The sequence below is a fragment of the Moschus berezovskii genome, chromosome 7 (genome assembly GCF_049115385.1).
Source record: "Moschus berezovskii isolate FMDL1 chromosome 7, NW_MosBer_1.0, whole genome shotgun sequence".
NCBI classification, from domain to species: Eukaryota; Metazoa; Chordata; class Mammalia; order Artiodactyla; family Moschidae; genus Moschus; species Moschus berezovskii.
This window is the reverse complement of record NC_142466.1, coordinates 74,450,720-74,522,741: the sequence shown is the minus strand read 5'-3', so window position 1 is coordinate 74,522,741 and position 72,022 is coordinate 74,450,720. Positions and strand designations below refer to the sequence as shown.

General features: G+C 43.8%; 1 protein-coding gene across 4 annotated transcripts; it reads left to right on the top strand.

The window, feature by feature from the left end:
- Positions 1–13,685: 13,685 nt before the first annotated feature.
- Positions 13,686–47,575, top strand: SLC18A1 (solute carrier family 18 member A1). 4 transcript variants are annotated; one of them, XM_055427899.2, is made up of 15 exons: positions 13,686–13,809; positions 16,283–16,643; positions 17,254–17,312; positions 22,568–22,651; positions 23,506–23,598; positions 25,844–25,933; positions 26,177–26,220; positions 29,215–29,275; positions 29,357–29,452; positions 39,489–39,567; positions 40,522–40,573; positions 44,408–44,471; positions 44,751–44,870; positions 45,092–45,225; positions 46,541–47,575. In XM_055427899.2, the coding sequence occupies exons 1-15, from the start codon at positions 13,686–13,688 to the stop codon at positions 46,652–46,654; spliced, it is 1,575 nt and encodes a 524-aa protein (XP_055283874.2). In that variant the 3' UTR covers positions 46,655–47,575. The 4 variants fall into 4 exon arrangements, with proteins under 4 accessions (XP_055283874.2, XP_088693832.1, XP_088693833.1 ...); XM_088837706.1 differs by lacking the exon at positions 22,568–22,651; XM_088837707.1 differs by lacking the exon at positions 29,357–29,452.
- The last annotated feature ends 24,447 nt before the right edge of the window (positions 47,576–72,022 follow it).

Sequence of the window (72,022 nt, the reverse complement as noted above, 5' to 3'; positions counted from 1 at the left end):
CTTCACAATACAGTGTTAAGTAGAAATTCTATAGGAAATGTCATATACAGTAAAATCTCTTTTATCTATAGATATACATGCACCCTTTGAGAAAATATTGGAAAGAAATATATATATATATAGATAGATAGATGTTAACAGTGACTATCTCAGAGTTATGGGATATTTGCATTCTTTATAGTTGTCATTTTATTGATATAATCTTACATTATACTTTTAAATCAGAAATAAAATTAGGAATATTAAGATACACCTGTTTAGAATATTATGGTTTTCATTTTAATAGGCAGCAGTTTCAACTCGTGGTAAAATAAGCACGTGATCAGGCAAATTAAAAGTTCTGTATTGCAGAGATCTGGAAGGAATTTGGGACAAAGAAAGTGGTGAAGGGCAACATAGACTCAGCATTTGATGGGAGCTTGTTGTTTTACCTCTGAGACTAGTTTGATTGTTAAAACTGTAGGCCTTGTGTGTGTATGTGTTTAGTTGTTCAATCATGTCCGATTCTTTGCGGCCCCATGGGCTGTAGCCCACCAGCCTCCACTGATCATGGAATTTTCCAGACAAGAATATTAGAGTGGGTGCCATTTCCTACTGCAGGGGATCTTCCTGACCCAGGGATCAAACCCATGTCTCTTGCATCTCCTGCTTGGGGATCAACTAGACCTAACCTCTGCAATTTACAAATGAGGAAACTGAAGTTCAAGGAAGTAAGGTGATTTCCCAAGTTCCAGAAGCAAGGTAGTGGCCAGCCTAGGAAGACAATCTAACTTTCTTAGATTTTATTTTTTATTTTTTTATTATTTATTTATTTTATTTTATTTATTTGTTTATGGTTGCATTGGGTCTTTGTTGATGTGTGCGGGCTTCCTCTAGTTTCAAAGAGCGGGGGCTACTCTTCATTGTGGTGCTCAGGCTTTTCATTGCAGTGGCTTCTCTTGTTTTGGAGCACAGACTCTAGGGTGCATGGACTTCAATAGTTGCAGCACAAGGGCGCAATAATTGTGGCACATAGGCTTAGTCGCTCTACAGTATGTGGGATCTTCCAGGACCAGGAATTGAACCCAGGTACCCTGAATTGGCAGGAAGACTGTTAACCACTGGACCACCAGGGAAGTCCTAACCTTCCTAGACTTTCCGTTCCGTTCCGTTCAGTCGCTCAGTCGTTTCCGACTCTTTGCGACCCCGTGGACTGTAGGCTTCTCCGTCCATGGGATTCTCCAGGCAAGAATACTGGAGTGGGTTACCATTTCCTTCTCCAGGGGATCTTCCCGAACCAGGGATCGAACCCGGGTCTCCCGCATTGGAGGCAGACGCTTTAACCTCTGAGCCATCACTTTAGACCATGGTTTTTTTTTTTTTGGCTCTATAGCATCCACAGCTGCCCAGTTCTGGCTCTTTCCCCTATTATGCTTTTGGATAAATCCGGAAGATTCCCTCTGATGCAGGCTAATTCTTGATGAGCTGCTCTTATCTCCATGTAGGGGAACTTTGGAAGACCAAATTATTTCTAAGACAGGTGGGTGCTCCTGATGATCTGAAATGAGGACTCCAGACCAAGCTCTGACCTGGTGTCTGTCTGAAGTCCCTTCTTTGCTTGCAAAGATGACCTGGGAACAAGCTAGACTTGGAACATCTGGGATTCTCAGGAAAAATTTTAGGGGTTATTCTAATTTGGAGCATTTCCACTTTTCCATCAGTTGTCATGGCAATGTGCATGTACTGCCTCAACATCAGAGTCTGACCATTGCCAGAAAAAGGCCTTATTTCCTGGCTTACTTATGATGTATGATGGGAGGTGCAGTGAAAGCTTGAGTGACATTTTTTTTCTTTAGCTAAGACAGCACAAGAGACAATTTATTGTACACATTTTACATTCAGCCACAACTGAGAAGAAAACTAGTCCATAATATCACAGGTCCAGGGCAAAGGACCAAAAGGGACCACTTTGATATGAGCAAGGTGGATCTCTCAAAGGTGGTTGAGGTGATCAGAATGGCCATAGATATTCCAGATCCACTGAGACAGACAAGTTCTAGATTGTAGGCATGCAGTCCAACAATTAGTACCAGTGTCCCTGGCCTCTGGCTTCCCTTGTTTCTGTTGCTTCCTTGGGTGTACAAGTTCACTTGGACCTCTGCTCATCTTTTTCTTTTGTGCTTCAGGCGGCACATTCGCTTCTTCCTCCACTTTGTTCTCATATCACAGAGGTTTCTCAAAAGATGGCATTAAGGCTGAGAGCTTGAGTGACATTTTTTAGCAAGCAACGCTTATCGAATGAGGCTTCCCGGGTGTCTCAGTGAGTAAAGAACCTGCCTGCAATGCTGGAGATGCAGGTTCAATCCCTGGGTTGGGAAGATCCCCTGGAGGAGAGCATGGCAACCTACCCCAGTAATATTGCCTGGAGAATTCCATGGACAGAGGAGCCTGGTGCACTACAGTCCATAGGGTTGCATACAGTTGGACACAACTGAAATGACTGAGCATGCATGCATGCATACTGAGTGAGAACTGATAATGCACTCAGCATCGTGCCAGGCACTGGAAAGCCTCCGAGGAACTAAAGAACACTGGGCTGAGCTCTGTAACCTCAGGCAGACAGAATCTCTGACCCTGTGTCGCATCTTTTTTTTTTTTTTTAATTGAAGTGTAATTGCTTCACAATGCTACATTAGTTTCTGCTGCACACTGTGTCACATCTTTAAAATGAAGGTAACCTTACTATGGGGCTTTCCCGTGGCTCAGTGGTAAAGAATCTGCCTGCCAGTACAGGAGACCTGGGTTCAATCTCTGGGTTGGGAAAATCCCTTGGAGGAGGAAATGGCAACTCACTCCAGTATTCTTGCTTGGGAAATCTCATGGACAGAGGAGCCTGGCAGGCTACAGTCCACCCGATCACAAAGAGTCAGACACGACTTAGCGACTAAACAATGACAAACCTTACTGTAAAGAATGTTTCTAAGGAAGTGAAGTGAAAAGTGCTCGATCGTGTCCAACTCTTTGTGACCCCAAGGACTAGACAGTCCATGGAATTCTCAAGGCCAGAATACTGGAGTGGGTAGCCTTTCCCTTCTCCCTGGGGATCTTCCAAACCCAGGGATCGAACCCAGGTCTTCTGCATTGCAAGCAGATTCTTTACCAACTGAACCACAAGGGAAGCCCTGTTTCTAAGGCGCTAAAGGCTAAATTGTGGAGACAAGATTAACACATACAATTTGGCAGAGAGAACATGTAAAGAGCATGGGATGACTTGTTGGATTGCCTAACTGGAAACAGAAAGGTCATCTAGGACTTACTGAGGTCAGATTAGTCTGCACAGCAAGGCAGATCTTTTTGGTTAGATAGAATTTGGGTCTAACTTGAATTAGGGAGCAATATTGCATGTCCCATGTAATTGTTGAGTAAGGTCGCATAAATTCTCATGGTTAGCAAGACGTAATAGCTCTGAAGCAGTTCATGGTGGGTAGTGCATTCTGAAGAGGAATTGATTTTAGGGAACTTTGAGTTTGGAAATTCCCGCAACAAATAGAGGAATTCAGTCAGAGCAGAGTCAATGTGTTATTATTTTTCTGGTAAGTGCATAGGATCTAATATGTACCTTTCAAGTGCTGGCTGTTCTTCTAAGTGCTTGCTGTTAATTTACTCACTGAATCTTCACAGGAACTCAAATTAACAAAGTTAGCAAAAACTCTCTGAGGCACAGAAAAATTAGATAGTTTCTCCAAAGTCTCACAGCTAATAAATGGCAGAAGTAAGACCCAAACTCTGCTAATCTAGGTGCTTCTCTGTTTCCTGGTATTTGTAGAAAGATATTTATAGAAAGCATGGCTTTTGTTCCTATGAGGAATTACAATTGGGCTTTTATACCTACGCTGAAGTCTTGGACATTTCCACAGGCCCTCTGATCAATGGTTTGTAGGATGGTAGCTCTTCCAACTCTGGTCTACGAATTAATATTAATAAGAAGGGACTTCCCTGGTGGTCCAGTGGTTAAGACTCTGTGATTCCAAAGCAGGGGGTATGGGTTCGATTTCTGATTGGGGAACTAAGATTCCACATACCTCGCAGTGAGGTTAAAAAAATTTTTTTTTAAATAAAGTTAATAAGGGGCCATGACTGAGGCTCTGATTTTAAGGGTTAGCGGTGGATTTTAAAACCTTCGGTCCTGGTTGTGGAATTCTGCTCACATTGAATTCTGAATGGAAGGTTGAATTTCCTTATTCTCGTTCTTAAGCAATGAAGATGACTAAGATTAAAAAGAAAAGAAACTGTGCTTAAGTAGCTTATAGTCTAGAAACAGATAACTTAGTTCAAGGAAAAATGTTGCAAGTGTTATAAAATATTATATCTCTGCATCTGGCTTTTGGTCAGACTTATTCTTTTTTGTTTGTTTTGTCTGGAGGTTTTTTTACATTTTATTTTTATTTATTGGAAGGAATATTAAAATTTTTTTTTTTTAGATTTTGGTTCTGCTGGGTCTTTACTGTGGCCTTTGGATGCTTCCCTGAATGCTTAGGCTTTCTCTAGTTGTGTTCCATGGGCTTCTCTTGCTGTGGGTGCACAGTTTCTAGAGCACACAAGATCCGTAGCTGTGGTGCACAGGCTCTCTAGCTGTGGCGTGCAAGCGTAGGGCGTGTGGGGTCTTAGTTTCCTCATCAGAGATTGAACCTACTTCCTCTATATTGTAAAGTGGACTCTTTACCACTGGGCCACCAGGGAAGTCCCAGATTATTTAAATTCTATTGTTGTTGTTCAGTAGCTAAATCATGTACAATTCTTTACAATCCCGTGGAATGCAGCATGCCAGGATTTCCTGTCCTTCACAGTCTTCCAGAGTTTGCTCAAACTCATGCCATCAAGTCAGTGATATCATCCAACCATCTCATTCTCTGTCATCCCCTTCTCCTCCTGCCTTCAATCTTTCCCAGCAACAGGGTCTTTTCTAATGAGCCAGCTCTTTGCACAGGTGGCCAAAGTATTGGAGCTTCAATCTCAGGATTAGTCCTTCCAATGAATATTCAGGGTTGATTTCCTTTAGGATTCACTGGCTTGATCCCGTTGCTGTCCAAGGGACTCCCAAGAGTCTTCTCCAGCACTGCAGTTCAAAAGCATCAATTCTGTGGCTCTCAGCCTTCTTTAGGGTTCAACTTTCACATTTGTACATGACTACTGGAAAAACCATAGCTTTGACTATCCCAACCTTTGTCATCAAAGTGATGCCTGCTTTTTAATATGCTGTCTAGTTTTGTCATAGCTTTTCTTCCAAGGAGCAAGAATCTCACAGCTGCAGTCACTGTCCACGGTGATTTTGGAGCCCAAGAAAATAAAATAATTAAAATTCTATAGTGCTTTACAATTTTGGGGATAGCTTCCCTGATGACTCAGAGGGTAAAGCATCTACCTGCAAAGTGGGAGACCCAGGTTCGATCTCTGGGTCAGGAAGATCCCCTGGAGGAGGAAATGGCAACCCATGCCAGTATTCTTGCCTATAAAATCCCATGGATGGAGAAGCCTGGTGCAGGCTACAGTCCTATAGGGTCACAAAGAGTCGTACACAACTGAGCACTTCACTTTCTTTCTTTCTTACAATTTTTAAAAGTTGCACACAGATAATTTCATATGATCTCATAAGAATCCTTCTCCCTCCCTGTATTGGCCAGTTTTGTTCTTAACCAACTCCTGCATAGATACAGTGGATACTAAAGGAAAGGAGGTTGGAACACTGACTGGTAAGGTTAGCTGGGGCTGTGAGTCCTGAGCAGAGCAGGCTTGAGTCAAATTAGGCAGAGGTGGTACCCCCTGGTCATCAGGGGAAGATGCCAGGTTAAGGGAGGACTTTGAAATGACACAATGAGAGGCAGTGAAGAATTAGAAAGGAGGGTCCTGACCAGAGAAGAGAAGATGAAGGGGTGTTGATAGTAGGTAGAGAGTTCCAGATAGCCAAGCCTATAGACATGAGGCTTAGGACTGTATTGAAGAATCAAAGAAAAAAGAGTGAGATAGCCAACTCATTGGAAAAGACCCCAATGCTGGGAAAGATTGAGGGCAGGAGAAGAAGCGGGTGACAGAGGATGAGATGGTCGAATGGAATCACTGACTCAAGGGTCATGAGTCTGAGCAACCTCCGGGAGATGGTGAAGGACAAGGAAGCATGGGGTCGCATAGAGTCAGACATGACTTAGTGACTGGGCAACAGCAACCAGGAGATGAGAAGCAACAGGCAGAAGCACCCACCACAGACAAGTCTTACCAGAGCATTCTGCTACCATGTTCTCCACTGTAATAGGACAGCTGCAGGCTCCCCTTGGTGGCACTGGTCAAAGGATCCAGACTGAGTCTGAAGGGACCTGGCTGTGAGGATAAGGGAGCTAGTTTCTCAGAGTCTGCTGCCTCCATAGTCAAGGCTTTCTCCTTAAAAGCACTGAGGGAGAAAGGATGCTAGTGGGCACGTGGGGAGGTGGTTGAGTGTCCCCATCCTCAGTCTACTTATTTATTGCTGTTTACCACCAGTTCTCTATAATACATTCAATGAAGTTCCAGCTTATTTTGAGTTTGGTTTTTTAAACATCTCTTTTCCATTTATCTGAAACAGGCTCTTCCCCCGGTTTACAAGACAAAGACATTCCCGTGTTTGGGGACACGGATCCCATTTGCAGGGCCCACAGGTGGCGCAGTGGTAAAGAATCTGCCTGTCAATGCAGGAGAAGCAGGAGACACAGTTTTGATCCCTGAATTGGGAAGATCCCCAGGAGGAAGAAATGGCAACCCACTTCAGTATGCTTGCCTGGAACATTGCATGGACAGAGGAGCCTGATGGCCTACTGGTGCGGTCAAAAAGAGTTGGACATGACTGAGCAACTGAGCATGCACACACAATGCCATGTAGATCACAGCCATTTATGCAACAATCCCCTGGCTGCTTTTTCAGAAGCCTCTGACAAGAACCAAACCTCTCCAGTCTGAGGCTGGAACGCTGACCTATACTTGATATAAGGGGAAGTTGGGACTGACTGTTAAATATCTGAACAGCAAGAGAAAGAGGAAGCAATGAAAAACAAAAGCACCCTCTGTGTCGCAGTCACAGGACCATCTACTCTGGCAGGCCACATTGACTGAAGCCAAATGTAAGTGTAATTGGATTATACGTGTTCTTTGGTCTGGAGAAAAAAGCTGTCTGTCTGATGACACTGTGTTCCAGCCACTTTAACTGGAGTGATAACAGAACCACTGTCAGAGTCTCTAAGTTCTATTTCAGTTCTAGATCATTCTCAACAGGCTGCTCTGGCTAGAAATGGATTAGTCTGGGGACTCGGCATCTGCAAGTCTAATGACACACAGACTGAGCTCTTTTACTGGTGACTTTTTATTTTTAAATGTTTTCAAAATAATTTGCATAATAAAAATATCTATAGTTTTTGCCATTTAGCATCAGTCAGTTCAGTTCAGTTGCTCGGTCGTGTCCAACTCTTTGTGACCCCATGGACTGCAGCATGCCAGGCTTCCCTGTCCATCACCAACTCCCGGAGCTTGCTCAAACTCGTGTCCGTTGAGTCAGTGATGCCATCCAACCATCTCATCCTTTGTCGACCCCTTCTCCTCCTGCCTTCAATCTTTCCCAACATCAGGTTCTTTTCCAATGAGTCAGTTCTTCCCATCAGGTGGCCAAAGTATTAGAGGTTCAGCTTCAGCATCAGTCCTTCCAATGAATATTCAGGAATGATTTCCTTTAGGATGGACTGGTTGGATCCCCTTGCAGTCCAAGGGGCTCTCAAGAGTCTTCTCCAACACCACAGTTCAAAAGCATCAATTCTTCGGTGCTCAGCTTTCTTTATAGTCCAACTCTCACATCCATACTTGATTACTGGAAAAACAATAGCTTTGACTAGACGGACCTTTGTAGGTAACGTAATGTCTCTGCTTTCTTATATACTGTTTAGGTTGGTCATAACTTTTCTTCCAAGGAGCAAGCGTCTTTTAATTTCATGGCTGCAGTCACCATCTGCAGTGATTTTGGAGCCCCCCCAAAATAAAGTCTGTCACTGTTTCCACTGTTTCCCCATCTAGTTGCCATGAAGTGATGGGACCGGATTCCATTTAGCATTTAGATGATGGGACTGTTGTGCCATTTAGCATAACCACTGATATAACTTAGGTGTATTTGTTTTATGTTGGAGAAGGGCATGGCAACCGACTCCAGTATTCTTGCCTGGAGAAACCCATGAACAGAGGATTCTGGTGGGCTACAGGCTATGGGATTGCACATGACTGAAGCAACTGAGCACACATACACGCATTTGTCTTATGCATATGAAATTTTTATAGATAAACTGCAATGCACATAAAATTTAAAATTGATTATAATAAAATTCACATAATAAAAAAAATTATCATCTTAGCCATTTTAAAGTGACAGTTCAGTAGCATTAAGTATATTCATATTGTTGTGCAACCAACCAATCTCTGGGAAGTTTTTCAGCTTACAAAGCAAAAACTTACTTCCTCCTCCCTCCAATCCCTGAAACTTTTTTGCTTTCTGATTCTATGAATTTCTCTACTCTAATCAGCTGAAATAAGTGAAATCAAGCAGCATTTGTCTTCTTGTGACTGGCTTATTAAACTTAGCCTAATGTCCTCAAGGTTTATCCATGTGGCATGCGTCAGAATGTCCTTCATATTTAAGGCTGAATAATATTCCACTGTGTGCAAATATCACATTTTGTTTATCTGTTCATTCATCAGTGATCACTTGGTTTGCTTTCACCTTTGACAATTGTGCACAATACTGCTGTGAATTTACATGAAGTTTTATACTCTACTTTCTTACTTCCCATTGTATAAACATGTATTTTTTTTCCAAGTTGACATATAGCCTTCATAATAAACCTTTTTTCCTTGTTTTAGCATCAACATGTCAGTCCTTAAAATCCGTACACTTAAATCTTTTTCTACAGTTGGATATTGAGATGTTTCTAACTTTTCCCTCGCTGCTGATAAAAATTTTGTACCTGTGATATTTCCCCTATATTTTAGCTTATTTTCTTAGAATAGATTCTTAAAAAGTGCAATTACTAGCTTAAAAGATATGGATATTTTATGATTTGAAAGACAAGAGATGGGGGAGATAAATTAGGAGTTTGGGATTAATATATACTACTGTGAAGAAAGCTGATCGCTGAAGAATTGATGCTTTTGAACTGTGGTGTTGGAGAAGACTCTTGAGAGTCCCTTGGACTGCAAAGAGATCCAACCAGTCCATTCTAAAGGAGATCAATCCTGGGTGTTCATTGGAAGGACTGATGCTAAAGCTGAAACTGCAATACTTTGGCCACCTCATGCGAAGAGTTGACTCACTGGAAAAGACTCTGATGCTGGGAAAGGTTGGGGGCGGGAGGAGAAGGGGACGACAGAGAATGAGATGGCTGGATGGCATCACCAACTCTATGGACATGAGCCTGAGTGAACTCCGGGAGTTGGTGATGGACAGGGAGGCCTGGCGTGCTGTGATTCATGGGGTCGCGGAGAGTCGGACACGACTGAGCAACTGAACTGAACTGTATATAAAATAGGTAAACAGTAAGGACCTATTGTATGGCACAGGGAACTGTACTCAATAATAACCTATAATGGAAAAGAGTCTGAAAAAAATTATATATACATATTAATATATAACTGAGTCATTCAAAACTTGGAACTAACACAACATTGTAAACTAACTATACGTCAATTTAAAAAATTATTCCAAAAGCAGAAAATGAAAAAAGACAAGAGATAGAAAGCCAAATTGCTTATTAAAAGAACTGTATCTATTTGCACACTAAGTGTATTTGAATTTATATTTCCCTATATTCACAATGAGCTTCCCATGTGGCTCAGCGGTAAAGAATTCTCCTGCCAATGCAGGAGTCAAGGGTTCGATCTCTGGATTGGGAAGATCCCCTGGGTAGGAAATGGCAACCCACTCCAGCATTCTTGCCTGCGAAATTCCATGGACAGAGGAGTCTGGCCGGCTACAGTCCATGGGGTCTCAAAGAGTTGGACGCAACTGAGCATATACTCCCACCAGCTTTTTTCCCCCTAACTTTAGAAATTTAAACAGGAGGAAGATAAGAACTCACCTGTGTTTGATAGACAATGCTCTGATTATTAACAATGATGAGCATTTATGAAAACACTCCAAACTTGGCTAGTCTGTAAGTACTAGTATGGCTACAGTTAACGGAAAATATATAATTGTAACCTTGCCAACTCCTTGATTTTTAGCCCAGCAAGACCTATATTGGAATTCTGACCTCCAGAACTCTAACATAATATGTTTGTGTTGTTATAAGCCATTAAGTGTGTGGTAATTTGTTACATCAGCAATAGCAAACTCATATACTCCCTTCCTCCTGTTTCTGTTGCTTCCCTCCTATTTCTTTTTCCAGTTTTTCTTTAAATCTCTCTCTTTTTTTTAAGCCCTAAGTTGGAAGTTCCCCAGTTAATTAAGACAATTAAGAGGGGCTACCACTTGCACAATTAGGGCAACTCTGCTGCTACTCTGCTCAAAAGTTGTATTAGCTCTTTTATAAATTATTTATATTCTTTGCATGGCCTTCCCAGGGGGTGCTCATGGTAAAGAACCCACTTGTCAAAGCAAGAGTCACAAGAGTTTGATCCCTGGGTCAGGAAGATCCCCTGGAGTAGGAAATGGCAGTCCACTCTAGTATTCTTGCCTAGAGAATCCCATGGACAGAGGAGTCTGGTGGGCTACCATCTAGGGGGTCGAATAGAGTCGGACATGACTGAAGTGACTTAGCATGTACGTTCTTTGCCCTAATGATGACTCTTCAATGTCATCAAAGTATAGACCTATAGGGCCACTCCAAGCTTCCATAATGAGCCATACTCTCCCATGTAACCCATCTACCCAGTCATCAACACAAGAAATATTTACTGGAGGCTGCTATGTGCTACGCATTGAGCTAGCATCGGGATATAAAAATGGAAGTGCACAATCGATGCCTCCAAAGGGGCCACGGGAGTTGGATTTTTATACTTGAGAATTGCAGGGGTTTTTTTTGTGTCTTTTTTTTAAATTGGCCCTGTGGGTGTTCTAATATGTGTTTATTTCCAGAAAGCAACTGGATATGCGGAGCTCTTTGACTAAGTAACAAGGGACAGGATCTGTACCCTGGTTCCGTTGTGTCTTCCAATTTGTATTCAGACCCAGACAAAAGTTACTGTGTTTGATGATAGATAAGCATGGATGGAAAACAGTGTAGCCCGGTGCATCTTTGTTTAGGATAATTTCTCCCCGCTCTTTGTGCTCTTCAGTGCTGCTTTCCTCCCTGTGACGCAGGCAGCTAAGGTTCCAATTAAATCTTTGTGGACAAAGGGCACACATGGCCTCCTCTGATAACCTGTGGCAATAAATCCACCAGCAGAACCACTTTATGAGAAAAGTCCTGCTGAACTGTTAACAGCTGGCAATACCTCACTGAGTACCTCATACCAGGTGAACTCTAAGGTAAGATGTTTCTCTTTCTGGCCACATTTAATCCTTCTCTATAATTTGTGTCTCTGAGTAGAGAATTATGACTTTAAAATTTACTACTGATTTGTTGATAAATTCCTGGTTTTGTTTGGTTTGGTGTTCCTTTGGTTTTGATCACTTGTATATTTTTGATCTGTTCTCAGAGTACTTATTTTATTCCATTTTACATCTTTTAGTTTTCCATTGTTTTTCTTTTTAGTCTTTTCTTATTTTCTTGTGTATGCATTTCTTATATATCCTGAGTCAATTTGTATTTAAAAATAGTTTTTCCTTATATTTCGAGAAATGAAGATTCTTAAATGATTTGCAGGCATTTTCTGGTTATTTCTTAATTTCTGATCTGAAAATTTGGTTCCCTGGGCGCCCCTCAGTCACTTGGATCTATAGTGTGGACGGTATTTTTCCTCCAGCCCTTGCTTTTGAACAGAGTAGCTCACTGCTTGGATATTTCTAACATGTGAAGTTGACTATTGAACCCCAATGATAATCATTTAAAATTATTTATTTCTTATATTATGAAATTAGTTAATTGTAGAATAAGTTATAGAGTAACTCAAAAATAACATAATTTCCCATTGATTATAATAACTCTTGTGTGGCTCTTGTGTATCTTTCTATTCTTCTAAAATGGTGCATCTATATTTTTTACATAATTGAGGTCAGGCTAATACAGTCTAATATCCTTTTTTTCTTAACATATTAACGATATTTTCTAAATCATCAAAATTATTTGAAGACATTATTTTTGAGAACTATTTATATTCTACCATCAAAATGTATCATTTCTTCACTAACATAAATAAGATTATTTATTTTAAACATTTAATTATTTACTTGAAAATATTTGACTGTATTTCTGATTATTTTATTAAGATAGGTTTCAAATTAAGGGGAACACAATTTTTTGAGCCTGGTATGTTTCTTGACAGTAATCTATTTCAAACATTATAAAATTGGAATTGTTGTTGCTACAACAGCAATAACATAAAAGAAAATGGAATTCTTCCCAGCAACTGTTATTACCTGAAGTTTAACAAAGTACTGTGACTTCTTGTTGACTAATGAGGTGAAGTCCTAAGTAGAAAATGAGTCATTAAAGCTAGGATTTTACTTACACAGAGTAGCACACATTTCTGAGCAGGAGTTTGTAAGCTTAAACAAAAAAATAGGTGTGTTTCTAGTACCACAGAACAAGGAAAGGTGGTGGGTACTTTCCTGCAAGTTAAAAAAAATACTTGGGATTTTGTTCTAGTTTGTCACTAATTGTGTGACCTGAGACAAACCTCTTAGCTTCTTGAATCTCAGATTTCTCATCTGTGAGATGAAAAGGCTGGTCAAGGTCAGTGTTTCTTGCTGGCAGCAAAAGTTTTAATAACATTGTGGCATATGGGCTACTTTGGGGTGGTACATAGATGTAGAATATTATTTTTTTGACATAGCACATAAAGTTATGTTTTTAAACAATAGTGTTTCAGCTTTTTAAAAGAGTGGCTTTAGGGGAAAAGATTAAGTAAATAACAATACAAGTAGTCCTCAGATATGCCATAAACTACCAAGGTGGTGGGCAAATGCCGGATGTTTGAGAAACACAGAACTCCATGATACTCTATAAAGCCTGTTAATGTGCAGGGTAAAGTTCCAGATATAAAAAGCAGTACTTTCTTGGAAGGCATTCCAGGAATGGGATAGAGTTATGGAGATGAATAAGACGTGAACAGAGATGGAGCACGGAAAAGTTCAAATACCATCTGATCTTTGGGAGTTTGGGATTAGCCGATGCAAACTATTATATATAGGATGGATAAACAACAAGGCCAGGGAACTATATTCAGTAACCTGTGATAAACCATAATGGAAAAGAATATGAAAAAGAATACATACATAGATATAACTGAATCACCTTGCTGTACAGCAGAAATTAACCCAACATTGTAAATCAACTATACTTCAAGAAAATATTTTTTAAAAATGAAAAAAAAAAAACACCAAAACAAATACCATCCTATCACTTGAACTCTTTGTGCTTCTCAGTTTAATCATGAGTTTCACTTTTCTGGACAGAATTTCTCCCTTCTTTCTGCAAAGACCTGTAACTATAACAGGATCCTCCCTGAGAACCTGGTGGAGAAGTTGCCCTGGCCCAGCCCTCAGCATGCTCAGGGCAGCCTTGGATGCTCCTCAGCGGTTACTGGAGAAGGGGAGGGCATCCCGGAAGCTGGTGCTGCTGGTTGTGTTTGTTGCTCTGCTCCTGGACAACATGCTGCTCACTGTGGTGGGTACGTTTGGGGGTCTTGGTGCTGGGGGTTAATTTGCTCTGTGCCCCAGGGGGCAGCATGTGCCCTGTCAGAACTCTGCAGTGAATGGACTGGAGACTTTTTCCTTTTGTGCTTGAAGACACCAAGATTGCTATGGATTGGAGGAAACAGCAGGAAATGGAGTCTGCAACTTGCCAACCTTTGCTGAAAGACCCCAGAGGTTCAAAGAGATGGGGGTTCAGAGAGCATCTGACTGAATCAAAGAGGCTGACCTGGAGCCAGAACTGGAAATCCTTTTCTTCCTCCCCCTACTCCTGTCCAGGGTGCTAATTATTCCAAAGGCCTCTGGAATAGTATCTTCTCACTGTGTTGCTTTTGTCTCTTCTGTCAAAATAACACACTCTATGCTGTGCTTAGTTGCTCAGTCATGTCTGATTCTTTGCTACCCCTTGGACTGTAGTCCGCCGGGCTCCTCTGTCCATGGGGATTCTCCAGGCAAGAATACTGGAGTGGGTTGCCATGTCTTCCTCCAGGGGATCTTCCTGATCCAGGAATCGAACCTGGGTCTCCTACATTGAAGAATTGCAGGTGAATTCTTTACCAGCTGAGCTGCCAGGGAAGTCCAACATATTCGATGTGGATTTCCAACTCCTTATCCAAATCTTACTTTCCTATGGCTCATTCCCTCCCAGTTCTTCTTTTTAAGTTGGTAGTGTATTAATTTTTACATTTAGTTATGCTGGTATATAAATGGGTGCCAACATATTTCCCCTCGGATAAAATGCATGCATGCATGCTGTGTCACTTCCGTTGTGTCCAGCTCTTTGAGACCTTCTGAACTGTAGCCCACTAGGCTCCTCTGTCCTTGATATTTTCCAGGCAAAAATACTGGAGTGGGTTGCCATGCCCTCCTCCAGGGGATCTTCCCCACCCGGGGACTGAAGCTGTGTCTCATTATGTTTCTTGCATTGGCAGGCGCATTTACCAGTAGCACCAACTGGGAAGTCCCTTGGGTAAAATATATGCTTCTAAACAAGAATCTTCTTGAGACAAATTTAAATCCAGTACAGTCAGTTCTTATTTGTGGTAGTTATACTCTATAAAGTTTCTGTGAACATTGGATTTATTTATCTATATTCACATTTATTTATGGCCTCACTTGGGGCATGCTGGGTCTTAGTTTCCTGACCAGGGGTCGAACCCATGACCCTGTAGTGAAAGCATGGAGTCTTAGCCACTGGACCACCAGGAAAGTCTCTGAGCACTGGATTTAGTCAATTAATATTTAGTCAGTTGCCTGCAATGCAGGAGCCATAGGAGACTCAGATTCGATCCCTGGGTCGAGAAGAACCCCTGAAGGAGGGCATGGCAACCCACTCTAGTATTCTTGCCTGGAGAATCCTATGGATGGAGGAGTCTGGTGGGCTATAGTCCAGAGTCGGGCACAACAGAATTGACTTGGTGTACATATATGCATGCATGCATTTAGTCAATTAATATTGTAATAACAATTAAATAATTGCTCCTTGGGAAAATACACACATACACACGCATACCCCATATAGATTATAATCTTAAATTAAAAAAAAATGTTATCTGTTCTGGTAGATTGTTTTTTTTTTTTTTTTTTACAAAAGAGATAGCGAGGTTCAGAAGTGTTAAGTGACTTGCCTGAGGCAGCCCCACTAACAGGTGCCGAGTGGATTCAAGCTCTGCCCAACTGGCCCCAGAGCTGCACCTTCTTGCCCTGCACTGCTCCTCCCCACCTCATGCTCCGCATATCTGTATAAGAGTGAAACAAGAAGGCAGAGCCTGCCTTGTTCAGCCTCAGCTACAAAACTGAACATCTGATGACTCAGTGTTTTCTGCATGTATGTCTGAGAAAAACCGTACTGGCTCTGTGAGCATTGATTTTGGTGATTACAAATAAATGTTAGCCGGTGAGTGAATGAGCCAATATGGAGTCCAGGAATAATGAGGACCAGTTGTATGATGGTTGGAATTCAGGCACTTGAGCTAATGGGATAATTTGGGCAGGCACAGTCTTTTTTTTTTTTTTCCGGCTGTGCTGGGTTCTTGTTGTGGCTCACAGGTTCTTCGTTGATGCCCCCGGGCTTTCTCTAGTTGTGGTGAGTAGGGGCTACTCTATAGTTGCAGTACATGAACTTCTCGTTGTGGTGGGTTCTCTTGTTGCAGAGCACAGCCTCTAGGGCACATGGACCTCAGTAGTTGTGGCATACATGTTTAGTTACCCCACAACATGTGGGATCTAAGTTCCCGGACCAGGGATCGAACCCGTGTCCTCAGTTGAAAGGTGGGTCCTTAACCACTGGACCACCAGGGAAGTCCTGGCACAGCCTTTGAGTAGACTTCAGATCATGTCACTTAGACATCTCCATGAGCATAAATCTGGATTACGTGGTAATGTCCCTGAACTGACTAACAGTCAAAAGACAATCTGGCCTTAGCCCTCATGACTGTACTTCAATTTCAGTGCCCATCGTGCCCACCTACCTCTATGCCATAGAGTCCAAAGACATCAATGGTTCTCTGTACCTCGGCTCCACCACAACTTCCCAGCCTGCCCTCACTCCCGCCTTTTCCACCATCTTCTCCTTCTTTGAAAACAACACCGTGGCTATTGAAGAAAGTGTGCCCAGTGGCATAGCAAGGACAAGTGGCATTTCTGGCACCATCTCCCCTCCAGTCGCTGAAGCCATCCCAGCACATGGAAACAGCTGCTTTCAAGCCACAGAGTTCCTCAAGGAAGAGAACATACGGGTTGGGGTTCTATTTGCTTCCAAGGCTCTGATGCAACTTCTTGTCAACCCCTTCGTGGGACCTCTTACCAACAGGTATCTTGATGGGCGCAGTGCCATATAGGGGACTCAGGGACTCAGAAATAGGAGGACGGGCTAAGATATCATACAGGTGGTTAGAAGGGATAAAGGTGATTACTTGTCTGCATCCCAGGCAGTCAGGTGTTTGGGAAGAACAACCCAGTATTGGTGTAATGCTGCGGGTTTCAGGTTTTTTTGTAATGTCACAACTGTTTAGTACCAAGAAGAGAACCAGTGAACAGAAGTATTCTATTGGTGTTATTTCATTGCCCTGGAACATGGTTTAAATGGGGAAAAGGTGGAAATAGGACAAGCCTATTGCAGTCTAGAGTGCTGCCCTCTTATTACTTCATGGTTCGGATTATTCTGATGTTTCAAAAAGATATGCACTGTGCATATCTTTTCTGTTATCTTTTATCTTTTCTGGAAAAGAGGATTTGGGTCCTGGCTAACAGGTAAATTTGCTTGTTTATTTGTATGTATCCATGTGTCATATTCCATCTCCATACCTGCATTCAGAGACACTCAAATGACTACATTTCTGTTCCCAATTACATGAAACAATATATTGCAAGTACATGGATGGCTATTGGACTTGTATCTTTTTTTTTTAATTCCCTTTTAGGATCGGATATCACATCCCCATGTTTGCTGGCTTTGTTATCATGTTTATCTCCACAGTTAGTAAGTAATTTGTTCCCGCTATTCTTCCCTTCATTGATTAACTTTGATTTTATCACATGCATTACAGAGAAGATAGCCAAGTCAAGTTAGCTAATTAGTCATTTGACTAAGTGGCCTATGACACTGATTTAAATGCTTTACAGTTTTGTTATGGGGACCAGAGCAGTAGAGACAACTTGGTCCATGTGGCATTCGTATCTGTGCTCAGTTGCTCAGTTGTATCTGACTCTTTGTGACCCCTTGGGATTATCCCAACAGGAATACTGGAATGGGTTGCCATTTCCTCCTCTAGGGGATCTTCCTGACCCAGGAATCGAACCTGAATCTTCTGCATCTCCTTCCACTGGCAGGTGGATTCTTTACCACTGAGCCAACTGGCAAGCCCGACATTGGTATATTACACTGTAAAAGAACAGATAGTTCACTTCATTCATCTGGGGAAAATTGTGAAGGCTGTTTTAATATGTATAATATAGTGTGTGTGCGTGCGTGTGTGTGTGTGTGTGTGTGAGTAATCCCTTGAATGAGTTTAGTACAAACCTCCCACTTCCCATCTTTGAGAATAGGTCATAGTATTTTGATTTACAAGGGTAAAGGGCAGCTAACAAAAAATCTAAAATGGTCAATAGCAACTGGCAAATTCAAAAAAGTTTACTGCCTTCAAAGAAGGCCGTTAAAGTTATAGATTTAGAAAATAAATTTGCTAAGGAAACAAGAAAGAGAAAGACAAATAGTCTACTCAGCATCAGATAAACGTTCCCAATAAAATGGAGATAAAATGAGAATATTAAGTGAAATAAAATATACCTGGAAATTGACCCTGAAAAAATAAGAAAGAATGAATACGGGGCGAGGGTGAGGGGGTGGGGAGAGGTTAATAAAGGGGAAGGCAGCTTGGTGCCTCTGCTGCCTCTCCTGCAAGTAACACACCCATTCTCTCTTGTTTCTCTTTTCCAAATTACTTGTCTATTTATTTATTTGTGGCTGTGCTGGGTCTTTGGTGATGTGTGTGGGGTTTCTCTAGTTATGGCGAGTGGGAGCTACTCTCTAGTTGCAGTGTGAGGGCTTCTCATTGTGGTGGCTTCTCTTATTTCAGAGCACAGGCTCTAGAGTTCATGGGCTCAGTAGTTTTGGGGCAGGGGCTTAGCTGCCCTGCAGCATGTAGGATCCTCCTGGCCCAGGGATGGAACTCATGTCTCCTGTGTTGACAGGCAAATTCTTAACCACTGGACCACGAGGGAAGTCCCTCCCTCTTGTTTTTTTTACTACCTTTCTATTGCTTTTCTATTTTTCCTATTGTTCCTCCTGAAGCTTCCATCTCTTCCAGAATAGAACTTGACTCCTTTCTACCAGTGCTTAACAGGAACTTGTTTCATTCAGGGCTGAAAGGTACAAAGTGCAGGAGCTCCATGTGTGAAGTTCTATCTGAGAACGTAAGCCTACTTTTGACATTCTAATTGAATCACAGAAAATGAAGAACTTAAAGTTGGAAATCTTTATTGAACTTCTAAGAGCTCAACCTAGGCTGAAAGTGATGAAAGTGAAAGTTGCTCAGTCATATCTGACTCTTTGCGACCCCATGGACTATACAGTCCATGGAATTCTCCAGGCCAGAATATTGGAATGGGTAGCCTTTCCCTTCTCCAGGGGATCTCCCCAACCCAGGGATTGAGCCCAGGTTTCCTGCATTGCAGGCAGATTCTTTACCAGCTGAGTCGCAAGGGAAGCCCAAGAATACTGGAGTGGGTAGCCTATTCCTTCTCCAGCAGATCTTCCTGACCCCAGAATTGAACTGGAGTTTCCTGCATTGCAAGTGGATTCTTTATCAACTGAGCTATCAGGGAAGCTCCAACCTATGCTAAGCAGTAAATTAAAAAGTAATAAGGTGCTCTGTTTCATCAAATGAGAGGGATATAATTCATTTCTATGGTGCATATGAATGATGCCTTGATGGTGAAAAGTCACTGAGGGAATGTAAAGACGAAAACATGTGGTTCTACACATCTTGGAGTTCTTGTGGTTCTTGGAGTTCGGTTCTTATTTATTTTTGGCTACGTTGAGTCTTCACTGTGGCAAGCAGAATCTTTCGTTGTGCTGCGTGGGCTTCTCTCGCGCTGTGGTGCACAAGCTCCAGGGTGCATGGGCTCTGTAGTTTGCAGCACACGGGCTCTGTAGTTTGCAGCACACGGGCTCTGTAGTTTGCAGCACACGGGCTCTGTAGTTTGCAGCACACGGGCTCTCTAGTTTGCAGCACACGGGCTCTCTAGTTTGCAGCACACGGGCTCTCTAATTTGCAGCACACGGGCTCTGTAGTTTGCAGCACACGGGCTCCCTAGCTGTGGAGCATGGGTTCAGTCATTGCCACACATGTGGCAGTAGTTGCCCCATGACATGTGGGATCTTAGTTCTCTGACCAAGGATTGAATCTATGTCCCCCTCATTGGAAGGCAGATTCTTTTTTTTAAAAATAAACTCCATTAGAAAAAGATTTATTTACTTGATTTATTTTTGGCTGCGCTGGGTCTTCGTTGCTGTGCACGGGCTTTTTCTGGTTGTGGTGGGTGGGGGTTATTCTCCCAATCTCATCGTTGCAGTGGCTTCTCTTGTGGCAGAGCACAAGCTCTTGGCATACGGGCTTCAGTAGTTGTGGTGCATAGGCTAAGTTGCCCCACAGCATGTGGGATCTTTCTGGACCAGGTATCCTATCCATGCCCCCTGCATTGGCAAGTGATTCTTGACCACTGGACCCCAGGGGCTTTCCTGGGCACTTGATGCTTGCCTGGGAGACACAACAAACACGCTGCAAAATTAGATAATGCAGTGTGCTAGTGGATCCCATACTTTTTAGCATAAGGTCCTTGCCTGATTCTCTGCCAAGAACTCATGTTTTGAAAGCTTTCTTATCTACCAAACTGTGTATTAAATAATAATTATTATTTCTATGCCATAACCAGTGTTGCTATACTGCGTTGGCCTAACTCTAGCAAACATTTGGTGTTTAGGGGATCCTGAGTAGCATTCTTTCAGGGTTTTGTCTTTTATTTTAAAAAGTATTTATTTATTTTATTTTTTGCTGGCCTAACTCTAGCAAACATTTGGTGTTTAGGGGATCCTGAGTAGCATTCTTTCAGGGTTTTGTCTTTTATTTTAAAAAGTATTTATTTTTTTTATTTTTTGCTGGATCTTTCTTGCTGCACTGGCCTTTCTTCAGCTGCAGTGAGGGGGTTCTTCGTTGCAGTGCTCAGGCTTCTTATTGCTGTGGCTTCTCCTGCTGTGGAGCACAGGCTCTAGGTGTGCAGGCTCAGTAGTTTCCGCTCCAGGGCTCTAAAGTACAGGCTCAATAGTTGTGGCACTCTGGCTTAGTTGCCCCGCAGCAAGTAGAATTTTCCTGGACTAGGTACTGAACCCATGTTTCCTGCATTGGCAGGCAGATTCTTATCCACTGTGTCACTAGGGAAGTCCCCTTCAGGGTTTTTAAATACTAAATGAGGTTGCTGATGCCCATCACTCTCCCTAAGGGCCCCTAGCTGAAAACAAACTTAATGTAATTAGGAGTTAAATGGTGGCCTGTGTTAGGGGTGCAAAATTACTTTAGTCTTCCTAAACAGGAGGGACCAACCACCCAGTTTGCCTGGGACTGAGGGGCTTTCCAGGATGTGAGATTTTTGATTTTAAAACCTCAAAGGTCCTAGAGGCTTCCCTGGTGGTCCAGTGGTTAGGATTCCATGCTGCCACTGCAAGGGGCACAGGTTCAATTTCCTGGTTGGGGAACTAAGATCCCACATATTGTGAGGTGTGGCCAAAAAAATAAAATAAGATAAAGTAGTTTTATTTTTGGTTTTTTAAAGAACCTCCATACTGATCTCCATAGTGGCTGCCTCAATTTACATTTCCACCTACAGTGCAAGAGGATTCCCTTTTCTTCACTCCCTCTCCAGCCTGTATTGTTCGTAGATTTTTTTGATGATGGTCATTCTAAACAGCGTGAGGTGATACCTCATTAAAGTTTTGATCTTCATTCCTTTAATAATTAGTGCCTCTTGACCTAGATGGGTGGAATGGATGGGTGCAAATGAGGTCCAAGAAGGAGGAAATATATGTGTATATATATAGCGCTTTGACTTCATTGTACAGCAGAAACTGGCACAACATTGTAAAGCAGCAACTATACACCAATAAAATAAATAAATAAAAATAAAACAAAATCATGAAGGTCCTGGGCAAACAGGGATGAGTTGGTCAAACTATTCTCAGAGGACACAGGGGTAGCAGACCTTGAACAGATTGAAATCAGAAAGCCTGGGAGAGATCATTAGAAGTCTGGCAGGGAGAGGCCAATCATTTGCATGTTTGGGAGACGGTGTGATCATGTGGGGAAGTAATGGGGTAAGATTATAAGCACAGTCATTGTAATGAATGGGCAAAGGGGTTCAACGCTGCTGATGCAGACACTTTGGGAGCAAGTCTTCCTTTCTGCGGTGTTGTCTTAGCATCTGGGATGAGACATGTCTGGACTCATCAACCTTACCTCCAACACTCTGTAATTTAGTCTCTGATAACGTACTCCTGTTTGGCCCTCGGTTTCATGCGTGCTTGTCAGTCTCTGGTAGACTGCATCTCTTCAAGGGTGTGAACTGGGTGGTTTCTTTGTTTCATATTGCTGCAGAGTCCAGCACAGCTGCCTGATCAGTATTACTTAATAAATACTCACTGATCTGACTTGGTTATAAGATTTTCCAATATGAGGGGAAGGATCCGATTGAATCACAAGATATTCTTTTCTACCCAATACCCATGGACCTTCAAGTACACATAGCTTTTGTCTCCCACTCCAGATGACCCAATAGAACCCAGCTATAGCAAAGATCAAATCAGGTTGTTGCATGTGGAGAATCCAAAAGTAGGGTCCAGGGACTAGTTCTCAGTTCAGGGCATTGGGTTCATGTTCAGCCCTGACTCCAGTGGGCAGGATGTTGGGCTTTAAGCAGGAAATGTGCCACCCAGCCTTCTGTCCACCATGTGGTGCATCAGGTTTATGCTTCTTTGGTTTCTCAGTCTTCCTGTCAATTATAACACAATCCTAATTAAGGGAGAAGATTAGAAAAGCAGCTCTGAAAACAGGGAGCAGTGATCATTCTTTATTAAAACATGAGCATAATGGCTCATGTCTATAATATCGTGAGCCCATCTACTGGTGGCCAGACCATCAAAGGCCATTTGCTAACTGGGGAATTCTTGCTATTCTCTTTGCCCAGTGTTTGCCTTTTCTGGTACCTATACTCTGCTTTTTGTGGCCCGAACTCTTCAAGGCATTGGATCTTCGTTTTCATCTGTTGCAGGTAATGTTGACATCTTAAATACACACACATTTCTTACCATCTCTTACTATTAATACTTTCAGACCCTATAAAATTTATATGAAGAAATTAAGGAAACTATCATCAGAAAATGCAGAAATTGTGATTCAAAAACAAGATAATTATAGAGTTGCTGGCAGGGCCTGTAAATCCCTAAGCCTGATGTAACTTTCTCTGGTAATATTTAGGTGGAGTTAGCTCAGGTCAGATCAAACCCAAGGCAAAAGGTGCAGCCAGCAAAGTTTTAATTTAATGCCACTCTGTGGTCTTTTCTCTGTCCCCCTCTTAATGTTTTATAGAAACAGTAATATTGATACTATTGGTAACAATATCCCAGTTTGCAAAGTATTATCAAATACATGACTTCATGTAATCCTATGAAGTAGAGATTTTATGCCATTTTACATGTAAGTAAATGGAAGTAAGAGCCCAGCCCACACTCTCTCCCAGATGCTTTCATACTCTTCCATGGGCACCTTCATTGAATAGAGCAGTGTTCTATGTCCATGGGTTTTCCTTCCCTGACCTACTCCCTATCCATGGATTCAGGGAAATGATAAAGTGATATGAAATACAGGATCATTGGATAATGGTATTCTGCATTCAGAGACTTTTGCACTTCCAATAATATTCTGAGCAGAAGGGGTGGGTCATGTGGGCATTTGGGGGACCCTCGGGGACGGTATGTGTAAAATACTATGAGTTAGGCTCTATAAAACCCTTCCAGTTGAAACTCTAGTTAAGATGACTCCTGGAGATATAATAGGGCCAAGACCAAGGACTCAATGAGAGTGGCAGAGACAGTATGCTAATTCTGCCTGCCTATCTCCTTTCAGGTCTTGGGATGCTGGCCTGTGTCTATACTGATGACCATGAGAGAGGGCAGGCCATGGGAATTGCCTTGGGGGGCCTGGCCTTGGGAGTGCTGGGTGAGTGGCACCTGGGAGATATCTCCAGGAGGCAGGTATTTCTAAGGTCTTGGAAAACAGTATTTTCCTTCCTTCTCTGTTCAACCATGCTTTGATTCCTTCTGAAGTTCTGCCTAGGGAAAGCAGAATCTCTTTCCCTTTAAGAAGCTAAATAGCCCATAAGGGGCTGGGAATGGTCCAGACACCTAGTCTACTCATGGAAGTGAATCTTCACATGTTAGCAGCTGCTACCTCATCTCTGCTTCCATACATGGCCAGTGCTTTCAACTGGGGACCATGCTATTTGCCAGATTTTGTGCTAAATATATACAGAATCTTTTTTAAATCCTCACCACCACAGTGTGAAGGAGGAATGATTGTCCCCATTACACAGATGAGGATTAAAAAGGTTCACAGTCATCCAAGGTCACATGGCCAAGAAATGCCAGAGGCAGAATACAGACTCAGATTTTCTAGGCTCGAATCCCAAGCTCCAAATCCTAAGGTTATACTTTCTTTGAGGTTCATTTGAAATCTAGTTTAATCGGTCAGTCCAACAAGACACACACTTTTACTGAGTACATATTATATACACTGTGTTGTTGCTCAGTCTCCAAGTTGTGTCCAACTCTGTGACCCCATGGACTGCAGCCCTCCAGGCTTCCCTGTCCTTTGCTGTCTCCCTGAGTTTACTCAAACTCAAGTCCATTGAGTCAGTGATACCAGCCAACCATCTCATCCTCTGTCACCCCTTTTCTTGCCTTCAGTCTTTCCTAAGGCATTATGTACATGCCAAGTACAATGCTAGCACAAAGGGCATACAGCTCAGAAGTCTCAGATGTGGTTCCTGCCTTCTAAGAGTTTGCAAGCTAATTGAGAAGAAGACACCAAGCATCTCTCCCCGGCCCTACTCTTTACCCCCATGGTGAGGACAGGGAACCAAAGTTCTACTCTGTGTTAGTATCCGCTTCCCCAAACACCCAAGCTAAGACTTGGGTGTTTCCTTGTCTCGTTTATCACCTTTCATTCCCAAATGAATAAGCCCACTATATCCTCCTGGCTCAAGGCCAGTTCCTCTTCACATCTCACTTAGAACGTGGCATCAGCTGCCTGCCTGATCTGTATGTTGCCTCCTTCCTCCAAGGTGCCTCCGGAAGAAGCTTCCTATGCCCAGAGCTTGTGGTTCTCCCCCACCAGAAAAGCACTGGTGCTTCTCTCTTGCCCACAAGACCAAATACATGCTTTATTTGCATACATGGAGCCCTTGGCTATTCAGTCTCAACCTTCCCCACTCTCCTGTCTCCCAAACACTCTTATTTTAGTAACAGGGTTGTTGTTTAGTTGCTATGTTGTGTCTGATGCTTTGTGACTGTATGGACTGTAGCCCACAAGGCTGCTCTGTCCATGGGATTCTCCAGGCAAGTATACTGGAGTGGGTTGCATTTCCTTCTCCAGGGGATCTTCCTGACCCGAGTATTGAACCCACATCTCCTGCATTGGCTGGTGGATTCTTTACTGCTGAGTCACCAAAAGTTCCCACTCTCCTGGTCCCCCAAATACTCCTATTCTAGTGACAGGGACTTTCTTATATTGCTTCTTTTTTCTGACACCTCTGTGTTCTTCACACATGCTTTATGCTCACCTGTATTAACTACTTAACAAAGCCCCTATGGCCACTTGAACTCACTCTACTGTGATTACATGGGCTAGTGGTAAACAGCCCACCTGCCAATGCAGAAGATGTGGATTTGATCCCTGGGTTGGGAATGTCCCCTGGAGAAGGAAATACAACCCATTATATTGTTCTTGCCTGGAGAATCCCATGGACAGAGGAGCCTGTTGGGCTACAGTCCATAGGGTCACAAAGAGTCGGACATGACTGAAGCAACTGAGCACACATGCACTATGATTACTTAGCACTTTGCAGATGGAAGCTTTTCTTTCCCCTGTTTTTTAAATTTTAGTTATTATGATTATTATTTTTATTATTGGAGTATAATTTCTTTACATGGAGCCTTTACTTTTCATCATGTTCTAATTATTTGGGTCACACACCCCCATGCCTACTCACACATTTCTTCCACTAGAAACTGAACCCCTTGAAAGCAGGTCGTCTTCATCTCTGAATCCTCAGAGGCTTATGTTCTCCTGCAGCGCTCAGCCCCTTGCAAGTCCTCATGAAGTGCTCACTGGATGAACATGAATGGGTCATGCTCCCTGGGAACTGGTCCTCACCTCCGGAATCCATGGCTATTTTCCTTTTCAGTAGGGGCTCCCTTTGGAAGTGTGACTTATGTGTTTTTGGGGAAGACTGTACCCTTCCTCATCTTGGCCTTCCTGGCTCTTCTGGATGGAGGTGAGTCACCATAGGAGGCACCGGACAGGTGAGAGTCCCAGTCAGGTTGGAAATGGATTATGCTGTGGTGTCCGGGTCGACACGTCTGGGTGGATCGGGGGCTGCCCCATTGTAAGAAGGAGGGAAGCAGCTCAGGGAGTTAGATCTGTAAGGAGCAGAGTGCTGACAACGTGGCCATCATTGGATCTTCCAACTAGTAAGTGGACACACTGAACTAGTTCTCTCTCTCTCTTCCTTTCTTAGCACTCCAGCTCTGCATCCTGCAGCCTTCTAAAGTCTCTCCTGAGGTGAGTGAATACCAAGCTCCATTGCCGACAGAGAGAGAATGGCTGAGTGTAGTGACCCAGGCTTGCCTGGACCATTCCTATCAAGTCACAAGGAGAAAGGGGAGTGGAGCTAGAGAAAGCTAGAACTGTCCTGGATTCCCAAGAGGGTCATTTTTAGGGGAGGGGGAGGAAGTCTGGCTTGATGTTGGACCAAGATGGAGGAAGGGCCTTATAAAGAGTCAAAGAAACCTTTGACTACTGCTACTGAGTCATATATAGTAAGTCAGAACCAGGGTGACAATGACATTGGGACCTGAGTATTTGTAGTTATAACATCTTCACGTCTCAGAGGTAAAGAAGACCTTGGAGGCCATCCCAACATTTCCCCCCACAGAGGCCTTACAGACTGTCATTCTGTAGCAGTTAAATATCAGAGTTGGTCTTTATCTGACTCCAAGACAGAGATGGCTCTGAGAAATTCATATCAGACCATGAAGAGAGATAAGAAAGTATAGACAATATGGGAAAGTTTGATCCAAAGATCTTGATTTTGTAGCCAAGTCAGACAGTACTGTTGGTATCCTTTGGGCGCGCTACTTGTGATTGGTGTCTCAAGTGAGGTTCAGTCTGTGGGGTCTACACCATGAAAGTGAAAGTGTTAGTTGCTCAGTCATGTCCAACTCCTTGCAACACCCTAGACTGTAGACTGCTGGAGTCCTCTATCCATGGAATTCCCCAGGCAAGAATACTGGAATGGGTTTCCATTCCTTCCTCTAGGGATCTTCTTGACCCACGGTTTGAACCTCGGTTTCCTGTATTGCCGGCAAGTAATTAGTGTCGGAATTGAATTGTCAGGACATTCAGTTGGTCCAGAGAACTGGAGAATTCCTTGGTATGAAAGCCCCACCCGTGTCATCAAAAGTATGACTAGAGAAATTATTTCCTTTTAGTACTTTTTTGAATAATTTTGATTTTTGGATAGTAATGTTCTACATATTTAAAAAAAGTGGTTCCTTTTCTGGTTGGCATACCATTGTATGCATACCATGTTTTATGCTATCTTCTATGTTTAAGCATTTCAGTAATTTCCAGTATTTTGCAGATATGAATAGTACTGCAATTAATAATCTTGTGAAAGTGAAAGTCATTCAGTTGTGTCTGACTCTTTGTGACCCCATGGACTATACAGTCCATGGAATTCTCCAGAATTCCAGAATACTGGAGTGGGTAGCCTTCCCCTCCTCTAGGAGATCATCCCAACCCAGGGATCGAACCCTTGTCTCCCACATCGCAGGCAGATTCTTTACCAACTGAGTTATCAGGGAAGCCCAATAATCTTGTATATATGCATTTTTCTAAAATTGGGGGTAATCTTTAGAGTAAATTTCAAAAAGTAAGTTTGTTGAGTCAAAAGGTTTATTGAACTTCTTTAGGTACATTTTATGATTTAGATCTGCCTCTTTACTTTGAATTATATATGGGAGAGGGCATGATCTTTTTAGTTGTAGTATCTCTGAATATTATAATCCATCCTGTGTGTATGCAGAGAGGGTTATCATATCAAAACTATTAAACCTATTTATCAAGTCAACCATTAAGCTATTTAAAAAAATTTTCTTGGCGTGTAGTTGATTCACAATGTTGTGTTAGTTTCAGGTGTACAGTAAAGTGAATCAGTTATACATGTACATATATCTACTCTTTTTTAGATTATTTTCCCATGTAGGTCATTACAGAGTATTGAGTAGACTTTCCTGTGGTATACAGTAGGTCCTTGTTAGTTATCTATTTTATATATAGCAGTGTATATGTGTCGATCTCAATCTCCTAGTTTATTTCTCCCCCACTCTTTATACCCTGGTAACCAGAAGTTTGTTTTCTACATCTGTAACTGAATTTCTGTTTTGTAGATAGCTCCATTCGTACCCTTTCTTAGATTCTACATGTAAGTGGTATCATATGGTATTTGTCTCTCTCTTTCTGACTTCACTTAGTCTGACAATCTCTAGGTCCATCCATATTGCCGCAAATGGCATCTTTTCATTCCTTTTTATGGCTGAGTAATAGTCCATTGTGTATATATGTACCACATCTTCTTTACATTCCTCTGCTGATGGACATGTAGGTTGATTCCATGTCCTGGCCATTGTAAATAGTGCTGCAATGAACACTGGAGTAAATAAACTACTAAATCAAGATAGAAAGTGGTAATACCGTGTATTAGGACATAGTGCTTAGGAAGTTTAAGAGAGAAAAGTTCCAGCTACTGAGTCAGGGAACACTGTGGATAAGAAGGGGCCATTTAAGCTTGACTTTGATGAATGCCTGAGGTTTGGACCTATTGGAAAAACGAGGAAGGGAGTTTAGGGAAAGGTAACCATGATGACCAAGGGCTTGCTGGTATGCTTGGAAGGAAGGTAGGTGACTAAATTTAGCTGGAATGGAGTTTTTTGAAGGACAGGCAGTGTTATAATTGGACATTCAGGCTGACGTTTTAATCTATATGTTCAGGTTTCTTTGGTAATGCCAGTTCAGAATGGCTCCACATTGTCAGAACAAAGCATTCAGAAGGCCTGAGCAGCTCTGTGAGTTGTCACCTCTGGACTCACCTCTGGAACTCAGTGATCTGCCTGTGGTTTTCCCTGGATAAATGTCAGTGCTGGGGAGATCAAGTGGAGGGGCTAGGCATCCAGACACTTGTTGTCCAGTGGCAGCCTTGCTGACAACCCATTCTGATCTGGTTGGTGGTCATTTGAAGGCAGGACTTATGTCTGGAATATATTGTCCCACCCTTTGTGACTGCCTTTCACACGGGGTCCATGTGGTTGCCACCAGCTCACTCTGTGACACTGGGTACATCACTTCTCCTTCTGTGACCTGTGGGTGGCTGATCTCTGCAGTAAGGGAGCTGAAGTAGGTGATCTCTAAGGTCCTGCCTGCGTGCTCTCAGATTCTGTGAAACAGGAGAGGCATATACACTGTATAGATGAAGTTTTTTGTTGTCCTTGTTCTCAGAGTGCCAAGGGGACTCCACTTCTCACGCTTCTCAGAGACCCTTATATCCTGGTGGCTGCAGGTAAGCTGACATTGCATCCCTTTGGGAGGGAGGGTCTGAGCTTCAGGACTGCCTTGGGGGCTCACTGGACTGTCTCCCCAGGCTCCATCTGCTTTGCCAACATGGGGGTGGCCATGCTGGAGCCCACACTGCCTATCTGGATGCTGCAGACTATGTGTGCTCCTGAGTGGCAGCTAGGTAAGTGACCTCAGTCCTCAACATGAATTTTGGCAAAGGTATGAGCCAGGGACCCTTTCTGAGGTCATCAGTAAGCATCATCAGGGCCAGATCTTGAGAGTCATAGAGGGACAGCATTCTTCCTTCATCAAATTACCTCTTCTGTCTGCATCTGTGAATCTAGCCTGATTGGGTAGGCAGTTCCTTCAAGAAGCAGTCCCCAGTACACAGAGCAGGAGGGCTTGACAGGGGTGATGGAGGGGCAACTCACCTAGCTGTGTGGATGAATGACTGCTCATCAAATGACCTTGGTTTTTCCTTTCTGCTCCATTAATTTGCTATGCAAACTTGTGCAAATCACATCAGATTTCTGAGCTTCACTTTCCTATCACTAATATGGCTATCAGAGTACCAAGAGTTCAGAGGGTAAATCTGACCCTGATGCTGGGAAAGATTGAAGGCAAAAGGAGAAGAGGGCAACAGAGGATTGATGGTTGGATGGCATCACTAACTCAATGGACATGAACTTGGGCAAACTCCAGGAGATAGTAAGGGACAAGGAGGCTTGGAGTGCTGCAGTCCATGGGGTCGTGAAGAGTCGGACATGACTTAGCAACTGAACAACTGGGGAATAAGTCACATAATCTGTGAAAATGCTTTTTACCTGTAGAATATTAGCAAGTACCACCATCACCATCATTGATATTGAGCTTGCCAAAAAGTTCTTTTTGACCAATCTTACAGTTTTATCTGTCCCACTCACTGTCCCCCAGATTACCCTTTTGCTTTTTTTTTTTTAACCTCTAGAAAGGTGCTAATGGAGTACACTGTACTGTGAGGGGGGCCTCCAGCCTCCTCTGCTCCATGGATATATGTCCTCATGACTCATCTGAAGGAGGAGGCCCTGAATCTTTCCAGGAAGCCTAAGGAAAGGCAACAGAGAAGGTTATGTGCAAATCACTCAATCACTCCCGGGAGGAGAGCTTATGTGGCCAGAGGGGAAACTGATAAAGACCTGAGATAGCTTAATGTGCAATGACAAGCACTAAATATAATTTTTTAGGGGACCATGCTAAGCAAGGCTCCCAGCTGCACTCCTAGCGCCAAATTGGATTTTTCCAAGCTGCAGCTGCCTCTGACCATGACAGTTAATTGAGTTGGTGCTCAATGCAAATAAACATCCCCTACCCCAAGATTCCAGACGCTTGGGCTCTTGGACAGACAGGCCACCAACCATAGCTCAGAATGGGCCCTCCCCAGTTCTTCTTCATCCCACAGGAGTATTAAAAACAAACTAGCCTGGTGGCTCAGAGGTTAAAGCGTCTGCCTCCAATGCGGGAGACCCGGGTTCGATCCCTGGGTCGGGAAGATCCCCTGGAGAAGGAAACGGTAACCCACTCCAGTATTCTTGCCTGGAGAATCCCATGGACAGAGAAGCCTGGTAGGCTACAGTCCACGGGGTCGCATAGAGTCGGACACGACTGAGCAACGGAACAGAATGGAGCCATTAGTCAGTAACTGGTGAATTGCTGACTTTGGGTTTAGTTGTAATCATCCTGACAGTTTCTGTTAGGCTGCACTATTTCCGCTCAGGGAACAGAGAAACAGAGAGAGAGGCTGGTGAGACTCAATGAAGTGTACAGGCTTGATGTCAGACAGTGCCTTCTGCAGGCAAGGCTGAAGTAGAAAGCTCTCAGGAGAGTGAGTGAGAGACTGAGGAGGTCTTGTCCTCCACCATCGCTTACAACTTTCTTCAGTGCCCTCTGCATCTGTAAGTCTAAATGCAGAGGTTCTCATCTGGAGAGTGTATTAACATTCAGATTGCAGTTCCCTTCCAACAATACAGTAGAAACAATTTGCATTCCTGGTAAGTTTCCCGGTGATACTGATATGGCATTAGTGACCACACAGAAAAAGACTGCTCTCCATGCAGACCCCTCTTCAAGTTGTTGGGTGGAACAATTTGTAGCCCGTGGCTGAACACTCTCCAAGTGGCCCGCTGTGTGCCCACTACTCTCACCTGGTGGAGGAAAAAGCTCAGGCTTTGGAAATATGCCCACCTGCGTTGAAATCCTGACTCAACCACTTACTGGGTGTGTCTTTGGATAAATTACTTAATGTCTTCAAACTCAACATTTTTTTTTTTTCATTTGTAAAAATGGAGGCACTTTTCTGGTTGTTTTCAGGGTTAAATAGACTTATGTATGCTAAGGGCTTCCCAGGTGGCGCCAGTGGTAAAGAATTTGCCTGCCAATGCAGGAGACACAAGGGATTCGTCGATCCCTGGGTCGGGAAGACCCCCTGGAGTAGCAAACAGCAACCCACTCCAGTATTCTTGCCTTGAAAATCCCATAGACAGACGAGCCTGGAAGGCTACCGTTCATGGGGCTGCAAAGAGTCAGACACAACTTAGTGCACGCACACACATGTTCTAAAGGCATGAGCATGGCACTTGGGATACAGTATATACTCAGGAAATAAACCCATTTCTGTTTTCATCACTTTTTGTTGAAATCACTTTAGCAGTCACAGCTATGTGTAATCCCAAACCCTTGAAGATATGCTGTGAAATCTAATATGTCTGCAGACATACAGTATGGAACACCTCATTTGCGCAAAATGCTACTGAATTGCAAGTTACACTCAGATCCTAAAGAACAAGCCACATTGATTGAGGAAAATCTCATTCAGGAAATTCCACGTCACTTGAAACGATGTCAAGGAGATGGATCTAGCAGGCCTGTGGTCTTCCTGCTGGTGCCCATTTCCAGATATGAGGTAAACAATTGAATGTTTGTTGTTTAGTCACTAAATCATGTCTGACTCTTTTGTGATCCCTGACTGTAACCCGCCAGGCTTCTCTGTCTATGGGATTTCCCAGGCAAGAACACTGGAGTGGGTTGCTGTTTCCTTCTCCAGGGGATCTCCCTGATCCAGGGATCAAACCCGAATCTCCTGGATTGGCAGGCAGGTTCTTTACCACTGAGCTACCTGGGAAGCCTCAAACAATTGAGTAGCTATACCATTAATTTTTTTTTTAAAGCAATGAAACATAAATACACGGTTATATGGTTACAGTTTGAAACAGATTGCCACCTGCACAGATAGACTAGACAAATATATTAAGGTGTGTTTCACCTCCAGCCCATAGAAGAGGATATTAAAAGCAAACAAGACATCAGCCAGTAACTGGTGAATTATTGACTTTCAGTTTATTTGTAATCATCATGACAGTTTCTATTAGACAGCACTGTTTCCTCTGGATACAGAGAGACAGAGGGAAGCTAGTAAGACTGAAGGAAACTCATCCTGCTGATTCCATGCAGCTCTTTATGCCAGAGCCGTCTGTGCTGCCACACTGCTGGTGTGGGTGGTGGAAGCACCTGCTGTCAGAGGGAGAAGGTCTGGGTTCAGTCTTGAGCATGCTACCCACTGTTTATGGTGGTGCTAGTTAAGGATGATACTCAGGGGGGCACTTATTCTGTTCCAGGGGCCTTGCCAAATGGTTGTTTTACGTTAGTCACTTATCCCTGATTACTAGCCTGTCTGGTAGGAATTATTATTCTCATATTTCAGAGATTTCTTAATCTGAACCGACTTCCCACTGCCCTCCCAGATCCTGAGTCCTGTTGAAGTCTCTGCCACAGGCAAGTGTCCTTATGCCCTCAGCCTCTTCCCTGAACACTTTTTTCATCTTCTTGCCCTAAGACCTAAATGTTTTCTGAGAACACCATTTCCCCCCACTCCCACTGATGGAAGTTCTGGGGCTTCCCTGGGGTTTTAGATGGTAAAGAATCCACCTGAAATGCAGGAAACCCAGGAAGATCCCCTGCAGAAGGGAATGGCAAACCCATTCTACTATTCTTGCCTGGAGAGTCCCATGGACAAAGGAGACTTGTGGGTTATAGTCCATGGGGTCACAAATCATCAGACACAACTGAGTGACTAAGCGTGCGCACACACACACACACACACACACACACACACACTCCTTTAGACTTGGCTTTCCTTTGCTGCTTCTAAGTCATTTCTTCCTCATTTTCCTTCAACCCTGATTCCCAGGGACTTCCCTGGTGGTCCAATGGTTAGGACTTTGTGCTTCTAAAGACGTGGGGCAGAGGTTAGATAGATCCCTGGTCAGGGAACCATTATCCCACTGGTTCATGCTTCCTGGTACAGCCTCAAAGAAAAAAAGACCTCGATTCTATTGAAGATCATGTCATCAGATTGTACTGCCCCACCCCTCTTCACTGCAATTATCTACTGATCCTTGAGGTGTCCCTTCTCATTCATTAAATCCACCAACACCTGGTTTATATTCTTTTTACCTTTACTCCTGTCACCACTTTTGGTGACTTTAGTATCCAGGTGGATAACTCTACCTATATCTCAGCCTATTCCTTAATCTACTTTCTTGCAATGATCTTCTCCTCTCCACCATAACCAATCAAACATTTCTGTAATATGGACCTTGAAATCAACATTAATTGAAACACCTCTGAAATGAAAACTCCAGGTTATCACCTTCCGTATTCCCTGCTCAGGTCTTCTAATCAGTATCAGTTTAATCGCTCAGTCGTGTCCGACTCTTTGTGACCCTGTGGACTATAGCATGCCAGGCCTCCCTGTCCATCACCAACTCCAGGAGTTCACTCAAACTCATGTCCGTTCAGTCAGTGATGCCATCCAACCATCTTATCCTCTGTCGTCTCCTTCTCCTCCCGCCTTCAATCTTTCCCAGCATCAGGGTCTTTTCAAATGAGTCAGCTCTTTGCATCAGGTGGCCAAAGTATTGGAGTTTCAGCTTCAACACCAGTCTTTCCAATGAATATTCAGGACTGATTTCCTTTAGGATGGACTGGTTGGATCTCCTTGCAGTCCAAGGGACTCTCCAGAGTCTTCTCCAATACCACCAGGGTATTAGGTCTTCTAATACCCTTATATTAACAAATTTTGGCTACACTGAGATCAGCAGTCCATTCAGTTCTTTCTCCGTTTACATCACTACTCGTGTGTTCACTTCCTTCTTATTTATTTATTGGTTGTGAGGCATGTGGGATCTTAGTTCTCCAGTTAGGGATCAAACTCATATCCTTGGCATCAGAAACACAGAGTCTTAATCTCCAGACCACCAGAGAAGTTCCTGCACTTCTTTCTTTACTCAGTTTGGAGTTCATATGATGAATCCACATCCATCATTAATATCACTCCTTTGAAAGCATTGTTAATGCCTTTGCCCCATCCGCTCTCCCTCTGGGATTATCACGTGAGAAGCCTTAAGTCTGGTTAAGCCTGTCTGGTTGCCCACTCCTTGCCTGCACCTGAGCAGTGAAATGGGGCTATAGGAAAACACATACTTGGCTCTTGGTCTCACCTTGTATTGATGGCTATAAATCTAAAATTAAAAGAAAAAATAAAGAAATGAAAAATTTTTAAAAAGAACAAGAAAAAGAAAAAACAAAATAAAGACCATGAATCTAAAGTGGACTTTCACACTATCACACTTAAAATAAAGAATCTTTCTTTTAAGTCCCTAGTTTCATTCTTCCTACTTTCTGAAAGGACTGGCTTACTCCTCCACATTCTCATCCCTTCGCCTTCATCATTCTCAACTCCTAGTCATTCACTGAGGAAATAGAAGCAACAGAAAGGGACCTTGCATGTTCCCATCACTAGATATACTTACTTCCCCGGACCTGTGTGCACGTCTAGGGCCTTCTCTATATGGTTGAAATGTTCCAACTCCTCCAGAGGCCAGACTTCATTTTTATTTCTTTCCTTTCCTTTTCTTTTCCCTTCCCTTCTGGATTCCATCTCCTCCCATCTACCTAATTGGCTCCGTATCACCTTTGCTCTCACCTCCTCTTTTGTTAACTTTTAAAGGAAGGAGTCCCTGAAGGCTCAGACCATCGATACGTGTTCTCTCTCTGATCTTTCCTGGGTCATCCCAGCCATTCCCCTGGCTTTAAGAATTGAATTCTTAGGGACTTCCTTGGTGGTCCAGTGGCTGAGGCTCCACCCTGCCAATGCAGGCGGCCCAGGTTTGATCCCTGGTCAGGTGGCTTCCCAGGTGGCGCTAGTGGTAAAGAATTTGGCTGCCAGTACAGGAGATAGAAGAGACTTGGGTTAGATTCCTGGGTTGGGTCGATCCCCTGTAGAAGGAAATAGCAACCCACTCCAGTATTCTTGCCTGGAAAATTCCGTGGATAGAGGACCCTGAAGAGCTACAGTCCGTGGGGTTGCAAAGAGTCCGACACAACTGAGTACACATACACAAATGCAGGGAACTAGATCCCACAAGCTGCAACTAAAGATAATGCATACCACAGCGAAGATTTCCCATGACAAAACTAAGACCCAACACAGACAAATAAATAAATGTTTACAAAATTAAAAAAAGAAAACTAATTCATAAACCAGTTAGTTGAACCCTTTTATTTTTCTTTAGAATCTCTCTTCAGAACTCTAGACTTGTCCATTCAATAATCCTTCCTATTTGCATTAGGTGTTTCTGTTTGTTTTTCTTGCTAAAAAAAACCTTCTGTTTTTGTTATTCAGTTCCAGGTTTAAATACTACCTTCTCAAAGGAGTCTTCCCTAACCCCCTGAACCTAAGTTAGCCCTTATTCCTGGTCCCTCTTGCATATCACCACATTAAACTTTCTTCACAGAACTTGCCACTGTCAAAGTCACCTTTTTTCATTTATTTATTTACTTGTTTATTGTCTATCTCCCTCCCTTGGAATGTAAGCTCCCTGGAGTCTAGGATTTTGTCTATTTTATTCACTCTTCTAATCCTGGTTCCTGGAATACCTACTACATAGTAAAAGCTCATTAAAAATACTGAAAAAATGAAAGAAAAAAATAAGACTCAGAGAGGGTAAATTTCCCATGGTCACAGAGTGGTTAAGCCACAGTTTGAACCCAGCAGCAAAGCCCATGCTCCAGGGTACTTGACTCTATTCTCACAAAAAACAATGGGACAAGGGCTTCAGTTTACAATATTCTTTTACATACATTTATTAATATCTAATTTGCTTCTTCATGTAATCTGGTGTGATAGAATCACAGCTTTGTGTTTCCTGGATGTGGAAACCAAAGATCAGAAAGGTTTAGTAACTTGTTCAAAGTCCCATCAAAAGGAATTCCCTGGCAGTCCAGTGGTGGACCAGGACTCCATGCTTCCACTGCAGAGGGGATGGGTTCAATCCCTGGTTGGGGAACTGAGTTTCTGCAAGCTGTGTGGTGTGGCCAAAAATAAAAGGCACTGTCAGAGCAGTAGAAGAACAGGTAAATAATAAGGCAGAAATTTTACTTCCCAGGAAGTATGTACTGTATGTCTTTCTCTAAAGCTTATGCTCTTATGCTGATAATCACGGGTATTTTATACACGAGAATGGCTCAGCAAAGTCATTCATCAGGAAGTCTAAGAGGGGAGCTGGAGGGGAACGTGACATTAAATGTGTTTGTTCAGTCGCTAAGTTGGTTTGATTCTTTGTGACCCTATGAAATGCAGCATGCTAGGCTTCCCTGTCCTTCACTGTTTCCCGGAGTTTGCTCAAACTCATCTCCATTGAGTTGGTGGTACCATCCAATGATCTCATCCTCTGTCATCCACTTCTCCTCCTGCCCTCATTCTTTCCCAGCATCAGGATTTTTTCCAATGAGTCAGTTCTTCACAGCAGGTGGCCAAAGTATTGGAGCTTCAGCATGAGTACTTCCAGTGAATATTCAGGGGGTTGATTTCCTTTAGAATTGATTGGTTTGATCTCCCTACAGTCCAAGGGACTCTCAAGAGTGGTACTGAGACTCTCCAGTACCACAGTTTGATAGCATCAATTCTTCAGTGCTCAGCCTTCTTTATGGTCCAGCTCTCACATCTGTAAATGACTACTGAAAAAACTGTAGCTTTGACTATATGAACCTTAGTCAGCAAAGTGATGTCTCTGCTTTTTAATACGCTGTCTAGGTTTGTCATAGCTTTTCTTCCAAGGAGCAAGTGTCTTTTAATTTCCTGGATGAAGTCACTGTCTACAGTGATTTTGGAGCCCAAGAAAATCTAAACAAACCCCTGCTCTTTTTTTTTAATTTTTTTATTTTTTCTAAAACAATTTTAGGAATCTTTACTTAAAAACAACCTTATCTTAAAATGGAGTAACTTTGGTTTTACGAGCAGCAAGCAAAGTACAGAAGCAAAAATGCATTACAGGAGCATTAAGTTCTACATTAGGTCACAGCGTCTAATCTGAAATCACAGCCATAATATCATTTTTCAGGATATCTGGGAAATAGTTATTTCCCAGGATGTCTGAACCATAGCTACTCTATTTTGACTTTAATTGTAAAAAAAAAAAATTTTTTTTTTAATAGCCAAAGCAGATTTCACCATTAATGACGTCAGTGTTTTTCTAGGTATGAGAAGATGCAAGAATTGGAACTCATAAAACCTTTTTCTGAAAAGATCTAACTATCTGAAGGCCTGTCCTGCCAGTTTTTTTTTTTTTTTTTTCAGAGCACAGAGTGCCTCATTCCTGATTTTCACCCTGAGCTTCTTTCAGGGGGTGTTGAAGGTCAGCAGCTTGCAATGGTCATGATGTAATCTTTGTAGAGGCAGCTGGCAAGTACCAACTTCCAGTCAGCAGGGTCCCTTCATAGCCACATATCTGACCATGTGACACCATTTCATGGCCGTTGTGTCCCGCGGTGCTGGGAAGGCTCATTCCCAGGTGTAGGGAAGTGATAGGCCACTCAGTGTGCTAAAATTGGACCAGGCCTTGCAAGTATTAAAAGTCTCTGGACCACTGTCTTACTAGCCTCCTGGTCCAGGAAAATATTTCCTCTTGTTGCTTTTTCCCATACCCAGAGTCACATTATTACAATTATTGATCTCATATGGAACTGTCAGTTCAGCATTATATCACAGACTCAGTGAAACAAGTGACATAGAAAATAATATAGCCATAGCTAGAAGTTATTAGTAAAATAAGAATTATAAGTCAAGAACTTTCATTAGATAAAGCCTGGTATACCCCAAGTCACCTGACTTCATTCGTTAAATGATTGTAGTCTGGTGTTAATCTCCTGGTTTTACATTATGGAGCATCTGACCTTTATCTCAAGACTGGTTACTGAGATCAGCCTTAGAAACTAACCTAGAGTGTCCTTTTTAATAACTTAATTAAATCTTTTAGCAGTATCACATAACAAGGAACTGTCTCAGCAGTGAGTCTTAGTAAACACTAGACATTAACAAAACTAGAAACTTAATTTAACAATTTATAAAACTTAATATTCTGTGATTTTTCATTATGGAGGCCCTGTAGCCAGGGAGGCTTTAACCCATCAAATAAAAAATGAAGTTTGTCAGGGAGCTGGGAAAAGCCAAGCAGCCATCTTGGATTTCCCATAGCCCTGACTCTGATTTCCAGCTATTGTTTTTAATTTTCCAATTTAGAAGCAGACTGTTGCCATGGTTTAAGGACATTAGGATGGCACAAGTCTAACAGAATTTTTGTATAAGCAGAATGAGCTTTTACATGTCTACAAACCCGACAATTGGATTAATTTCTAAAACTAGCATAGGATCGGGCTTCCCTGGTGGCTCAGAGGTTAAAGCGTCTGCCTCCAATGCGGGAGACCCGGGTTCGATCCCTGGGTTGGGAAGATTCCCTGGAGAAGGAGATGGTAACCCACTCCAGCATCCTTGCCTGGAGAATCCCATGGACGGAGAAGCCTGGTAGGCTACAGTCCACGGGGTCGCAAAGAGTCGGACACGACTGAGCGACTGAACGGAACGGAGCATAGGATCAGGCCTATGGTAGAAAAGCATTTGGTTTATATGCAGAGGGCTAAGAAGTCAAGAAAACATTATAAATCCCTGCTCTTGAGGACAGCAGAGGCATGGGAGCCCTATGTCATCTGCTCTGGGTTTGCACAGGGTTCTCTAACCCACAAAACAATGGTTTGGGATCCTTGAAGGTAATGGGGAGACTTCACTGTCTTGTAAGACCCAAGGTGTTTCAGAGTAGCCTAAGGTGAGGTCCTGTGTCTTTCTGCAGGTCTAGCCTTCTTGCCCGCCAGTGTGTCCTACCTCATTGGCACCAGCCTCTTCGGTGTGCTGGCTAACAAGATGGGTCGGTATGTAGCCTGGGGATCTGGGAAAAGTCAGATGGGAGAGTCTTCTGAGGTGTTCCCTGCACCTGGGATGATGGGTGATAACTTGTCTGAGGTTGAAAATGTAGAACAAGTACCCACAGATGCTTGTTCTAAGGGCCGGAATGGATAGGTGGGGAGGGCAGTATGGAGAAAGGATTGGTTCTGAGCTTGTTGCTATGGAAGATGCAGTGAATATATGAGGGGCAGCCTTTCCTTTCCAGATGTTTGTTGTCCAGTTGAAGAGATAAACTCCACAGAGAATAGGTATGGAGAAAACAGTACCCAGAGGCAGTTGTCAAACTGTTTTCCGTGGAGCCCCATGGAACTCTCCAGAGGCCACCAAGTGTAAAAAGGGTTGGGGACTAAGAGGTATAAGTCTGAATTTCATTTCTCCAACTACAGTGAGAACAGCTTTAATTTTACCTTTAGAATGTGACATAAAGGTTTGAAAAATAATTTAAAAAACCATTTCCATAGGAAATCAGAGTAGGAAGGAAGTTTGGTATGTTTTGTGGTTTTTGAGATGGACCCTGAAGACTAGATAGAATATGTATCGATGAGAGGTATAGGCTGAGTTAAGCAACAGCAACATTAAGTTAGAGCATTATTCCCAAGGGGAAAGGACCTTCTGAGTCAACTGATTCCTCTTCTAGGGGAAGGAAGACCATGTCCCATTGCTCCTTGTCTGCTTCTACTATGGGAAGAGGTGTGGAGCCAGGGAAGAGATGAGGGGTGAATGAGGGACTGGGGAAGGGCTCACCTGAGTACAAACTGGTCCTGTAGAGATGTGTTTATCTTCTCACATCCCACCAGGTTCCTGGAATTAGGGATAGTAGTACTGACCAGTGAGTTGGTGATGTGGTAGTAAGTGGAAGGAATCTCACCCCTTAGCACTGTTTGAAAAATGCTGTTTGTTTTTTTTTTTTCTTTTTTTAGGTGGCTATGCTCCCTGATTGGGATGTTGGTAGTAGGTACCAGCTTGCTTTGTGTAAGTATAATAAGGTCTTTTGGAGAGAGTCAAAGGGTGGGGAAAGTGTCAGACACTTAGAGACAACTTTCCTTTGAAATGAGCAGAGGATTGACTTGGCAAGGACTGTCAGAAAGACTGTTTCTGTGTAGTTAGGAATTTAACCTTGAGGGAGATGCTACGCCATCCCACTGAAAGGAGGTGGGGAAGGAGAGGGAGAGGGCTGGGGGGGGGGGGCAGCTGAAGATGGAAATCTGAGGTTTTATGGATGGCCACATGAAGCAATGGTCTCCTCAGGTGGCGCTAGTGGTAAAGAACCTGCCTGCCAATGCAGGAGATGAGAGAGATGGGAGTTCGATCCCTGGGTCAGGAAGATCTCCTGGAGGAGGAAGTGGAAACCCATTCCAGTATTCTTGCCTGTAGAATCTCATGGATAGAGGCCCCTGGTGGGCTACAGTCCACAGGGTCACACAGAGTTGAACATGACTGAAGTGACTTAGCGTGCATGCACACGAAGCAGTACATGTTGGCATCTATTCTGGGGGTCTGTAGAATGGTGCATTTTATGCCTTCACTTACATAGCTCACAGTGACAGGATCCCAGAAGCCGCTAGAGGAACCATTATCTGTGCTTCCATCTTTAGCACCAGAGTGTTTGGTAGAGGAAGAAAGAAAGAAGGGCTTTTCTATTTTCATGAGTCCCCTCCAAGCTCTCTAAACCTACATTTTCTCCTCTCCAGCATGGAGATCAGAAGCACTCTTGCCTCCTAGGCTTGAGGGGGAATGAGATGGCCACCAAGCCCTGAGTACAGTGTTCAAGAAAGGCAGGAAGTCCTGATCGGGGATTGGGTGCAGTCCCAGCTTGGCCATTTGTTGCTCATGTGACTCTGAGTTCATTACATCACCTCCCTTGGCTCAGCATTCACATCTGTGTAGAGGGGGTTCTGATGCCATCTCAAAGGATTACCCAGACCAAAACTGCAGTGATATCTGGCTCATAGGGAGCCCACTGTGAATCTTAACCAGTACTAGAAATAAAATAGAATTATCCCCTATGGGCTTCCCTGGTGACTCAGTGATAAGGAATCCTCAGTGATAAGGAGACATGGGTTCGATCCCTGGTCTGGGTAGATACCATATGCTGCGGAGCAACTAAGCCCATGTGCCACAACTATTGAAGCCTGTGTGCTTAGAGCCTGTGTTCCACAACAAGAGAAACCACCACAGTGAGAAGCCCACACACTGCAATGAAGAATAGCCACTGCTCACTGTAACTAGAGAAAAAAAAAAAAAAAGCCCACGTGGCAACAAAGACCTAGCACATCAATAAATAAATAAAATTTAAAATGAAATAATTAAAAAAAATTTAATTCATTCCTAAGGCCCTGTTTTTAGCTGCTGCTGCTGCTGCTAAGTTGCTTCAGTCGTGTCCAACTCTGTGCGACCCCATAGACGGCAGCCAACCAGGCTCCGCCATCCCTGGGATTCTCCAGGCAAGAACACTGGAGTAGGTTGCTGTTTCCTTCTCCAATGTGTGAAAGTGAAAAGTGAAAGTGAAGTCGCTCAGTCGTGTCCGACTAGTAGCGACCCTATGGACTGCAGCCCACCAGGCTCCTCCGTCCATGTGATTTTCTAGGCAAGAGTACTGGAGTGGCTTGCCATTGCCTTCTCCGGTTGTTAGTGACATCTAAATGGTATGCAAAACCTCTCTGGGGTGAGTATGCTAGTGTAGCAGATGCGGGAGGCAAATGCCCAGGGAGGGAGGTAAGGACCCAGCAAGAGAGGAAAACAAGGCTTCTGTTGGAGATCGGGAGGGTAAGAGAATGAATGTCACAAGCCGCTGAAGCAGCAGCACAAACCACGCCACCTGCCTCTAGCTTGTGGGTAATTGATTGTTGGCGACTCTTTGTCTTCTTGCTCCACTGGCTTCAAGTCATGGTTTTACCAAAACCTCTGTATACATCTCTACTTCTGCCTTGCAAATAGATTCGTCTGTACCATTTTTCCAGATTCCACATATATGCGTTAATATACAGTATTTGTTTTTCTCTTTCTGACTTACTTCGTCTGAGATGCAGACACAGACAGGGGCGGGGATGAGGGGAAGGGAAGGTGGGATGAATTAGGAGATTGGTATGTGGAAAATTCTGAAAGAGATGGGAATACCAGACCACCTGACCTGCCTCTTGAGAAACCTGTATGCAGGTCAGGAAGCAACAGTCAGAACTGTACATGGAACAACAGACTGGTTCCAAATAGGAAAAGGAGTACGTCAAGGCTGTATATTGTCACCCTGCTTATTTAACTTATATGCAGAGTACATCATGAGGAACGCTGGGCTGGAAGAAGCACAAGCTGGAATCAAGATTGCTGGGAGAAATATCAATAATCTCAGATATGCAGATGACACTACCCTTATGGCACAAAGTGAAGAGGAACTCAAAAGCCTCTTGATGAAAGTGAAAGAGGAGAGTGAAAAGGTTGGCTTGAAGCTCAACATTCAGAAAACAAAGATCATGGCATCTGGTCCCATCACTTCATGGGAAATAGATGGAAAAACAGTGGAAACAGTGTCAGACTTTATTTTTTGGGGCTCCAAAATCACTGAGGATGCTGATTGCAGCCATGAAATTAAAAGATGCTTACTCCTTGGAAGGAAAGTTATGACCAACCTTGATAATATATTAAAAAGCAGAGACATTACTTTGCCAACCAAGGTCCGTCTAGTCAAGGCTATGGTTTTTCCCGTGGTCATGTATGGATGTGAGAGTTGGACTGTGAAGAAAGCTGATCGCCGAAGAATTGATGCTTTTGAACTGTGGTGTTGGAGAAGACTCTTGAGAGTCCCTTGGACTGCAAGGAGATCCAACCAGTCCATTCTAAGAGAGATCGATCCTGGGTGTTCATTGGAAGGACTGATGCTGAAGCTGAGACTGCAGTACTTTGGCCACCTCATGCGACGAGTTGACTCACTGGAAAAGACTCTGATGCTGGGAAGGGTTGGGGGCTGGAGGAGAAGGGGACAACCGAGAATGAGATGGCTGGATGGTATCACCGACTCTGTGGACATGAGTTTGAGTGAACTCAGAGAGTTGGTGATGGATAGGGAGGCCTGGTGTGCTGTGATTCATGGGGTCGCGGAGAGTCGGACACGACTGAGCGACTGAACTGAACTAATTGACATATATGCACTACTGTGTGTAAAATAGCTAGCTAGTGAGAAGCTCCTGTATAGCACAGGGAGCTCAGCTCAGTGCTCTCTGATCATCTAGAGGGATGGGATAGGGAGGAGAGGGGAGGGAGGTGCAAGAGAGAGAGGATGTATTTATGCATATGGCTGATTCAGTTCATTGTACAGAAGAAACTAAAAACATTGTAAAGCAACTATACACAAATTTTTAAAAAAGATATAAAAAATAAAAAAATAGCAACAACACCACCTGTGGATGATATTGCAAATAGCAAAGAGAGGAAACTCCACTCTAAGTAGAATGAGGACAGAAGTGTGTGTCTGGGTGGGGGGGTAGCAAAAGGGGAGGGAGAGTCCATGGGCCAATCACTGCTGTGACTCCAGAGTCAAATCTGAGGTTCATAATTGATCTCACTGCTTATGTTCTGAAACTCTTAATGGGACATTGAACCCAAATGGCACCAGTTTAGATTTCATCTCTGTAAATGGAGATAAAGATTCTTTTTCATCAGAGGTGTAAGAATCAAGAGATAACACATGTGGCACTTAGTACCTGGTTGATAAATGCGTTTTGTAGGAAAACCCTTTGTTTTTGTGCTGTCCCACCTGACACTGCCCCCTCCTCTGCCGGATTCCTGATAATTCTTCCTCCTTTTCTCCTGCAGGTTCCTCTGGCTCATGATATTTTTGGTCTCATTGGCCCCAATGCAGGGCTTGGCATTTCCATAGGTAAGAAGTACCCTTCAAGGAGACTGGAAGCCCCTGAAAGTTGGCTCGGGGTCAGATCAGAGTGGGTATATGGAAAGGCAGGGAGGATAGGAGAGCAGCCTGCAGGGGTGTCGAGAGACAGGCTCATGACTCCTGGTGGGAATGGGTGTCAGTGAAGAGGGAGGACAGACAGCAGACAGAGACAGTGCAATAAAGCGGGGAGGGGAGGAAGGGGATGTTACAGACAGGGAGGGGGGCTGTGGGTAGGACTGATGGCGATGTCCTACTTGTTCTGACCAGGCATGGTGGATTCCTCTATGATGCCCATCATGGGACACTTGGTGGACCTGCGCCATGCCCCGGTCTATGGCAGTGTCTATGCCATCGCTGATGTGGCTTTTTGCATGGGCTTTGCAATAGGTATGTTGGCAGAGAGACAGGAGAGCGCCAGGACCTGGGAACCCAAATGTCCCTTGATGGACAGTTTACCTGCCAGAAGTGGAGCCCAGAGGCTGATTCTCCTAGGGTTCTGAGATATTTGGCCCTGGGGCATCCTCTGGGTCACCTTCGGCCCCTAGCATGGTGTCCTCCATGCGATCAAGAATCAATAGATGCTTGCAGATTTGCTTTATTCCTCACAGGTCCGTCCACCGGGGGTGCCATTGTGCGGGCCATTGGCTTCCCCTGGCTCATGGTCATCATTGGGGTCACTGACATCATCTACGCTCCTCTCTGCTTCTGCTTGAGGAGCCCCCCTGCCAAGGAGGAGAAGCTCGTAAGGGGCTCTAACCACTGCTGAAAAAATAATTTGTTTCTTTCATGTCTCTCTCGTTCCTTTGCATCCTGTGCTTCTTTTTTTTTATACATATTTGTTTTTATTTATTTATTTGGCTGTGCTAGGTCTCAGTTGTGGCATATGGAATCTAGTTCCCTGACCAGGGAGTAAACCCAGGCCCCCTGCTTTGGGAGAGCCGAGTCTTAACCACTGACCACCTGGGAAATCCCTATCTTGTGCTCCTATTTCCTCCCTCTTTGATAGGCTCTCTGCTTTGCCATGTTTTCTGATTCCCCTTTCATCTCTGTCTTTCCTTTGTCCCCTTCCTTACTTTTTCCTTCTCTACACAACCCCTTACACTGGTCAGTTAGGAAGGGTCCTAAGTACAGAAGGAAAATGGGAGGCTTGTACTGCGTTGGGGTCAAGGACCATCAAAGGCATCCTGTACTTGCAGTCAGATCAGATCAGATCAGATCAGTCGCTCAGTTGTGTCCGACTCTCCGCGACCCCATGAATCACAGCACGCCAGGCCTCCCTGTAAAGTGTGAATTGCCAAATCATGCCCACAACATGGACAGAATCCCACTGGGCACATTCACGCATTCATTCTTTCACTCACATCTGTCGTTATCCTTATCGGGTCTTTTCCTAAAGTACCAACAGCCCAGGGGAGAGAACCACAACAGATTATTTTAGTTAATAGATACTTTCTTCTTACTGCAGCAGGAGCACCTTGAGAGACTGGGTGGCTTGGGGGCAGATGTGTGTGCTGCATGCTGAGTCACTTCAGTCACGTCTGACTCTTTGCAACCCATGGACTGTAGCCTGCCAGGCTCCTCTGTCCATGGGATTCTCCAGGCAAGAATACTAGAGTGTGTTGCCATCCCCTCCTCCAGGGGATCTTCCTGACCCAGGGATTGAACCCGCGTCTCTTACTTACATCTCCTGCATTGGCAGGCGGGTTGTTTATCACTAGTGCTACCTGGTAAGCCCAAGGGTGTGGATGTGGAGGCTGCTTAAAGGAACAGAAAAGGACAGGAAAGTCCAATGAGGGGTGATGCCCATTTCAGCTGGCATTAGGTATGCTACTGGTATTAGGATTCAATGAAAAACATATCAGATGATTGTCTTGACCAGCATGGCTCCACCTTGGTGCTTTGGGTGGACTGTGCATGTATATGAAGCAGAACGAGGGTCCTTTGCTGACTCCTTGAGTCTTCTGAGCAGCCCTAGACTTGGATGAGCTAGTTTGGGAGGGGGAAGGGAAAGCTGGTGAGAGACAGGCAGTGATTTCTCTTCCTGCTTCTTGCTGCAGGCAGTTCTGAGCCAGGACTGCCCCATGGAGACCCGGATGTATGCAGCCGAGAAGCACACAAGGCAGTTTCCTCTAGGGGAGGACAGCGATGAGGAGCCTGGCTGTGAGGAGTAGCTGCAGAAACCGGCCCCTGGACCTTGCCACATGAGGCTGACTTCAGTGACCACTTTGTTCCTGGACCTAGATCACCACGGACTGTTCGATAAGCTTCACTTCTATCTCCCCTGGTGTCTCCTTTCCTCCTCTCCCATGGGTGCTGCCCCCAGGTTCTCTCCTCTCCTGTGTCACTCACCGCTCTCCCTCTAAGCTTTGACGCCTCAGCTGGCCCACCTTTGGTGGGAGGACAGAGTGCTGTTTCTTCCTTGGCTTCTGTAAGGCTGTGATGGGTTCTGCAAGGAGTGACTCATTTCATGGAGGCGGCAGTGAGCACTGTGTTCCCTGAAACCAGCGGGGTGGCTGACAAACCTCATTTCATCTGTTATCTGATTTTCTCTGGCAATTTCTCAACAGTCTATAAGAGTTTTGTTTTCTGTGCCTCGACGTGGTCTTCCCTGAGTTTCCCTCAATGAGTTAAAGTGTCCTCAACCCTGTACTGCTGCTCCGTGGCCAACTTGGGACATCCCTTGGCTGTTTTTTCCTAAGCTGAGTGTTTTCTCTGTGGCCAGACCTCCAGCTGCTGAAATGAGTCTGTCTTCAGTGACAGGAGGGCTCCTATGTTCCTCATTACCAAGGGGAACGGGAAAAAATCTGCTTCTCTTATGCTTGAGTTACTGACATTCTCATGATGTCCCCCGTGGGCTTTGTGTGCCTTACCTTAAATTTCTTAGATTCTGAGAAATAAATATAAGAAGAGAGAAAATGCGATTTCATGGGAAGAAGTAAAGCAGCTGTGCTGAAATCCCTTCCATCTGTGGGTTTCCTAACACAAGGATTATAATGAGGCATTGTTCACAGTTGCTAATGACTAAATTATTCCCTAATGCAGACACAGCAAACTTTTATAGCATAGGAGAGTGTGGGGGGAAATATAGTAGATCCTATAAATATTTTGACATTTAGCAAAATTTTTTTTGAAATAGTTGCTAAAACATAAGATTTCAAAGAGATGGGAGACACAACAGTTACCTTCAAGTAGCTTCCTATCCCTTTAGGCAAACTGGATATATGCATGCATGCTCAGTCGCTCAATTGTGCTCAACTCTTTGCAACCCCATGGACTAAAGCCTGCCAGGCTCCTTAGTCCTTGGGATTTCCTAAGCAATAATACTGGAGCGGGTTGCCTTTTCTCCACCGCAGGATCCTCCTGACCCAAGGATCAAACCCACATCTCTTGTGTCTGTCTCCTGCACTAGTGCCACTTGGGAAGCTCCAAAGGGGATATCCACCAAATAAAAATGATCAGTGCTACAAGTTTGTATGTACTCTCTATTCCAAAATAGAGAGGCAGGGATGCTCATGGTCTGGGTGGCGAATAATGGTGGAGATGGAGGCAGAGGCAGGAATGGAAAGACCCACAGGCACAGACTTGGGGTTCCTGGATGTTAGATTGGGGGTGATCAGACTTTACTCTGGAATGGTGCCTGTCTCTGACGATGGAACTTCTCTGCAAGAGTTTGGTGGGTTTAGTGCAAGCCCTGAATCATCAGAACACATTCCAGCTGAACCTCAATGAATTCGTACCACTGGACAATGGGTATGTGATTTACGGATGTGTTTTTAGGGAGTTGGCATTAACTAGACTTACTTGATTTGCAAAACCCGACTTACATCATCATACTTACATCACCCTTTAGGCATGATATTATCTCAGATTTTGAAGGAGCTCAAAGATAAGATTAGGAAATAATTTGTCAAAATATGGAATCTGAGACTGCAGATTCCGACTGAGTGTGTGGCCACTGTGATTCTTACACAGGGTGGGAGTGGAATAGGGCAGGCTGTGGAGGATCGGGGCACCGACAACGTTGTGCGTGCGTGCTCAGTCGCATTGTCACGTCCGACTCTGTGACCCCGTGGACCGTAGCCCACCAGGCTCCTCTGTCCATGGGATTCTCCAGGCAAGAATACTGGGGTGGGTTGCTATGTCCTTCTCCAGGGGATCTTCCAGACCCAGGGGTCAAACCCAGGGCTCCTGCATTGCAAGCAGATTCTTTATCATCTGAGCCACCAGGGAAGCATGACAACAATACACTGCTGATTCTCATATCCACAAGGAGGACAATTTATAATAAAGGACAGGCTTGTTAAAGAAATTGTTCACACATTAAAGAAATAGGAAGAAAAAAAAAGAAATAGGAAGAGTTTTTAAAGGAGTAATCCATCTTTAACTTGCCAGTTAACATTTAGCAATTTAAAACACATTTAAGTAAAGAAAAACAGTGGATGCAATTTAGTCAGGCTTTCAAAATAATGTTGATAAGAGTCAACACCAAACACTACAAAGTAAGTCAGGACACATTTTTTTTTTTTTGTAATTATAGGTCAGAAATAGATAAAAAATATAGCCTGTATATGGAAGATTATTTGAAGAAAGAGAATCCCATAAAAATAGAAAATGTCTTTATTAATGCTTTTACAAATGATACTAGGAAAAGAATTCATGGTAAACGTTCACATTCACAGGTGACACTAAATTCTTCTAAAAATGAAAATACCAACCCAGCAAAAATGATCAATAAGAAGCTTCTTTTTGTTTGGTTTTTAGTTTGGGGTTGTGGTTGTGTGTGTGTGTGTGAAAGTAGCATGAAGTTTAGATGGCCTCCACCATGGCAAGGTTGAAGAGTCTTATGAAAGGCAGGAGCTGCAGAGGCAGAGACTGTAAACGTATTTATAGGGTGAGAAGCTCAAACTACTGATTAGATACAGCAAAGGAGACAGTGGAACTCAAACTATTGTGCTCAATTTGTTGTTTAGTCACTAAGTCATGTCTGACTCTTTGCGAGCCCATGGACTATAGCAAGTCAGGCTTCCCTGTCCTTCACTATTTCCCAGAGTTTGCTTAAATTTGTGTCCATTGAATCAGTGATGCTATCCAATCACCAACAGGCCAGAAAAATACTGGAAACATTTCTCAGAGCGTTGGAAACAAATCAGGCACTATTTTATTTTCTAAGTACAAAATCTGAGTGGAAGCCAGAGCTCCACAAATTAAGGCAGGAACTGTGAAGCGGGAGAAAATACAGAAGAGGCGCATGAGAGGATAAATGAGTGGCAGGGAGAGTGGTGTGAAGAAACACAAGAAAAGTCTTCTAGGGAGGGACCAAACCCAAAGGGCAGTCAGTAAGATAGCTAAAACTTTTAAGAAAGACCCCGCCTGGGTGGCCATTGAGTCTCAGAACACTTCTACAAAGGGCTATTTCAAATACACTATAGAGGCCTTCTCCGGTGGTCCAGTGGTTAAGAGTTCAGCTTGCAATGCAGAGGACACCCGTTCAGTTCCCGGTCCAGGAAGATCCCACATACTGAGAAGCAGCTAGGCCCAAGTGCCACAGTGACTGAGCCCCCAAGCCTAGAGCCTGTGCTCGGAAACAAGAGAGGACATGCAATGAGAAGCCTGTGCCCCTTCACAGCAACAAAGACCCAGAGCAGCCAAAAATAACTAACTAAATAAAAATTATTAAAAAAAAGAAGCACTACAGAGCTAAGGCAAGAGTTAATATTGGGGAATATCATCCCCCACTGGGTTGTTTTACTTTATGGAGTATCATAACTCCAAGATAGAGCCCAAACTGAAAAAAATAAATTTTCTAGGAAAATTTAAGTGTTTCTGGAGGCAACCCTGTAATGCTCATGTAAGTCAATTCTCTGAGGCTGACCTGAAGAAAAGGCAACATAGTCCTTCCATACAGCATTCCTGGGTGGCCTGAATATGTCTCTGTCATCTCCAATACCTGTTTGTCCTTCACCTGTAGACTGAGCTTTGTGGGTGATGCACCAGTGTCACTGTGTCACATCAATTAGTCATGCTGAGTTCACCTGTACAATGTTGTTGAGAGGAGCACAACTTTCTCCGGAACAAGGGAGGATTGAAACAAGTGACTTTGGCACACAGCACCCCCCTCCCTTGCTGTGAGGGTCTTGAGAGAGGAATGTTGAAGTCATAAGGTGATAGAAGGAACACCAGATCAAGAGTAAACAGACCTGATCCTAGTCCTGCTTGGCCACTAGCCAGCTATGTGTCCTGGGACGGGTCATTTCACACCTCTGGGCTCTAGCATGCCTTCACCCTGCAAATCTGGCTTTCTGTAGTTCCATCTTGCTACTGGCTTATTTTGGGGGCCATCTGTAGTGAGTGCCAGGAGCGGGGCCAGTGTGAAGGGCCTGAGTCAGAGATGAGAAGTCCATCCATTGCTCCAGCAGCACCTCAGAAATACAAATGTGACTTGAGGCTTGAGTTTCTGTATTCAGGAGATTATTGGAAATAGAATATGTTCCCTCCTCCTCTTTTTCTTCCTCCCCATCCTCCTCACCCACCTGTTCTTCTTCCCTTTTCCCCCGTTCTTCTTTGTTCTTCTTCTGAAGGGTGAAGAGCATAGGGTAAGCAGAGGCAAGAGGCCTGATCAAGGTCTGTTTGCATTCATCCTCCAAACTGAGTCAATATACAGTCTTCCGAAGTCACAAGGGAGAAGACTGAGGTTGTTGGGTCGAATCTTGCTTGTTTTGGCTACTTAGACTCTTGGTCCAGGTCAGTAACTGACAACTATTCTTTATTATTATTTTAAGTTTTCTTTTCTTTTATTTATTTTGGGCTGTGCCAAGTGAAGTACTGGATCTTTAGCTCCTCAACCAGGGATTGAATCTGTGCCCCCTGCACTGGAAGTAGAGTCTTAAACACCAGCCCTCCAGGGAAGTCCCCTGACAACTATTCTTAAAGGGAGAACTGCATGGTCCTGGGTGTTGAAGGGTCAGCCAGACAGGGTGGATGTCACAACTGATTTCTGAGCAAATCCTCACAGGAAAGCAAGAAGCTCTGTGTGTACAGGTGCAGTGTAATAGAGTGACGTGACAGTGTGCAGGTGATCTGGCGCTCACCTGAGATCAACCATGGAAGAGTGGAGTGTCAGGGATCTGGAGATGGCAGCAAAGCTGGTGGCAGAACTCCACTGCATAGAAGCAATGTGACAACAAAAACGTCCTTATTTGTAAAGTGAAAATAATAGCAATACTATTATTGTGTGTGATGAAGATTAAATGAGATAATAGTAAGTGAAATAGGAATACACTCTATCAATCATGAAGTTCTTGAACTGTAGCCTGCCAGGCTCCTCTGTCCATGGGATTCTCCAGGCAGGAATACTGGAGTGGGTTGCCATGCCCTCCTCTGGGGGATCTTCCCAACCCAGAGATTGAACCTATGTCTCTTATGATGTTTCCCTCATTGGCAGGTGGGTCCTTTGTCACTAGTATCATATCCTTTATTCTGTGTTTTTCTGATGTCTTCTTATAATTAGATTGAGGTTTTGCATTTTTGAGACATGCACTGCAGAGATGATCAATGCTTCCCAATGCATCACATCAAGGAATGCATCATATCTCTTATTATTGGCAATTTTAACCTTGATCACTTGCTTAAGGTGGTCTCTGTCAACATTAATTGAGATTTTAAAAACTGAGGTATAGTTGATATACAATATTACATTAGTGTCAAATGCACAACATACTGATTCAATATTTTTATAGATTATACTCCAGTTACAGTTATTATAAAATATTGGCTAAATTCCCGGTGCTTTATGATATATTCTTGCTGCCTGTTTATTTATACATAGTAGTTTGTACTGCTTAATCACTTACCCCTGTATTGCCCCTCCCTCCTTTCCTCTCCCCACTGGTTACTGCTAGTTTGTTCTCTATATCTGTGAGTCTGTCTCTTTCCTGTTATATTCACTGCTTTGTTTTATTTTTTTAGATTTCCTGTATAAGTGATACCATAGAGTATTTATCTATCCTGTATAACTTATTTCATTAAGTGTAATACCTTCTGGGTCTATCCATGTCATTACAAATGGTAAATTTTTGTTTTTTATGGCTGAATAGTCTTCCATCCAGAGAAGGCAATGGCACCCCACTCCAGTACTCTTGACTGGAAAATCCCATGGACAGAGGAGCCTGGTAGGCTGCAGTCCATGAGGTCACAAAGAGTTGGATATGACTGAGCGCCTTCACTTTCACTTTTCACTTTCATGCACTGGAGAAGGAAATGGCAACCCACTCCAGTATTCTTGCCTGGAGAATCCCAGGGACGGGGGAGCCTGGTGGGCTGCCGTCTATGGGGTCGCACAGAGTCGGACACGACTGAAGCGACTTAGCAGCAGCAGCAGCAGCAGTATTCCATCATGTGTTTATGCTGCTGCTGCTGCTACTGTTAAGTCGCTTCAGTCGTGTCCGACTCTGTGCGACCCCATAGACGGAAGCCCACCAGGCTCCCCCGTCCCTGGGTTGCCATTTCCTTCTCCACAAGTGTACCTTATAGCCTGGTTCTCCGTATGCCTTCTTTATCCATTCATCTGTTGATGGACACTTAAATTACTATCATATCTTCATTATGGTAAATAATGCTGCTATGAACATTGAGGTGCATTTATCTTTTCCAGTTAGGGTTTTCATTTGCTTTAGATGTATAACCAGGAGTGAAATTACTGTATCAATAGTAGTTTCAGTTTTAGTTTTTTTGAGGAACTTCTATACAGTTTTCCATGGTGACTGCATCAATTTACATTCTCACCAACAGTGTAAAAGGAATCCCTTTTCTCCACATCTTCGCCAACACTGTGGTCTTTTTAATATTAGCCATTATGACAGGTGTGAGATGATATCTCATTATGATTTTGATTTGCATTTCTCTGATGATTAGTGATGCTGAGCATCTTTTCATGTCCCTGTTTGCCACCTGTATTTATTTATCCAACATTTTCATCCCAATGATTTCCAAAAAATTCTTACTGTTTCATGTAGTTTTATCTACTTTTCCCAAATCTTTCTTCTGAATCCTTTCACAGGGTAGCTATAGAAGCTTATGTGAGTTAAAATCTTTCTAGCTCATTTAATGGAGAAGGCAATGGCAAGCCATTCCAGTACTCTTGCCTAGAAAATCCCATGGACGGAGGAGCCTGGTAGGCTGCAGTCCATGGGGTCGCTAAGGGTCGGACACGACTGAGCGACTTCACTTTTACTTTTCACTTTCACACATTGGAGAAGGAAATGGCAACCCACTCCAGTGTTCTTGCCTGGAGAATCCCAGGGACAGGGGAGCCTGGTGGGCTTCCATCTATGGGGTCACACAGAGTCGGACATGACTGAAGTGACTTAGCAGCAGCAGCTCATTTAAAGAAAGATGGAGGAAAAAATTGCTCATAGTTTCAGTTTGCTTCTAAAGACATTGAGAAGAGCCAGAGTTGAGACAAGTTTGGAAAAGAGTTTGGTCTGTGCCTGCATTTAATTTTCACATTTGCTGGAGTAGTCTGAAGTTAAGCCCTTTATTTTTGTAACTGGCCTGTTTGTTCTTGTTAGCAATTAGCTGGGGCAGGACCACGGTAGAACTTGTTTGTGGCATGCAAGTGTTGACTAAAACAAGATGTACAACTTTAGAGTTTTGAGTGAAGTTTTATTTGGGGCAAAATGAGGACTGCAGCCCGGGAGGCAGTATCAGATAGCTCTGAGAGACTGCTCCAAAGCAGCTAGGGGGAAGGCCAATATATAAGGTTTTGGTGAAGGGGGAGTTCAATACCATGAAGTACTCATTTTACAAGTTTTTTTTTTGTTGTTGTTGTTAGTCCTGAGGATCTGATATCACCACGAAGAGCTTCTGTAGATATGAGGAGATGTAAGGATGAAGATCATAAAACCCGTTCCTAAAAACATCCAACTATCTAAAGACCTGTCCCACCAGATTCCCTGGAGTACAGGATGCCTCACTCCACCCTGAACTCCCTCAGGGGTTATTGAAGGTCAACAGCTATAGCAGCATGGGGTTCAGTCTCCATAGAGGCAGATGGCCAATGCCTTTGTTGTTCAGTCATTGGCAATGCTCTTGCTAAGTGCCAATTTGTAGTTGACACACGGCTATGGGTGAATGACTGTGTTGACCCCTGCATCCTGAGCACCTTCCAGAAGTTATGCATGTGTGCTCAGCTTCTTCAGTGGTGTCTGACTCTTTGTGACCCCATGGACTGTAGCCTGCCAGGCTCCTCTGTCCATGGGATTCTCCAGGTAAGAATACTGGAGTGGGTTGCCATGTCCTTCTCCAGGGGACCCTCCTGACCCAAGGGTAGAACCTGCATCTCATGTCTCTTGCATTGGCCGGTGGGTTCTTTACCACTAGTGCCTGGGAAGCTCCCAGAACTTGTGGTAGCAGCCAATTTTACATACCCAACTCTACTCTGGCCTCTTGGTCTATCTTGGCCTCCAGTCCTGGCCATTATGAGTCAAGGAGTTTCTTACAGAAATCACTTTCATGCACTCTGCCACAGGCTTTCCCTTCACCTGGGTGATTCAGAGGTCAGTCTACTTTTGCTCTATCTCCTTACACCATTATCAGCAGAAATTCCTCGTAGTGTCTTCCCATTGGTTCTATGACTGATACAGGCCATTTAATGAGCCCTTAGGAAGCATGGGATGTTGTTGTTTTTCAGTTGCCCGGTCATGTCCGGAGGGCCAGGGATGAGGGGTGGGGTGGGGTGGAGTTAAAAGCGCTAAAATCACTATCTCGACTCCAGTTCTGATTTCCCCACTTCCACTGCAGTTTTCTTAGTCATTTTCCCTTTTCCTTTCCATTCTCTTTTTCTCTTTTCTTCTCCCCAACTTCTTTTTCCTCCCCCTCTCTTCTCTCCTTTTAAAAAAATTATGTATGCTATTGAGAGAGTCATTTCCTAGGCAGGTTGTTAAGAAGTCTAAGGGTCCCCAAGGAGAGAGGGGTCTGGAATTCTCAAGGAGGGAAAAAGGACAAACTTTTCTTCCCCCTCTACATTCCTTAGGATTACATAACAATAATGTATCCTGCTTGAGGACAGTCTCTGGATTAAACCTTCTGGCTAATCCTATTATCTTAAAATGTAAATATGGGAGTAGGTCTAGTGAGGTCTTTACAACCTCCAGACATTCTTTTGATTCACTGTAATAACTAATTGGAGAGTCTATAACTCCATTGCTAACACTAGCAAGGGGGTACTCTTTCTGCCCCCTTCTGATGCCTATGTCAGAAGCTTTTTCTATCTCCTTTATACTTTAATAAAACTATATTACACAAAAGCTCTGATTGATCAAGCCTCCTCTCTGGCCCCAGATTGAATTCTTCTCCTCCGGAGGCCAAGAATCCTGGCGTCTTTTTGTGGTTCATCAACAACCTTTCACTATATGTACAGTAAAGTGCACTGTCGGGTTGCACTTGCCCAGCTTTTAGGTCAGAGAAAGAGCCCTGAATCAGCGACAGGGATGTCAGGGGTTTAATGGATGTGGAATCTTACACATCCAAGGCAAGATCCTGGAGTGACCGCCCACCATGTGCCGTGGGCAGCGAGCAGGGCATGGTGGCAGTGTTAGTCACCAGTGGGAGAGGGTGACTGTAAGTTATAGAGGGAATTGATATCGGGTTGGCTCACTGTTACCAGGGAAGCCAGCAGAGGGGCATGCCCCTTCAACGCCCCTTTGATTAGAATAATCACTAGGTGGGGTCTGGAATAAGTATGTAGAAGTTCAGTCATAGGAGTTGGATATAGGTGGGCTATGCTGCCTCCGGGCTTCCCTGGTGGCTCAGAGGTTAAAGCGTCTGCCACCAATGGGGAAGATCCGGGTTCGATCCCTGGGTCGGGAAGATCCCCTGGAGAAGGAAACAGTAACCCACTCCAGTATTCTTGCCTGGAGAATCCCATGGACGGAGAAGCCTGGTAGGCTACAGTCCATGGGGTCGCAAAGAGTTGGACACGACTGAGCGACGGAACAGAACGGATAGGTGGAGCAGGCACAGGTCCAGAAGGAAATGCACAGAGAGCAAGGGAACAGCTGTCTTGAGTGCCCTGACCCTACAGGTACTAATAAGGGTATACTGGATGCATTTATTTATTTATTTCTGAGAGCTTTTCCTTTTTCTTATCTCAGTATTTGGGGGCTTGGAAGAAATATTTATTATTGTTGTTTAGTTGTTAAGTCATGTCTGATTCTTTTGCAGCCCCATGGACTGTAGCCTTCCAGACTCCTCTGTCCATGGGATTTCCCAGGCAAGAATACTGGGGTGGGTGCCATTTCTTTTTCCAGAATATCTTCCCAACTCAAGGGTTGAACCTGCATCTCTTGCAATGGCATGTGGGTTCTTTACCACTGAGCCACCTGGGAAGCCCTGGAAGAAGCATATATTTTTTTAAAAGGTATTTATTTATTTTTGGTCATTCTGGGTCTTCGTTGCTGTGCATGGGGTTTCTCTAGTTGTGGCGACAGGGGGCTACTCTCTAGCTGCAGTGCACGGGCTTATCATCTCAGTGGCCTCTCTTGCTGTGGAGCACGGGCTGTAGGACGTGCAGGCTTCATTTGGTAGTCGTGGTCCATGGGCTTCATTGCCCCCTGGCATGTGGGATCTTCCCAGACCAGGGATTGAACTGATGTCCCCTGCACTGCAAGGTGAGTTCTTAACCACTGGACCACTAAGGAAGCCCTGAGAACTTTTCCTTTTCTTTGTTTTCTAAATTTATTTGTTCCCGAAGTATAATAGTTGATTTACAATGTTGTATTAGTTTCCAGTGTACAGCGAAATGATTCACTTATACATCAGTTCAGTTCAGTCGCTCAGTCGTGTCCGACTCTCTGCGACCCCATGAATCACAGCAGCCAGGCCTCCCTGTCCATCACCCACTCCTGGAGTTCACTCAAACTCATGTCCATCGAGTCGGTGATGCCATCCAGCCATCTCATTCTCTGTTGTCCCCTTCTCCTCCCACCCCCAACCTTTCCCAGCATCAAAGTCTTTTCCAGTGAGTCAACTCGTCACATGAGGTGGCCAAAGTATTGGAGTTTCAGCCTTAGCATCAGTCCTTCCAAAGAACACCCAGGATTGATCTCCTTTAGAATGGACTGGTTGGATCTCCTTGCAGTCCAAGGGACTCTCAAGAGTCTTCTCCAGCACCACAGTTCAAAAGCATCAATTCTTCGGCGATCAGCTTTCTTCACAGTCCAACTCTCACATCCATACATGACCACGATTTACAATGTATTAGTTTCCAGTGTACAGCGAAATGATTCACTTATACATACGTATACACATATTCTTTTCCATTATGGTTCATTACAGGATGATGAGTATAGTTCCCTGTGCTATACAGGACTACGGTGTTGTCCATTCATTCTATACAGAACAGTTTGCACCTGCTAATCCTAAACTCACAACCCATCCCTTTCTCACCTCTCCTCCCTCTTGGCAACCACAAATCTGTTCTGTGTCTGAATTGAATCTGTTTCTGTTTTGTATATAAGTCCATTTATGTCATATTTTAGATTTCACATATAAGTGATACCATATAGTATTTGTCTTTTTCTGACTGACTTAGTATGATAATCTCTAGGTTCACCCATGTTGCTGCAAATTTCATTGTTTCATTTTTTTCTTATAGCTAAGTAATCCATCTTCTTTATCCTTTCATCTGTTGAAGTTGCTTCCATGTCTTGGCTATTGTAAACAGTGCTGCTATTAACATTGGAGTGCATGTATCTTTTTGAATTATAGTCCAGATATATGCCCAGGATTGTGATTGCAGGATTATATTGTTACTCTGTTTTCAGTTTTTTTTTTTTAATTTTATAAAAGCACAATGCCAAAAACATTAACAGTTAAAATTTCACCAAATGAAAAAAATACTATAGAATACACAGTTGTAAAAAGCTGCATTAAGTTATTTTACAATATTTTGAGAGAGGGATAACTTAGGTATGGCATTGGGTTTTTTTTTTTCTTTTTGCAGCTTGAGGCAGTTGAAAAATAACTTAATGTTTTCAGTTTTTTGAGAAACTTCCATGCTATTCTCCATAGTGGCTGTACCAATTAACATTCCCACCAACAGTGTAGGAGGGTTCCCTTTAGTCTACACCCTCTCCTATGCAGGACAAATGTATGTATGACTGTGTAACCACCCATCAGATGAAAATATAGAACACTTCCATCACACCAGAAGGCTCTCCGTCTTCAAGCAATATCCACCCTCGCACCCAAGTATAAATACTATTCTGACTTCTATCCCCTTCAGTTGTTTTTGTCTGTTTTTGAACTTCATATATATTTCTCCACTTCCTCTTTATTTTTCTCAAGATGATTTTATAATTTTCTTCAGGTAAATTTCCTTTTGTTCCTTCTCTTGATGAATGTATAATTGATTTACAATATTAAATTAGTTTTAGGTATACGACATGATGATTCAATATTTTTATAGATTATACTCCATTTAAGGTTATTACAAAATAATAATTATATTTCCCCATGAAAGTGGTATTTGCTCAGTTGTGTCTGACTTTTTGTGTCTCCATGGACTGTAGCCCACCAGGCTCCTCTGTCCATGGGATTCTCCAGGCAAGAATACTGGAGTAGGTAGCCATTCCCTTCTCCAGGGGATCTTCCTGACCCAGGGATTGAACCTGGATCTCCAGCATTACAGGCAGATTCTTTACCATCTGACCCACGAGGGAAGCCTGTGATGTACAATATATCCTTATTGCTTATCTATTTTATACATAGCAGCTTGTATTTTCTAATCCTTTACACCACCATCTTGCCCCTTAAATTTCTTAAAGGAAAATCTATGACATATTGGACCTTTTAAACATGGCATCTCACTTCATCTTCCTGGGTTAGGTGTTATTGTCCCCATTTTACAGAGGAAAGACTGAGGTTGAGAGGTTAAACAATCAGCTTGAGCTCACCTTCTCATGGAACAAGCAGCAGAGTCTAGATTTAAATTGATGTTGGCCTGCCTCCAAAGTTTGAGCTCTTTCCTCTACAAACTAGCATCTCAACAAACACCTTCTACTCATGAACAAAATTTAGTGCAGGGCCCTTTTTCCCAACAGTGAATTATTACTAAAGTTTGGAGAGACCGTAGAATCTTTTCTGTACATTTTGAGAAATATGCTATATTACCATTTTTGCTCCCACCCTGCTTCTCCTTCCTCTTGAAACACCTACCAAATTCTGTTTCAGTTTCCATGGTGCAACAACAGCTTTCAGGTTTCTAGTCTTTTTGACTGACTCGAAGAGTGGGACACGACTGAGCCACTTCACTTTCACTTCTCACTTTCACGCATTGGAGAAGGAAATGGCAACCTACTCCAGTGTTCTTGCCTGGAGAATCCCATCCCAGGGACGGCGGAGCCTGGTCGCCGTCTTTGGGGTCGCACAGAGTCGGACACGACTGAAGCGGCTTAGCAGCAGCAGCTGCAGTATACCAAGAGTAATGGTCAATTCTCCATTCTTTCCAGAAGAGGGCAGCAGCGTCCACACTAAGTAGGTTAGAAATCCACAGCCTTACCTTTTCTCTTTTTTCAATTGTGGTGAAAAGTGAGTGTTTGTTGCTCGGTCTGTCTCTATGGGACCCCATGAACAGTAGCCCACCAGTCTCCTCTGTCCATTCTCCAGGCAAGAATACTGGATTGAGTTGCCATTTCCTCCTCCAGGGGATCTTCCCGACCCAGGGATTGGACCCAGGTCTCCTTTTAAAATCTCCTTTACAGATTCTTTACCATCTGAACCATCTGGGAAACCAAAGTCACATACTACAAAACATACTATTTTAACTGTACTCACCTGTACAGTTCAGCAGCACTAAGTACATTCACACTGTTGGGCAACTCTCACCATCATCTATCTCTTGAATTTTTCACCTTCACTTTTCACTTTCACACATTGGAGAAGGAAATGGCAGCCCGCTCCGGTGTTCTTGCCTGGAGAATCCCAGGGACGGGGGAGCCTGGTGGGCTTCCGTCTATGGGGTCACACAGAGTCGGACACGACTGAAGTGACTCAGCAGCAGCAGCAAACTGAAACTCGGTCCCCATTAAACATTAACTTTCATTCCATAGCCCCACCTCCATCTCCACCCGGCTCCAGCCCTTGGCACCTATCAATGTATTTTCTGACTCTGTGAATTTGACTGTTCTAGGCACCTTGCCTGGAGAAGGGCAGGGCAACCCATTCCAGTATTCATGCCTGGAGAATCCCATGGACAGAGGAGCCTGGTGGGCAAGCTACAGTACATGGGGTCACAGAGTCAGAAAGGACGGCATCGACCTAGCAAACATGCAGGTGACCCTGTATAAGTGGAATCAAACAGTATTTGTTTGCACACGATAACGTGATCACTGACCTAGAGCCAGACATCTTGGAATGTGAACTCAAGTGGGCCTTAGAAAGCATCACTATGAACAAAGATAGTGGAGATGACGGAATTCCAGTGGAACTATTTCAGACCTTGAAGGATCATGCTATAAAAGTGCTGAACTCAATATGCCAGCAAATTTGGAAAACTCAGCAGTGGCCACAGGACTGGAAAAGGTCAGTCTTCATCCCAATCCCAAAGAAAGGGAATGCCAAAGAATGTTCAAACTACCGCATAGTTGCACTCATCTCACATGCTAGTAAAGTCATGCTCAAAATTCTCCAAGCCAGGCTTCAGCAATATGTGGACCATGAACTCCCAGATGTTCAAGCAGGTTTTAGAAAAGGCAGAGGCACCAGAGATCAAACTGCCAACATCCGCTGGATCATGGAGAAAGCAAGAGAGTTCCAGAAAAACATCTATTTCTGCTTCATTGACTATGCCAAAGCCTTTGACTGTGTGGATCACAATAGACTGTGGAAAATTCTGAAAGAGATGGGAATCCCAGACCACCTGACCTGCCTCTTGAGGAGCCTGTATGCAGGTCAGGAAGCAGCAGTCAGAACTGGACATGGACCAACAGACTGGTTCCAAATAGGAAAAGGAGTACATCAAGGTTGTATATTGTCACCCTGCTTATTTAACTTCTATGCAGAGTACATCATGAGGAACGCTGGGCTGGAAGAAGCACAAGCTGGAATCAAGATTGCCAGGAGATATATCAATAACCTCAGATATGCAGATGACACCACCCTTATGGCAGAAAGTGAAGAGGAACTCAAAAGCCTCTTGATGAAAGTGAAAGAGGAGAGTGAAAAGGTTGGCTTGAAGCTCAACATTCAGAAAACGAAGATCATGGCATCTGGTCCCATCACTTCATGGGAAATAGAAGGGGAAACAGTGGAAACAGTGTCAGACTTTACTTTTTTGGGCTCCAAAATCACTGCGGATGCTGATTGCAGCCATGAAATTAAAAGACGCTTACTCCTTGGAAGGAAAGTTATGACCAACCTAGATAGTATATTAAAAAGCAGAGATATTACTTTGCCAACCAAGGTCCGTCTAGTCAAGGCTGTGGTTTTTCCCGTGGTCACGTATGGATGTGAGAGTTGGACTGTGAAGAAAGCTGATGGCCGAAGAATTGATGCTTTTGAACTGTGGTGCTGGAGAAGACTCTTGAAAGTCCCTTGGACTGCAAGGAGGTCCAACCAGTCCATCCTAAAGGAGATCAGTCCTGGGTGTTCATTGGAAGGACTGATGCTAAAGCTGAAACTCCAATACTTTGGCCACCTCATGCGACGAGTTGAATCACTGGAAAAAAGTGATGCTGGGAGGGATTGGGGGTGGGAGGAGATGGGGACGACAGAGAGTGAGAGGGCTGGATGGCATCACCAACTCGATAGAGGTGAGTTTGAGTGAACTCCGGGATTTGGTGATGGACAGGGAGGCCTGGCGAGCTGTGATTCATGGGATCGCAAAGAGTCGGACACAACTGAGCAACTGAACTGAACTGAATGTATATTAGAATGTATTTTAAGGTTAACTTAACATATGTCCTACAAACAGATTGTACCTTCCTCTTTTCTTTTTCCTTCCTGAAGCCTCTCACTTTCCCTGCTCCTGACCTTCCTCCCAGCTGCAAAGTGAGTGAGAGAGGATTCTGCTTCCTTTGGGCTCTGTTTTCTTCCAGAGTCAGTCCTAGAAAGATGTTTGGTCTTTGTTTTTATGGCTTTCCTCAAAGTGACTGCTAATGGCTGACTCCAGCGCAACAAGCAGGCCTAACATCTGCTTAAAAGTGAAAGTGAAGTTGTTCAGTCATGTCCAACTCTTTGCGACCCCATGGACACCAGTTTCCTCCATCTATGGGATTTTCTAGGCAAGAGTACTGGAGTGGGTTGCCATTTCCTTCTCCAGGGAATCTTCCTGACTGAGGGATCAAACCCAGGTCTCCTGCATTATAGACAGACGCTTTACCGTCTGAACCACCAGGGAAATCTGCTTCAGTCAGTCAGTTCAGTCGCTCAGTCGTGACCGACTCTTTGCGAACCCATGAATCACAGCACGCCAAGCCTCCCTGTCCATCACCAACTCCCAGAGTTCACTCAAACTCACCTCCATCGAGTTGGTGATGCCATCCAGCCATCTCATTCTCTGTCGTCCCCTTCTCCTCCCGCCCCCAATGCTTCCAAGTATCAGAATCTTTTCAATTGAGTCTACTTGTTGCAAGAGGTGGCCAAAGTATTGGAGTTTCAGCTTTAGCATCAGTCCTTCCAATGAACACCCAGGACTGATCTCCTTTAGGATGGACTGGTTGGATCTCCTTGCAGTCCAAGGGACTCTCAAGAGTCTTCTCCAGCACCACAGTTCAAAAGCATCAATTCTTCGGCCATCAGCTTTCTTCACAGTCCAACTCTCACATCCATACATGACCATGGGAAAAACCATAGCCTTGACTAGACGGACCTTGGTTGGCAAAGTAATATCTCTGCTTTTTAATATACTATCTAGGTTGGTCATAACTTTCCTTCCAAGGAGTAAGCGTCTTTTAATTTCATGGCTGCAATCAGCATCCGCAGTGATTTTGGAGCCCAAAAAAGTAAAGTCTGACACTGTTTCCACTGTTTCCCCTTCTATTTCCCATGAAGTGATGGGACCAGATGCCATGATCTTCGTTTTCTGAATGTTGAGCTTCAAGCCAACCTTTTCACTCTCCTCTTTCACTTTCATCAAGAGGCTTTTGAGTTCCTCTTCACTTTCTGCCATAAGGGTGGTGTCATCTGCATATCTGAGGTTATTGATATATCTCCTGGCAATCTTGATTCCAGCTTGTGCTTCTTCCAGCCCAGCGTTCCTCATGATGTACTCTGCATAGAAGTTAAATAAGCAGGGTGACAATATACAACCTTGATGTACTCCTTTTCCTATTTGGAACCAGTCTGTTGGTCCATGTCCAGTTCTGACTGCTGCTTCCTGACCCGCATACAGGTTCCTCAAGAGGCAGGTCAGGTGGTCTGGGATTCCCATCTCTTTCAGAATTTTCCACAGTCTATTGTGATCCACACAGTCAAAGGCTTTGGCATAGTCAATGAAGCAGAAATAGATGTTTTTCTGGAACTCTCTTGCTTTCTCCGTGATCCAGTGGATGTTGGCAATTTGATCTCTGGTGCCTCTGCCTTTTCTAAAACCTGCTTGAACATCTGGGAGTTCACGGTTCACATATTGCTGAAGCCTGGCTTGGAGAATTTTGAGCATGACTTTACTAGCATGTGAGATGAGTGCAATTAGTTTGAGCATTCTTTGGCATTCCCTTTCTTTGGGATTGGGATGAAGACTGACCTTTTCCAGTCCTGTGGCCACTGCTGAGTTTTCCAAATTTGCTGGCATATTGAGTGCAGCACTTTCACAGCATCATCTTTCAGGATTTAAAATAGCTCCACTGGAATTCCATCACCTCCACTAGCTTTGTTCGTAGTGATGCTTTCTAAGGCCCACCTGACTTCACATTCCAAGATGTCTGGCTCTAGGTGAGTGATCACACCATCGTGATTATCTTGGTCATGAAGATCTTTTTTGTATAGTTCTTCTGTGTATTCTTGCCACCTCTTCTTAATATCTTCTGCTTCTGTTAGGTCCACACCATTTCTGTCCTTTATCGAGCCCATCTTTTCATGAAATGTTCCCTTGGTATCTCTAATTTTCTTGAAGAAATATCTTGTTTTTCCTATTCTGTTGTTTTCCTCTATTTCTTTGCTTCGATAGCTGAGGAAGGCTTTTTTATCTCTCCTTGCTCTTCTTTGGAACTCTGCATTAAGATGCTTATATCTTTCCTTTTCTCCTTTGCTTTTTGCTTCTCTTTTCACGGCTGTTTGTAAGGCCTCCTCAGACAGCCATTTACTTTTTTGCATTTCTTTTCCATGGGGATGGTCTTGGTCCCTGTCTCCTGTACAATGTCACGAACCTCCATCCAGAGTTCATCAGGCCCTCTATCTATCAGATCTACTCCCTTAAATCTATTCTCACTTCCACTGTATAATCATAAGGGATTTGATTTAGGTCATACATGAACGGTCTAGTGGTTTTCCCTACTTTCTTCAATTTTAGTCTGAATTTGGCAATAAGGGGTTCGTGATCCAGGCTCCTGATCATGAGCCACAGTCAGTTCCTGGTCTTGTTTTCAGTTCAGTTCAGTTCAGTTCAGAGGAGATCAATCCTGGGTGTTCATTGGAAGGACTGATGCTGAAGCTGAAACTCCAATTCTTTGGCCACCTCATGCGACGAGTTGACTCACTAGAAAAGACTCTGATGCTGGGAGGGATTGGGGGTGGGAGGAGACGGGGACGACAGAGAATGAGATGGCTGGATGGCATCACCGACTCGATGGACATGAGTTTGAGTGAACTCCGGGAGTTGGTGATGGACAGGGAGGCCTGGTGTGCTGTGATCATGGAGTCGCAAAGACTATTGGCCAAATCTATAAGAGAGTTGAAAAAAACTGAAAACTACAAGTAACAATTTTATTGTTACTTAGTTGCTAAGTTGTGTCTGACTCTTTTGCAACCCCATGGACTACAGCCCACCAGGCTTCTCTGTCCTTGGGATTTATCCAGGCAAGAATACTGGAGTGGGTTGCCATTTCCTTCTCCAGGGGCTTTTTCAGACCCAGGAATCAAACCCAAGTCTTCTGCATTGGCAGGGCGATTCTTTACCACTGAGCCATCAGGGAAGCCCAGAAATAAAAATAACTGACACTTATCGTGCCTTTACTAAGTGCCTGGCACTTTTTAAGCCCAGTACCCACACAAGTCTTTGAAGGCCCCTATGCAGCCATGCACATGTGGGTGAGTCCAGATTCAAGGCGCAGAGACTGCAGGAGTTAGACACCTTGGAGGACCACTGAAAGTCTAATTCCTGTAACTTAAGAGCTTACTTTCTGGAGAAGAAAATGCAACCGACTCCAATATTCTTGCCTGGAGAATCCCACGGACAGAGGAGCCTGACGAGCTATAGTCCACGGGGTCGCATAGAGTATGACAGGACTGAGCCACTGAACAAGAAAGAGCTTTCTTTAGTGCCAAGCTTGCCGTTCATCCAGGGCTGGTGGAGAAAAGCCTCTGCCCACTACTCAGACCTCAGCGAATGCGATGGACCCCTTCTACCTTTGATGTCTCATAGACCTCAGGCTGTATCCCTTACCTGGTTTGCTGTCTACATTGCCTTGTGTTCATCTTTACTATTCTGACCATGGGCTTCCCAGGTGGCACTAGTGATAAAGGACCTGCCGGCCCATGCAGGAGACACAAGAGACCCTGGTTCAATCCCTGGTTTGGGAAAATCTCCTGGAGGAGGGCATGGCAACCCACTCCAGTGTTCTTGCCTGGAGAACCCTATGGACAGAGGAGCCTGGCAGGCTATTGTCCATAGGGTCGTAGAGTCAGACACGACTGAAGTGACTTAGCACATACACACACATTCTGATTGTATGAATGGCATCTGTCTGAGCCAGATTATGGCTTCCTCAAGGATCCTTCCATGCTGGACACTTTTTGACCCTCTTGTAACTTTCCATGTACATTAGCTTAGAAAGTCTTGATTGATTAAAACTTAGGGTGGAGAGTCCTGTTGCTCGCATGAAATAAAAGTTCTATTTTTATGGCAAGATGAGCAAAATTTAAACAGAAAATCTTCTCTGCCTTTTGGCTTCCTCTCCCAGCACTGTACATTATGCATCACCAGACCTCCCCCACAGACAGGAATGAATACCTGCTTACCCATAAACAGCGACTTTGCCCAGCACCAAGATAACTCCTTAAAAGATAACATTCCTTCTCGATCTTGTAAGAGTCACATGACGAACCACAATGGAGATTAGATCTGGATTATGTAAACTGTCAGTAATATTGAATACATTGTTTAAGGTACCTTTAACAGCCTTCTGACTTTTAAAAAATTCTTATATAAACATAAACTGTCTCTTGACTTGAAACAGTTCTCAGAGTTTTCTGAGATGCTCTTCCCAGGTTATAATCCTCAAATTTGGCTTGGATAAAATATTCCACTTCTCTCATAGGTTGCCAGATCAATCTTTCACTGACACAAGCACTTATTGGCTCGCATTTCCCCAGTGTGGGAACGGTGTCCTCATGTGTTAAACAGAGAGGTTGAACCTTACCAATCCTGCCATTCTGGAATTCTGTGTATCCTACTTTGTCTTTTTTAGGGTCTGCATAGAGAAATGTCGAGTGACTGAAAGCAGCCAGTTACTTGGTGGGGGAAGCCGGTGGGGCAGGGGCGCATGTCAATATCAGGTCAGTTCTCAGAAGTCAAAGGGGGAAAAGGAGGTTTGGTTGAATATATCCCTAGGAGGTTTCATCACATTAGATGAAAGTTCTGCATTTGCTTTGGCATCAGCTTCGCTCTTCAGAAACAATAGAAGCATTACATTTAGATCACTGAAAGGCTGCAGATAAATGGAGAAGAAAGCTCCCCCAAAGGGCCAGGAGAGCCGGTCACCAGCAGCGGTTTCCTTAGCACAAGACTAAATTGAAGAAAAATCTGCATTCAAATAAATGGCTCGCTAAGTAGATTCTTCGGCCACTTGATATAAAGAGCCGACTCATTGGAAAAGACCCTGATGCTGGGAAAGATTGAAGGCAAAAGGAAAAGAGGGCAGCAGAGGATGAGCTGCTTAAATAGCATCACTGACTCAATGGACATGAATTTGAACAAACTCCGGGAGACAGTGGAGGACAGAGGAGCCTGGGGTGCTGCAGTCCTTGGGGTCACAGAATCAGACACGACTCAGTGACTAAACAAAAATAACAACAAAAAGTAGATTTGTTTATGAAACAGTGATGTCATGTGAATCTGATATGTAATGTTATCTTAAAGTTGATGGCATTGCTTCACATCATTTGTGTCCCATTAAAAGGTTTAATTCATTGTGGATCAGACTTCAAATGGTATTCAATGCTAAGGACAATGGAGATCATGAAAAATGTGAGGGTCACAGAAAAGGTCATCCTGAGTGAGATAAGTCAGACACAGAACCAGAAACATCATATGACATCCCTTATATGTGGAATCTAAAAAGAAATGATACAAACAAACTTATTTACAAAACAGAAACAGACTCACAGACTTAGAACAGGAACTTATGGTTGTTGAGGGGGAAGGATGGGTGAAGGGATAGTTAGGGAGTCTGAGATGGACAGGTACACACTGAAATATTTAAAACGGATAACCAGCAAGGACCTACTGTGTAGCATAGGGAATTCTGCTCAATGTTACGTGGCAGCCTGGATGGAAGGGGAGTTTGGGGGAGAATGGATACATGTACATGTAGGGCTGAGTCCACCTGAAACTCTCACAACATTGTTAACTGGCTACACTCCAATACAAAATAAAAAGTTAAGAAAAAAGAATTAAAGTATAAACAAAGTTTTTTTTTTTTTTAATTTGAAGGTCAGAGATTTTTATTAAGAGTAATGTACACACTTTGTGGGTATTAAAAACCTCAAAACATTAGTTTTGATGTGCTCATTTTCTAAAATAAATGTCAAACTGTAGTAACAGGCCTGGGCTTCAAAATGAAGATCTGCTCAGAATCCCCTAGGGATCCAAGGGATGCGATGGCTTCACCTTGTTGAATCCCATTCCTTTGAGTGTGAGACGTCTTACATGTCAGGCTGGCTTGGGCAAGTGAGTGAGCAGGTCATCTTGCAGGGCGTGTGAGGGGCCTTCAGTGCAGGGATGAGGGGACAACAAAAATGGAAAGGTGGTGAGGTCGCTACAGGAGATGGTAGCCACAAAACAGTCTATCACCTGTCTTCTGCAGGCACCAGAAATCAAAGAAAGAAATCCAAGGTCAAAGCCTGTGGGAAAGAGGGGCTTGGCTGTGTCACACTGGATGAAGGGGTCCAGAAGATGGAGCTGGACTCTAACCATCATCTGGCCACATTTCCTCCTCTCACAGAGCATTTAATGTTGCACTTTTAGTCCAGGGCGAGGTGCTGTCTGTTTGGGTGGCTTTTATCAGCTCTGCTCCATTTTTGATTCTGGTCTTCTAGTCCTCTCACCCGGGGGCACTCATGCCCCTATGGCTGCCCTGTGGTCTCTGGCCCCTGACAGCCTTACCTGGGGTGGCCCCCTGTCTGTGGCTCGGCTCTGCAGACATCAAGGCAAGGATAGTAACATATGGTCAGGACCCCTTAGAGCTGGGTCAGGCCCATGAGACAGAACACGATCCACACTGAGCTGTGTCCTCAACACTTATAATTCCGACAAGCTGCCATCTCAGATTCAGCACCCAAATGTGGCCATCATAAGCTCTGAAGTTTAGTTTTGGTCCCCGCAATCTGCTGTCATCTGCCCAGTGCATCTGAGCAGGTCCTGCTTGCCCTGGAACTCCCTCATCCCACCACCACTCATGTCTGTAGATTTCAGCCCCGAGTGTCTTGTTCACCCCTTTGCAAAGGGACAGCCAAGCCTTGCTACATAGACCATCTAGACAATGTGGAAAACGCTCCAAGTTTCAGGAGCTGGGGGTGTAACTAATAATTTGAGCCAGAACCTCAGGGCCAAGTAGGGTCACACATGGGAAGTCACCTTGAGGGCCCCAAAGTGCTGCCCAAATGGTGACGGACATGTCTCAGGCCTCAAGGACTTTGGAAAACTTCCCTCCTTTCTAGAACATCTTGAGTTCAGCTGGGTCTTGTGGAGGCTGGGTTTTTAAATTTATTTATTTATGACTGTGCTGGTTCTTTGTTGCTGCACCGGCTTTTCTTTAGTTGTGGCGAGTGGGGGCTGCTCTCTAGTTGTGGTGTTTGGGCTTCTCATTGCAGGGGCTTCTCTTCTTGTGGAGCACAGGCTCTAGGGTGCTCGGGCTTCAGTAGTTGCAGTACTCGGTCTCAATAGTTGTGGCTCCCAGGCTCTAGAGCACAGGCTCTCTAGGTGTGACGCATGGGCTTACCTGCTCCACAGCATGTGGGATCTTCCCGGACCAGGGATCGAACTTGTGTCTCTGGCATTGGCAAGCAGATTCTTTACCACTGAGCCACCAGGGAAGCCCAAGGCTGGATTTTAACCCGCAGAAGGGATGACTGTGGGAAGGAGGAGGAGAAGGTGTAGCACATCAGTTTTCAGCACCGACTGGGGTTAACAGAAGTGCCAGCATCTTTGCATCTGAATCTTGTTTTAGGAGGCAAAGACCAGGAAGGAGGAAAGCTGGCATATTCAAATGCTGAACCTATCCCTGTAAACTCCTTGACTAGTCACAAGTCCAGCTGGGAAGAGAGGAAGCCGGATCAGCCTGAACCATCTGATCAGCATGTGTTGGTACAAAGCCAGGAACACAATGTACATACACACATGACATATTTCCATCAGGGAGCTTCTGTCTGCGGTTTTGAAGTCAGGACCCAGCTCACGGTGCCCTGATCTGTGTCTGCACAAACACTTCATGCTTGTGTTGGTGTAGGGTCTAGACCGGGACGTGTATCGTCTAGTTAGTGTTTAGTGTTAGTGTCTTTACCAGAGACGGCAAGGAGGGAATTTCCTGGAAGTCCAGTAGTTAAGTCTTGACGCTTCCACTGTAGGGAGTGAGGGTTCGATCCCCGTTTGGGAAGCTAAAATTCGGCATGCTGCATATTGCAACCAAATTAAAAAAACAGCAAACAGATATGGCAAGGAGAGTACAAAGAGAAGAGCCAGCCTCAGATATCTTAAAGTCCAGTTGAGGAGACCAGACCTGTGTGACCTGGAACAAATCACACAGCCTCTCTGGGCTGTTTTTCCAACTCCCACAGTAGCGCTTCCCAGGTGGTGCTGTGGCAAAGAATCCACCTGCCAATGCCAGAGACAGCGTGTTCATTGAGAAGGAAACACAACAGGGAAATGCTGCATGCAGGAGGTTTGGGGGAGAAGGGATACATGTGTATGTATGGCTGAGTCCTTCCCTGAGCATCCGAAACTATCACAACGCTGTTAATCGGCTGTACCCCAATACAAAATGTTTTTGGTGTTTAAAAAAATAAATAAATGAAATTTAGAAGAGAAAAAGAAGAAAGTACAATTAACAGCTTTAGAAACAGACATGGATACGTTGAAGACAAATTATCCAGTAAGTGTGTGTTCAGTAGCCCAAACACTAAAGGAACGTGTAGCTGTGGAGAAAACTTTTCTGTTTGACTCCTCAAGACCACTCAGGCTGTAGGCTCCAGGGCTTACTGAAGAAGTCATGTGACTGTCCCCTACTTAAGGTGGGTAATGCATGGCTGCCTTACAGGGAAAATAAAGTGATCATTTGAAAAATGAAACCAGTATGTTAGAGTCCAGAAGAACTGATATTTGTGTTCTTTATAAGGGACAGAAAATGAGAATCCATAGCTCTCTTTGGATCGTGTTTTTTTGATCTGTAAAGAAAAAAATTTTACCCTGCAATGAAATTCTCCTTTGTGCATCCTTTCTGTTATAACTAGTTTCATGAAATTTGCCTTCCTGGGAGGATTTCAGGAAAGGTATCCTATTATTTATTTTTTAAATGTATCATTTATCTATTTTATTTTTTTAAAATTTAAGGTTTGACTCTAGTCATACATTTTTTAATGGTGCTATCAATTTCTTTATTTTATTTTTGACTGTGTCGCACAGCATGAGGGATCTTAGTTCCCTGACCAGGGATCAAACCTGGACCCCCTGCAGTGGAAACACTGAAAGTGTGGGATCAGCCTTGGGACCAATATGGAAAGCCCCAGGAAACGTATTCTTAATAGGCGCGCATCGGTATATCTTTTGAAAGGCTTGAATGTACATCTCCCAACAAGATTGATGCCTTTTAACATTCAGAGACAGGAATATTTGACTGCTGGTGTAATGTATGGTGCATTTCTACCCAAACTTGGCACAATGTTTCTACATTTCTATCCAAAATTTCATTGCCAGATGCCTCATTTGCTTTCCATGTAGCATCACCAGCCATTAGATCAAAGTATTAGACATAGATTTCCTTGAACTGCAGTACAGAATAATTCTGAGTGATAGGATCAAAAGGTAAACACTTTACCCACCTGTTTTTATTTATTATTTTTCAAAACAAACTCACTGTTTAGAAAATATATTTGTTTACTTATTATTGGCTGTT

Coding starts and splice junctions, on each gene's coding strand:
- SLC18A1 (XM_055427899.2), top strand. CDS start 13,686: ATGCTCAGGGCAGCCTTGGATGCTCCTCAGCGGTTACTGGAGAAGGGG. Junction 17,313..22,567: donor CATGTTTATCTCCACAGTTA/GTAAGTAATTTG, acceptor CTCTTTGCCCAG/TGTTTGCCTTTTCTGGTACC. Junction 39,568..40,521: donor CTGGCTAACAAGATGGGTCG/GTATGTAGCCTG, acceptor TTCTTTTTTTAG/GTGGCTATGCTCCCTGATTG.